General features: G+C 33.5%; 1 long non-coding RNA gene across 1 annotated transcript; it reads right to left on the reverse strand.

The window, feature by feature from the left end:
• Positions 1–10,751: 10,751 nt before the first annotated feature.
• Positions 10,752–38,276, reverse strand: LOC129478350 (uncharacterized). Its single transcript, XR_008656406.1, has 3 exons — positions 38,242–38,276; positions 12,120–12,173; positions 10,752–11,916 (listed from the first exon to the last, which is right to left on the reverse strand). It is a non-coding gene; the product is annotated as an uncharacterized lncRNA (long non-coding RNA).
• Positions 38,277–72,089: the final 33,813 nt, after the last annotated feature.

Below are 72,089 nucleotides of genomic sequence, written 5' to 3' on the forward strand. Positions count from 1 at the left end.
CAGCCTGGCCAACACGGTGAAACCCCACCTCTATTAACAATACAAAAAAAAAAAAAAAAATAGCCGGGCATGGTGGCACATGCCTATAATCCCAGCTACCCAGGAGGCTGAGGCAGGAAAATCACTTGAACACGGGAAGCAAAGGTTGCACTGAGCTGAGGTCATGCCACTGCACTCCAGCCTGGGTGACAGAGCGAGACTCCATCTCAAAAACAAAAACAAAAACTAAACATTAATTTTCTCTCTCTCAAATACACAACACATACACACACACACTCACCCATACATGTATAACTGGGGAAATAATAATATCCATGTATTCTATCAATGTCAATATACAGGTTGTGGTATTGTGTTATAAGTTTTCTAAGTTGTTACTATTGGAGGGAACTCCATAAAGTATACATGGGAGCTCTTTATATTATTTCTTACAGCTGTATGTAAATCTACAATTAGTTAAAATAAAAATTTATATCTAAAATGTACATTTATATATTCAAATATGTGTATGCATGTATATACCACGTATTTATGAATTATATTACACACATCAACATATAAGACATATTCTTATTTTGAGCCACAGCTTCTCCTCCTAACATTTTTGCTGCTTTTTAGATGATCTTATATTTACAGAATAATAATTGAATCTGAAAAATAAAAGAATGAAAATATAGGATGCTTTTTTTAAGGCTCTTAAAGAGGATCTTACATATTATGCTTGATTTAATAATCAAGTATGGTCATTCAACTGAAAAGCCACTCACCATAAAATGCTTTTCATTTATTCTTAACAATTAATGTCCAAGTAGTATTTATGGGAAAGCATTCATTTATTTGTTCTCTCAGTGGACAAATAAACCATTCTGACTTTTTAAACTTTAAAATTCTGTTTTGATGTAGCTGATAGAAAAATATCAGTAGGCTTTAAAAATAATTTATTATGCATATTTATCTTTTTGATATTTTTATCTTCAATCTTAAATGTATATGGCATATAAGAATAAAACTCACATAAATTAGTAATCTGCATACCTTAATACTTCATATCCTTCTTAAGTTCACTCCATCTAAAAGGTTAGTCTCATTAGCATATCCATAAAAATAATTAAAGTTGTCATGGTTTCATTTTGCTGCTAACCTATCTCTTTTCCTCTAACATCTGCTACATATCCCTAGACTATTAAGGCATTCAATTCTTTAAGTTGCAAACATTTATTTACCTGCCATTCTGGACCTCTCCATGCTAAACCTCTCGAGGGTAGAAAGTGAATTTTAGTCATGTTTTCATAACTCATACAATCTTGCATATAATAGGTCTTTTGCTAAGCTTTGATTAATGAATGACTGAATCAATGCAGGCATGAATGGGACTCAATTTCTGTCCTCTGCCTATGGGTTTGTGTAATAATTTTTTTTTGAATTTTAAATTTAACAAGAATTGTCATAAGGGAATTAAGGAATTATCTTTTTGGAGTAGGGTGTACACAGAAGCGTACTACATGAATTTCATATTTAACAAATATATAGCACCCTAAGAATGCTAAATTGATTTTGCATCCTTTAATTCTACCAAGCATATTCTTATTAACTTGTGTTTTTAAATTCTATTTCTTTTTCAAATACACAGTATGAATCCAGGCTATTAGTAGCAAGGTAATGATTATAATGGGAGGTGGAGGCATAGCAGTAATGATCTGGGATATATGGACATGTTCTGGAATGCTGCAAATATTCTAAGTACTGGTTGTATAAAAATGTTCACTTTGCTAAAAATATTCCTTGTGTTGGTTACACTTATGATTTGTAGACTTTTCTGTAAACACATTATAATATAAAGTAAAGCCCAAAACATCCTCTTTAAATCTTCATAATATGCAAAAATAATAATTAGGTGTTGTTTTTTGGACACTGTTATAATGTTGTGTAGATACAGAAGTGGAACTACTCCTAGAGAAAAACCATTAGTAAATAAATTAATTAAAGGCAATTATTACAATTTCAATATCTACTATAGTAACTTGTTTCTTTAAACTACTGACTACTAAGCTTAGGAATGATAGCCTTTCACAGACAATGCAATTTCATTTTCAAATTGCCAATATATATTCTCTTCTTTTCAACTTACATTCAATATCTGCAAATAATTTTAGTTCCTTGAAACCAGTTATTTTCTTAAATATTTTATTTTTATCTTCTTTATAAGCAGGGATAGAATAAATCAATTTGCTCTTAGTAACTGTCTTTTTAGAAACAACCTAATGTCAGTTTTCATTATCTATTTCATCTTGTTAGTAAATGAAAAAATAAATAAAATTTGAATTCCAGTCTAATGTTTGTGTTATTTCTATAAATGGATTAATGTTACTAATTTTAACATGTTCACTATGGTACCAAACAAGAATTATCACTTATGAAGGAAAAGTTACTAACAAAGAATTCTTTGTATAACAAGTATATAATTTTACCTATGTGAATTGTCTCATACAACTTTTCATAGTACCACACATCTAATGATGTAAGATAATTACATCATTTCTTTCATAGAAAAGGAAATTGTAAATACACAGGAATGTATTCACTTTGGAAATTATAAGGACTTCTAACACTTTAGTTTAAATTATATGGATAAAATTATGCATGAAATGTTCTATAAGAGGTCAATAAAATGTATTTTTGTGATGGTCCTAGGTGCAAGGATTGTCCATGAACATAATTTCAAATGCATACAGGCAAACACACACACTCCCCCAAATACATACACCCACAAACACGTAGGTATAAAGTAACTTGTTGACTAGTAGAACATATATTGAATAGTTAACACTGATTTTTTTCACATTAACTTCTTTTAAACAATTCGTTGTTTGATACATTGGCTTTCCCTCTGTCCAAATAACATTTGGTAACTACTACTTTCCTTAGAGCTTTAGCTTCTACCAACCACGTTTCAAAAGAATCTATTTTTTTTTACTTTGCTATTGTACTTCGCACAAACCTCTCTAACTGTGCATAAATACAGTATTGTCACATGAAGTGTAATTCATGTGCTTATATATCAAATTCCCCGTGATGTTATGGGCTCTGCTAAAAGGTTATAAATCTCATTAATTTTTATATACATAGCATTAAGGAAAAAGCTTGGAATATAGTTGTTCAACAAATATTTGTTGACTAGATATGTAGTGTCCACTCACAATTGAAGAGGATTTAACATTGATAAAATAATAATTAAAATAATAAACTTTTCCAAAGTTGATTCAATTAAAGGCCACATTCATATCACTTCAAGTGTTATTTCATCAAAACCATAATCCATATTATATACTAACATGTTAAAGTAATACGAACCCAAAGTAATAAAAATAGACTAAGAATATTAGTACACATGATACACATCTTTAGTTATGGCATAGAAATTTAATCAAACACAGGAAATGTGGGCCACTACCCTGTTATCACTCAACATTTCAGTAATGGGAATGGTTAAAGTAGCACAAAATGAGAATTCATTTATCTGAAATTAGCTGGCAAAATAAGACGCTAAATGCTTCTAAATGCTTACTATAGCCACAAAAGGTTTTTACTTTCCTTATAGAAAAATAAGTCACAGATTAATTGATTAGTATTTCTCTATTTTTATTTTAAAATAAAACAATACATGTTTTTTGTAAGAGATACACACAATACGGAACTGAACAAAGAACCAATTTAAAAATCAGCTGTACTCCCACAACATAGGGATATTCACTTTAATATGAAAAAATTTGGTGCATATCATTTCAAACATTTATTTCTGAATAAAAGATGTGTATGTGCCTTCATTGAGAACGATTGATATAATGTGAATGATATAGATTATAAGGGTTTCAGCCTTCTCACCATTGTCTCATTATTAAGTCCCTATTTAGAAGTTAAAATTGAAATAATAATATAAACATAAAACTAAATTTAAACATTTTGTAAGTATTAATATCTTCATTATAATAAATTATATGCATGTACTATAGTTTAATTAACTGACCCATTTAATCAGACATGAACTTTTTAAAAAACAGTGTTTATAAAGTGTACTTCTACCAATTATCTGTACATTAATCTGTGCAAATATTTCTAAAATTCTTTATACGACTCACAGTTTAAAGCGGATATCTGCCTTTCAGATGATCAGATTCAATATTTTCATTATACAGATTAGATAATTTACTTGACTAAATATGTCTTGTTATGATGCATCCAAACTTGTGTAATAAAATCTGGCCCTAGGCCAGGTGCACTGGCTTATAGCTGTAATCCCAATATCACTTGAAACCAGGAGTTTGAGATCAGCCTGGGCAGCGTAGTGAAAAGCTATCTTTACAAAACATTTAAAAATTAGCTGGACATGTTGGCATGTGGCAGTAGTCCTAGCAACTCAGGAGGCTGAGGTAGGATGGTCACTTGAGCCCAGACATTTGAGGCTTCAGTGAGCTATGATTGTGCCACTGCATTCCAACCTGAGTGACAGAGCAAGACCCTGTCTTTAAAAAAAAATTAGAAGAATAAAAATAAAACAAAATCTAAGTGTATATATTAATGTAAATGCTTTCTTGATATTCCATATATTGTTATTCAAAACATAAATGAAATACACAATAAATGCTTTGTAGAATCACTTTTTGATATTTGTCAGAAGTGCTAAATATGGAAATAATTATCATGTTTTGTTGGCCTGTGAGTAAAACATAACTCAATATAAGAATTTCTATTCATTTTATTTCCTTCAGGCTTAATGTAAATAGTATGAATAATTCAAACAGCCAAAAACATGATAAGTAACAAAAAATCTCATTAAATACATGAGAATGGGATATAGTATAGCACATATATGCAATATTTTAGTGGGACTTTATTTGTTCTAGAGCCTCTTTTTAGATTTTAGAAACTATTTCTAATAGCAGAAAATTGTAATTACAAGATCTGTGGTTGAAATTTCTGCAGTTTATAATGACAAAAAAGTATGAATACGCAAGTAATCTCATTTTGTAATTTCTTATTAGATAGTGAATTTTTGATCAAATTATCTTAAATCTAAACCTGGCATATACAACAGTGAGCAAAATATTTTTGGGTCACTGCTGTTGTAACCTACACTGAATTAAAAATCAGATTGCTACTTACATAATTTTTTATACCTGAAATAATTAAAAAATCTTTTATAATTCAGACCTCTTATTGCTGTATTTCAAGTATTTTTTATAACCGATCATACAGGCAAAATTTATCTCAGAGGTTTGCCTTTCTATTCTACAAATTCAATACATCTATTCCTTTACACATACAGAAAATGTGGAAAAACAGAGTACTGAGTAACTAAATGCATTATGTTAAAATATATACTAAAAATGTATTTTTCTTCCAGCTTTAAAATTATTTATGATGTTAAATTATTGGGAAGCAGGCCAAAGAATACAGAACCATTTTAAAGCTTCTTGATGTCATAGAAATTAAGCATTAAAATTCCATCTGGGCTGAGCAAGGACAGATCACTGAAGTGGAGAGAGCATGTTGATGCAAATGGAAAGAGAAAGACTTCCTATAATAATGAAAGAAGCAATGAACCTGAGCTAAGAATGACTGTCTATGAGAATATTGTACCTGCTTATATAGTACAGGGTTCCTATCTCCTTTTAGACTCTGTCCAAACTTATTAGAAATGTAATTGCAACTGTCTGTTCAAATACTGGGTAACAGCAATTGCATTTTTCCCATTCCTTCCTATTTCATTCACAGGTAATCTCTGCACTATGCCTGCTTATGATAAGGGAAGAACATGCGAACCTTGAATCCCTTGTAACCACTAGGCTATTCACTTCTAGAATAAAACAGAATCTATTGTATCTAAACTAGTTTTAGTTTTTTAAAGTGCTCTAATTCTTGGTGGGCGTTTGGGTATATTAATGTTATAACGTTGTAAGGAGAGGATAACTTTTATACTGGAGAAGAGAAATCAGTGTAAGTTATTTGTTAAATAGTCTTAGCATTCACTTCACACTTGCTCCATGGCAAAAATGTATTTCTGCCTTAGAAGTAAGAATGTATTCCACACAGGTATTATAACTGCATCTTAATTGTCATCATAACAGCAACTATAGTTTTATTATTAACTTCCAAATATAATTATCACCATTACCCTGCTGTTATTTTTAAAGTAGCTAAAATAAGCAATCTAATAATTATATTGTGCAGTATTTTTTTTTAACATAAACGGTGTTCCTTAATACAAACTACAAATAATATAGTGAGATATGCAATGGCTTTGGAGTCTTAGCTCTACCACTTTCAGTGTGACAGTTGATCACTTTTGAATGAAAATAAAATATCAACATCGCTGTACTATTTCTTTTTCTTTTTTTTTTTAACTATAAGTTCTGCGATACCTGTGCAGGAGGTGCAGGCTTGTTACATAGGCATACATGTGCCATGGTGGTGTGCTGCACCTCTCAACCCATCATCTAGGTTTTAAGCCCTGTATGCATTAGGTATTTGTCCTAATTTCTCCCTCGCCTTGCCCCCCACCCCGTGACAAGCCCCGATGTGTGATGTTCCCCTCCCTGTGTCCATGTGTTCTCATTGTTCAACTCCCGCTTATGAGTGAGAACATGTGGTGTTTGGTTTTCTGTGCCTGTGTTAGATTGCGGAGAATGATGGCTTCCAGCTTCATCTATGTCCCTGAAAAGGACATGAACTCATTCTTTTTTATGGTTGCATATTATTTCATGGTGTATATGTGCCACATTTTCTGTTTCCAGTCTATCAATGATGGACATTTTGGTTGGTTCCAAGTTTTGCTATTGTAAATAGTGCTGCAATAAACGTACATGTGCATGTGTCTTTATAGTAGAATGATTTATAATCCTTTGGTTATATACCCAGTAATGGGATTTCTGGGTCAAACAGTATTTCTGGTTCCAGATCCTTGAGGAATCACTACACTTTCTTCAACAACCAACAACAACAATTCCTCAACCAACAACAATGGTTGAACTGATTTACACTCCCACCAACAGTGTAAAAGTGTTCCTATTTCTCCACAGTCTCTCCAGCATCTGTTGTTTCCTGACTTTTTAATAATCGCCATTCTAACCGGTGTGAGATGGTATCTCATTGTGGTTTTGATTTACATTTCTCTAATGACTAGTGATGATGAGCTATTTTTCATATGTTTGTTGGCTGCATAAATGTCTTCTTTTGAGAAGTGTCTGTTCATATCCTTCACCCACTTTTTGATGGGATTGTTTTTTTCTTGTAAATTTGTTTAATTTCCTTGTAGATTCTTGATATTAGCCCTTTGTCAGATGGATAGATTGCAAACATGTTCTCCCATTCCGTAGGTTGCCTGTTCACACTGATGATAGTTTCTTTTGCTGTGCAGAAGCTCCTCAGTTTAATTAGATCTCATTTGTCAATTTTGGCTTCTGTTGCAATTGCTTTTTGTGTTTTAGTCATGAAGTCTTTGCCTATGTCTATTTCAAGTTAAATAAGACATTTCAAACAATGTCAGATATATGGTGATTTACTATTATTATTATTAATATATTATACAATTGTATTAATATATAATATGAATATATTAATATTAATATATTATATATTATATATATAAAATCTTTATATCTCAACCACCTCATAGCCTTCTCTCAAAGTTCTTTTGTATATCATTTTTTGTTGTTTTAGTAGTTTACCCAGATAACCATGTATATTCATATTCTCTATATCAATTTAAAACATTTTTGAAGATTTTCTCAAATATCACCATCCATAGTCAAAATGATTTTGTGTGTCTCTACATGCATTTCCATAGTTTACAGTAAAGCATATAGAGATTTAAAATGGCTGTTTTCTTTTTTAGATTACATATCTGTTAGGTATCATTTTAGTCATTTTACTCCCCCCAAAACTGATTTTGAATATTTCTTTTAATATATTAGCATATTATATAATTCAGTTGAAATCAATTGAAATGTTGGCCTAGTTATACAAATGAAAATGGAGTTGCATTTTATTTTTTATTTACAATTTTATGTAGAACTCAAAATATTTTGCCAATTTTATGAGCATTACTGCTTACTACAATTGATTTATCCAGGTTTGGCTTTTTTTTTTTTTTTAACCGATGTACAAATATGTCAAATAGCAGAGGATAAAACAGTTTGTAAAGCACTTGTTGAGGAATCTTTAAACACAAAATGCTACCATTTGCTTTCTATAAAAGTATAACTATTTTCAGAAGATTCCTGATACTAATTACAAGTCATTGTTTATCAGGCTCTAACAGGAGATAGAAAAGTATACTTGTAGTTCTTGTGATAGAGATATTAATGTTATCTTTAAATAATTGGGTTATTTATTAAGTAAATTTTAGCCCTAATCATTCAATAGAAGATAACTAGGTTATAATTATTGATCAATAACATGAAGCTCATTTTTATAGATTATTACTAAAAATTTTGGCAACTGTATTATGTTGTGAATGCTTAGAGGTATAATTAACAAATTTCAATAAACTGTAAAATCATAGAGTAATAGTTAATAATGTTGTATCTATAACTTTTAGTTTTTATTTGGTTTGTTTTCTTGTTTAAGTAAAACAAAAAACCAAATTTCTCCCTTGGAGAAGTACCAGGTGATAATGACAGTGTATACTGAATACACTCTCATTAAGAGTATGCTATGGTGTTTTAAGGTCCTTTCTCCTGGAGTCTTCTTGTTTAAGTAAATTTTACCCTAATGTTATCTTTTTTTTCTTAATTGGGAAGGTATTAGGATGAGTGGACTCCCGCACCTTCGGTTCCTATGTAAGCAAACCTCCAAATACCAACATAATGGGGATTAGGGTTTAAACTTATGAATTTGGGGAAGGCACAAACATTTAGTTCAAAATAGCTGTTATTTTTTAACTAAAAATGGTAAATTGATATATTAATGATATAAATAACAGTTGATGACTACAGATTATAGTACCATCCTTCCAGGTGTAAAAGATTGAGATCCTCATGTGCTTACAATATAAAGTGTGCATATTAGAATACCAAAGGCACCAGGGTATTTTGAATGTGCATTGTATACCTAATGCTTTTTTGCCTTCGCTGTTTATTGTAATTTTATTCCATTCCAATCTGCCATAGTCCTCTATGGACTTTCAATTCTAAAAAGAAAAAGAAATAACGCAGAAATCTATGCATTTAGAAGCTCAGAGGTTTTTGCACCCAATTGATCATGTATACTTCTAATTGACTCCTGCAGTGCATATTTAGTAAAGTTTGTTTGTTTGTTTTCTACAAAAATGTTGGTTCAAACAATTCTCTAGGCTCTGGTTAAAATACGGGGATAAAAATAGAAATAGGTCTAGTTTCCTGCTGAAATATTTGTTATTTTCTTCGCTGAAACATAAACAATTCACCCATAAATAATTGCACAGGCAAGCTGTAAATCCTTTCTCTTCAGCCTCTTTTAGCAGGGCTTGCAGAATTGATTTATAGTTATATTGTGGCTATCACTATGTCAAAATAGTTTATTGCAAAAATTCCATTGTTTACTGATTATTTTAATGCAAAACTTAATAAGCTGAGAGAAACATTTTATGTATGGATTATAAACCATCCCTACTCAATAACTAAAGCTGCTAATCTTGCTCACTACTTTATTGTTGCAAATTGATTTCAGAAAATAATATAAAATACAAACACACTCATAATGAGTATATTAGAAGATGGATCTGGTTTCATATAGTGTTAATTTTTACTGTTATTCAATTAAAATGCACACTGTATCTGTTACAGTATATTTTATAATGCCAAAGGTAAATTTAATAGTCTATTGTGCACATCTGCTGTCCCTGATCTTTTGGCATTCCTGTGTAGTATACTTATTCATTTACTTTTGCTTTGTTGCTCAAAAAATTACTTTTATGCTTTAGAGTTCTGCATCATGACTCTCGAGTGGCCTTGGACAAGCTTGGGTGAATCACTGTATTGGCTCCATCATAAAGATAAGTGTTTTCTACACTCAGGTTGAAAGATGCTATCAAAACAATCACCTACCTGTGTTCGGAAATACAGCAAGAAATATGATGAAATTTGAGCAGTAGCTGTCATGTTAAGCCATGTCACTTTTCCTATGGGAGCAACAGTGGCAAAATGTTTATGGAATTTTTCTTTTTGTCAGATGGTCTCTAGATTTACATCTTAGCTCTGTTACTTATTAGCTATTTGTCCTTACACAAGTTAATCAGTATCCTGAAGCCTAACTTTCTTAATAACAACACTCCATCACTCCTTTTTTTTTTGATGGAGTCTTGCTCTGTCACCAGGCTGGAGTGCAGTGACAGTGATCTCGGCTCACTTCAACCTCCACCTTCCGGATTCAAGTGATTCTCCTGCCTCAGCTACCTGAGTAGCTGGGACTACAGGTGTGCACCACCACGCCCAGCTAATTTTTGTATTTTTAGTAGAGATGGGGCTTCACCATGTTGGACAGGATGGTCTCAGTCTCTTGACCTCATGATCCGCCCACCTCAGCCTCCCACAGTGTTGGGATTACAGGCGTGAGCCACCACGCTCAGCCTACTCCATCACTTGTTTTATCTCACCTTGTCTCATCAAAGAAAAAGAGAGAGAGAACTTTGGGAAAAACTCAAATACCTGAAATCTCCATGTACATACTGAGGAAGTTTTATACTGATAAAAAAAAATCCATGTATCATTCTCATCTCCACCTAGCATTTTATTTTACACAGATATCCAGAGTGATCAGATATATACTGCCTCAACTTACCATTAAAGATACAGCGATACGTATATCTGCAATCAAGATATTCTATTTGTTCAAATATGTGTATTTTTCTCTTTATCAGTCAATTAAAGGTTTATATTTTCTAAGAAGTAACTTTCGGTTTTATTGATAACTTTATTGAATTTTCCATTCTTTATTTCATTTTTGTTCTAATGTACACTATTTCCTTTCATTTATGTTGGATGTGGTTAGCTCTACTTTTTCTAATTTTATAAGGTGAAAACTTATAGTATTGATTTGAAATATTTATTTCCTTTAAGATAGCCAGATACAAATACATTTCCCTCTAAGCACTGCTTTAGCTGCATCCCCTAAATTTTAGTGTGTTGTGATTCTGTATTCATTTTTCCCAAGGTGTTTTCTGACTTCCATTATGACTTCCTCTTTGACCAATTATCTTAAAAATTTCCACATAATTGTGAATTTCCAAATTTTCCTCCTATTATCACTTTCTAACTTTCTTTCATTGTAGACTGAGAAAGTATTTTGTATTACATCATTAAAAAAAACCCTTGAGGTATGTTTTATAACCTATCGTACAGTATATCCTGGAGAAAGTTCCACATACACTTGAGAATAATGTGTATTCTTGTTTGTTGTGTGGAATGTTCTTTATGTGTATAGTAGATTCCATTATGTTATACTGTTGTTGTGTTATTCATGTATTCTATTTTGTTATTGATCTGCCTAGTTATTCTATTCACTACTGAATGTGGAGTATTGAATTATATCTAATTGTCTATTTCTCTCTTCAATTATGTGTCTTTTCTTCATATATTTTGGGTCTCTAGTGTTAAGTACATTTATAGCTTACAAATTATATATCTGGCATGTGCATGTGTGGATTCCACCACCACCTTGCTGCTGCTAAGGCACACATGCTGATCCCACTGCCATCACCCACATCAAGTGCTTTTGCTGTCACCCCGTATTGTAGTGCTTTTGCCAGAAGACAGGAACACCTTGGCCCTTCCACTATAGCAGACGCTTAACCTCAAGAAGCCAGAGAATAAAGCTGTGGGCCTGATCCAATCCTCCAGGGTTACAGTATTTAGCCCAAGAGAGCTGAGCTGTGCCTTGGCCCTGCAAAATTATCCAGAAATAAAGCCAGTCGACTAAACCCAACTTTCACCATAGTAAGCCTCTTAAGAGCGTCAAATAATATAAAACCTAAAAGTCCTGTCTAAAGGATAAATTCAAAGATTAAAGAAACATTAGCTCACACAGATGAGAAAGAACCAGTCCAAAATGTCTTGCAACTCTAAAAAGCCAGATTATCTTCTTACCATCAAATAACTGCATTAGTTCCCCAGCAATGGTTCTTGATCAGACTAAAATTGCTGAAATAACAGACATAGAAATTAGAATCTTTTAAAGTTCAGGGTCTCTTCTAAGGCAAGTCTGGTGGAAAGAAAAATAAGATAAAGAAAAACAATTAATGGGTACTAGGCTTAATACCTGAATGATAAAATAACCTGTACTAAAAACCTCCATGACACAAGTTTACCTGTGTAACAAACCTGCACATGTACCCCTGACCTTAAAATAAAAGTAAAAAGCAAAATCAGAATCTGAATGGCAAGGAAGTCATTGAAAGTCAAGAGAAAGTTGAAACTCAATCCAAGGAATCAAAGGATTCCAGTAAAACATTTCAAGAGCTGGAAGATGGAATAGTCATTTTCAGAAAGAAACAAACTGATCTGATAAAACTGAAAACCTCACATGAATGTAATTGTACAATTGGAGGTTTTAACAGCAGAACAGACCAAGTGGAGGAAAGAATCTCAGAGCTCAAAGACCAGTTCTTTGAATCAACTCAGACAAAAATAAAGATAAAACATTTTTTAAATGAACAAAACCTCTAAGAAATATAGGATTATGTAGAGACCAAAACGATGACCCATTGGCATCCCTTAAAGAGAGTGAGAGGGAGCAAGGAACTTGGAAAATGTATTTGAGGATATTGTCCATGAAAAATGTCCCAACCTCACTAGAGAGGTTAACAATTCAAATTCTGAGAATTTAGAGAACCCCTGCAAGATACTATACAAGGTGACAATCCCCAAGACACATAATCATCCAATTTGCCAAAGTCAAGATGAATGAAAAAATATTAACGCAGCTAGAGAGAAGGGGAAGTAAGCTACAAAGGAAACCATATCAGGTTAACAGCAGACTTTTCAGCAGAAACTGTATAAACCAGAAGAGATTGGAGAGCTATATTCAACATCCCTAAAAAAAAAGTATTCAAGAATTTTGTATCCAGCCAGACTAAGCTTCACATGTGAAGGAGAAATCAAATCCTTTTCAGAGAAGCAAAGGCTAGGAGTATATGTAGCCACCATGCCTGCCTTACAAGAGGTCCTTATGGGAGTGCTAAACATGGAAACAAAAGACAATTACCAGTAACCACAAAAACCCACTTAAGTACATGGATAATTTACACTATAAAACGACTACACAAAAAAGTCTACATAAAAACCAGCTAACAATTTGACAGTAGGATCAAATCCACACCTATCGATATTAACATCAAACATAAAAAGGTGAAATGCCCCACTTAAAAGGCACAGAGGAGAAAGTTAGATAAAGAAGCAAGACACAACTATATGATATCTTTAAGAGACACATCTCACATGCAATGACACCCATAGCTTCAAAGTAAGGGGATGGAGAAAGATCTACCAAGAAAACAGAAAACATAAAAGATCTGGGGTTACTAGTATTACTCAAAACAAAACAGACTTTAATTTTAAAAAGGGACAAATATTGGCATTACATAATAATTAGAGTGTTCACTTCAAAAATGAGTCTTAACTATCCTATGTATATATACTGTCAACATTGGAGCACCCCGATTAATAAAATGAGTTCTTAGAGATCTATGAAAGGAATTAGATAAACACACAATAAAAGTGGGAGATTTCAACACCCCAAGAGAGTATTTGACAAATTATCAAGGTGGAAAACTAGCAAATACATTTGAGGCCTTAACCCAACACTTCACCAAATGGACCTAGCAGACTTCTACAGAACACTCCACCCAAAAACAACAGATTATACATTCTTCCTGTCTGCACATCGGACATTCTCTAAAATCAATCACATGCTTGGCCTTAAAGAAATTCTCAACAAATAAAAATACCAAAATCATACCAACTATAGTCTCATACCACAGTGCAATACAAATCAAAATCAATACCAAGAAGATCTCTCAAGACCATACAATCGCATGGAAATTAAACAATCTGTTCCTGAATGACTTCTGAGGAACTTAAGGTAGAACTTAAGGTAGAAATCAAAACAATTATTTTAAACTAAAGAAAACCAAGATACAACACATCAGAATCTCTGGGACATAGCTAAAGCAGTATGAAGAGGAAAGTTAGTAGCACTAAACACCCACACCAGAAAGGTAGAAAGGTCTTAAATTAAAAACTCAGCTTCACACCTAGAGGAAGTAGAAAAAAAGAAAAACCTAGAAAACCTCATACTCTCTGCTCAAAGGAGCCTAGTTCTGATAAACAAGTTCAGGAAAGTTTCTGTATACAAAATCAATGTACAAAAATCAGCAACATTTTTACACACCAATAATGTCCAAGCTGAGGGCAAAATCAAGAATGAAATACCATTTACAATAGCCACAAAAATAATAAAATATCTAGGAATTAAGCTAAACAGGGAAGTAAGATTACTACAATGAGAACTACAAAACACTGCTGAAAGAAATCAGAGACAACACAAACAAATGGAAGAACATTTCATGCTCATAAAGAGGACGAATCAATATCTTTCAAATGGTCATATTGCCCAAAGCAATGTACAGATTCAATACTATTTCTATAAAATTACTGATTACATTTTTCACAGAATTAGAAAAAACTGCTCTACAATTCACACATAACCAAAGAAAAAAAGAGCCTGAATAGCCAAAGAAATTCTAAGAAATAGGAACAAAGACAGACCAACCTGATTTTAATTGCCACCCAACATCAAACAACACTACAGGGCTACAATAATAAAAAACAGTATGGTACTGGTACAAAATCAGACCCATAGACCAATAGAACAAATTAGAGAAGCAAGAAATAAAGCCACACATATACAACAATCTGATCTTTGACAAAGCAGACAAAAACAAGCAGTAAGGAAACGACTCCCTATTCAATAAGTGATACTGGGATAACTAGATAATCATCTTCAGAAGATTGAAGCAGGAACTCTCCATTTCACGATATACAAAAATCAATTCAAGACGGATGAAATACAATGTAAAACAGAAAATTTAAAAACCCTAGAGGATAACCTAGGAAATACAATTCTGGACTTAGGACATGACCAAGATGCCAAAAGCAATTGCAACAAAAACAAAAAGGTTGACAAGTGGAGCCTAATTAAACTAATGAGCTTCTGCACAGCAAAAGAAACTATCGGCACAATATATAGACAACCTACAGAATGTGAGAAAATAAGTGCAAACTATGCATCTGACAAAGGATTAATATCCAGAATCTATAACGAACTTAAACCAATAAGCCAAAACCAAACAACTCCATTAAAAATTGGGCAAAGGACATGAACAAAAACAAACACTTCTCAAAAGAAGACCATATATGCAACCAACAAGCATATAGACAAATGCTCAACATCACTAATCATCTAATAATTATTAGAAAGATGCAAGTCAAAACCACAATGAGCTACCATCTCAAAAGAGTCAGAATCATTATTATTAAAAAGTACAAAAATGACAGATGCTGTTGCAGCTGCTGAAAAAGGGAACACTTACACACTGTTGGTGGGAATGTAAATTAGTTCAGCCACTGAGGAAAGCAGTTTAGAGATTTCTCAAATAACGTAAAAGAGAACTACCATTCGACCCAGGAATCCCATTGCTAGGTATGTACCCAAAAGAAAATAAATCATTCTACCATAAAGACACATGCATATCTATGTTTGTCTCAGCAATATCCACAATAGCAAAGACATTGTGATGGTTAATACTGAGTTTCAACTTGATTGGATTGGAGGATGCAAACTGTTGATCCTGGGTATGGCTGTGAGGGTGTTGCCAAAGGAGACTAACATTTGTGTCAGTGGGCTGGGAAAGGCAGACCCATCCTTAATTTGGTTGGGCACCATCTAATCAGCTGCCAGTGTGGCCAGGATATAAAACAGGCACAAAAACATAAAAAGGCTACACTGGCTTAGCTTCCCAGCCCACATATTTATCCTGTGCTCTATGCTTCCTGTCCTCAAACATTGGATTCCAGGTTCTTCAGCTTTGGAACTTGGACTGGCTTCCTTGCTCCTCAGCTTGCAGATGGCCTATTGTAAGACCTTGTATTAATGTGAGTTAATAAACTCCATATATATATTTATATATATACACACACACGAATACATATATATGTGTGTGTATATATATATATATATACATATATATATATGTATCCTATTAGTTCTGTCCCTCTAGATAACCCTGACTAATATAGACATGGAATAAATCTAAATGTCCATTAACAGTGGACTAGATAGAGAAAATATGGTATATGTACACCATAAAATACAACATACCATCAAAAAGAGCGAAATCACGTCTTTTGCAGTACCATGGACACAGCTGGAGATTATCCTAAGCGAATTAATAAAGAACAGAAAACCAAATACTGCATATTCTCACTTGTAAGTGGGATCTAAAAATTGAGTATTCATATGCACAAAGAATGAAACAATAGACATTGGGCCTAGTTGAGGATGGAGCATGGGATGAAGGTGAGACTAAAAAATATCTATCAGGTATAATGCTCACTACCTAGGTGATGAAGTAATTTGTATACCAAACCCCAGTGACATCCAATTTAACCATGTAACAAATCTGCACATGAACCCTCTGAACCTATAATAAAATTTGAAAGGAAAAATTAAAAATTAATTAAAAAAATGGTAAATGCTAAATATTCTTGATTTGTACTTTTAACGTTTAAAAAATATCCTTTTATCTTACAGTAATGATTTTTGTTTCAGTGTCTATTTTGTCTGATATTAAATTAACATAGCTACTCAGGCTTTTTTGAGGGTTTATGGTTTGCACTTTATATCTTTTTCTATACTTTATTTTCAATCTGTTTGTGTCTTTGAACCTAAAGTGTGTTTTTTTACTGGCAGAATATAGTCATATAGTTGAATCATTATTTAAACTCAGTCAGTCAATCTCTGCCTTTTTCAGAGTGTTTACTCCATTTGCATTTGATATAAGGTGAAGTTCACTTATGTCATTATACTATTTCTTTTCTTCCTGTCTTCTGTATTTTTTGTTCTTACAGTAATACCACCTTCTTTTTTTTTCTTTTTCTTTCTTTTTTTTTTTTTTTTTTTTTTTTTTTTTTTTTTTTTTTTTTTTTTTTTTTTTAGACGGTCTCACTCTGTCTCCCAGATTGAAACATGATATTGGCTCACTGCAACTTCCACTGCTCAGGTTCAAGTGATTCTCCTGCCTCAGCCTCCTCAGTAGCTGGGATTACAGGCGTGTACAACTACCACCTAGCTAACTTTTGCATTTTTAGCAGAGATGGGGTTCCACCATGCTGGCCAGACTGGTCTTAAACTCCTGACCTCAAATGATCCACCACACTCAGCCTCCCAAAGTGCTGGGATTACAGGCATGGGCCACCATGCCCGGCCACCACCTTCTTTTTTTGGTGTAGATATTTTACAGTGTGTCGTTTCAATTTCTTGGCAATTTTTAAAAATATTTTTGTGTTTCCATAGTGTATCATAGTATTTCTATTAGAATTAATATTTTATCTTGTAGAAATTTAGTTTAGATATATTGCAATTAAATTTCAATAATATAAATATGCTTTGCTCCTATATAGCTATTTTCCCCTCTTCTTTGTGCTGTTATTGTCATAAAATACATCTTAATACTTTACATGTTCAGCAACACATTTTTACAATCAAGACATTGCTTTATGCACAGGTCTTTTAACATAGGTGGGATAGAAAAGAGTTACAAACAAACAAAAAACAGTATTATATTATACTTTATGTATGCAGTTACCTTTAACTTGTGCTCTACATTTCTTCATGTAATTTTGAGTTTGTTTGGTGTCCTTTCATTTCAGCCTGGAGGACTTCCATTACTATGTCTTGTAAGGCTTTTCTGGTAGCAGCAGATCATCTCTGTTTTTGTTTTTCTGGGATTGACTTAATGTATCCTTTAATTTTGAAACTTTGTTTTGGTGCATATCAAATTCTTGGTCTACAGCTGTTTCCTCAGCACTTTGAGTATGTCATGTGACTGCCTTCTCTTCTTCATGGTTTTCAATTAGAAATTGGCTGTTCATCTTATTTTTAACCCATTATATATTTAAAAAGATTATTTTATCTTGCTGCTTTTCAGATTCTCTCTCTGCTCCATCTCAAAAAAAAAAAAAAAAAAAGATTCTCTCTCTGGAAGATTTAAATTATATCAATTTTTTTTAAAAATCACAATAACAAGAAACTAGAAATCAACAATAGAAGTTATCCTGAAAATTTTAAAAATATGTTGAAATTAAACAACATGCTCCTAAACAACCAGTAGGCTATGAAATAAATTAAAAGGAAAATCAAAGAATACCTTGAGACAGATGAAAATGGTAATACAGCATATCAAAACATATGAGATGCAGCAAAAGCAGCTCTAAGAGTGAAACTTATAGCAAAAAAAGCCTATATCAGTGAAAAAGAAGGATCTTAAGTAAACAATTTAACATTATATATCTGAGAAATGAAGGAAAAACAAACTAAGACCAACGTTAGAAGGAAGTAAATAACAAAGACCAAAAATGAATAATTTAGAAACTAGGAAAATAATTTTAAAAATCAACAAAACTAAGAGTTTTTTTGAAAAGATAAAATTGAAACACTCTTCAAAAGAACAATTGAGAAAAAATAGATAAAATCAGAAATAAAGAAAAATTACAACTGATATGATAGAAACACAAAAAATTCTAATAAACTACCAGGAATAATTACATACCAACAACCTGGATAACCTAGAAGATAGATATAAATTTCTGATTACATACAGCTTACCAAGACTAAATCATGAAAAAAATTAAAAATCTGGATAGACCAATAATGGGTAAGGAGATTGAGCCAGTAATAAAAGGTCCCCCATCAATGAACAGCCTGAGACATAATGGCTTCTCTGCTAAATTTTAGCAAACATTTAAGAAAAGCTAATATAATCTTTCTCAAACTCTTTCTAAAATTTCAAGTAGATGGAATACTTCCAAACTCATTTTTTAAGGCATGTATTACTCACATACCAAAGACAGACAAGGACACTACAAGACATGAAAATTACAGGCCATTATCACTAATGAACATAGATGCAAATATACTCAACAAAATATGAGCAAATCTAATTCAACAACCCATTGAAAGAATTATGCACTATGAGCAAGTGGGATTTATCTCTGAGGTGCAAGAATGGTTCAACGTATGCAAATCAGTAAATGTGGCACACCACATTAACAGAATAAATGACCAAAAATACATAATCATCTTAATAAGTGCAAAAAAAAAGCATTTGACAAAATTCCGCAACTGTTCTTGGTAAAGTCTCTCAACAGATTAGTTACAGAGGGAATGCACCTCAACACAATAAACGCCACATATGATAAGCTGACAGCTAACATTATAAATCAATGGTTAAAAGTTGAAATCTTTTCCTTTATTATCAAAAACAAAATGAGGATGCCCATTCTCACTGTTTCTTCTCAACATAGTACTGGAAGTACTAGACAGAGCAATTAGGCAAGAGAAAGAAATAAAATGCATCCTAATAGGAAAGGACAAGGTGAAATTGGCTCAAAAACCTTAAGGATCCCACCAAAAAATTAAAACTAATAAATGAATACAGTAAATTTGCAGGATACAAAATCAACATGCAGCAATCAGTAGCATTTATATGCACTAACAATGAACTCTGAAAGAGAAATTGAGGACACAATCCCATTTACAGTAGCAGCAGGAACAAAAATACTTAGCGCATAAATTTAATCAAAGAGGTGAAAGATCTGTATACTGAAAAGTATAAAACACTGATAAAATAAGTTGATGACAACACAAATAAATAGAAAGATAACTTATGTCTATGGATTGGAATAATTAATTTTGACAGTGTCCATACTATTTGAAGAAATCTATAGATGCAATGAATCCCTACACAATCCCAATGGTAATTCTTACAGAAATAGAAAAAAAATTCTAAATTACATATGGAACCACAAAAGATCCCGAATAGTCAAAGCAATGTTAAGCAAAAGGAAAAAAACTGAACGTATCAAACTCCATGATTACAAACATACTTTAAAGCAATTGTAATCAAAAGATGATAGTACTGGCATAGAAATAGACCCATGGACTGATGGAATAGAGTGGAAAGCCCATAAATAAACTCACACCTTTATGGTTATTTGATTGGCAGCAAAAATCCCAGAAATACACAATGGGAAAAGGATAGTCTCTTCAATAGACACTATTGGGAAAAGTGGCTATTCATAAGCAGAAGAATGAAACTGTATTCTCATCCCACATCATATACAAAAATAAACACAAAATGGTTTAGGGATTTAAAGTAAAACCCAGAAATAAATAAAACTACTAAAAGAAAACATAGAAAAATGTTTCATGTCATTGTTTTGGTCAGTAACTTTTTGGATATGACCTTGAAAGCCCAGGTAACAACAGTAAAAATACATAAAATGATTGCATCAAACTAAAAACAACTTTTTCATAGCAAAGGAAACAACAGAGTGAATACATAACCCACAGAGTGGAAGAAAATATTTTAAAACTATACATTTGATAAGGGATTAATATCCTAAATACATAAGGAACTCAAACAATTCAATAACAAGAAAACAAATAACCAACTAAAAAATGAGCAAAAGAGCCTGAACAGATGTTTCTTAAGAAAAGATATACAAATGGCCAACAGTCATAAAAATTTGTTGAATATCTCTAATTTTTAGGTAAATTAAAATTAAATCTACAATGAGATATTACTTTACACCTATTAGAATGACTATGATAAAAAAGATGAACTAAAAAATGTTGGTAATGATGTGGAGAAAACAGAATCTTTGAACACTGTTAGTGGAAATGTAAGATAGTACAGCCATGAAAAATGGTATAAAGTTGTCTCAATGTCTTGTAGAAATTATAGACAGCTAGAGGAACAAGAGAACTACCATGTGATCTAGCAATCCTACTTCTGGGTATATATCTAATGGAACTGAAATCAATATACTGAAGACATGTCTGCATTCATATTCACTGAAGTGTTATTCACAATAGCCAAGATGTAGAATAAACCTAAGGGTCTACGCAGATGAAGAGATAAAGAAAATATTAGATACAAGCACAATGGAAATCCATTCAGCCTTAAAAAATAAAAAAGACAATGCTGTCCTTGGCAGTAAGATAAATAAACCTGGAAGACATTTTGCTGAGTGATGTAAGCCAGGCACAAAATGTCAAATATTGCATGATTTCCTTTTTATGGTGAATCTAAAAAGTCACACTCATCAAAGTAGGAAGGAGAATGTTGGTTACCAGAGGCCAAGGGTTGGCAGAAGAAATGTTTGTCAAAGGACATAATGTTTTAATTCAACAGATGAAAGGAGTTTTTGAAATCTACCACACAGCAAGGTGACCACAGTTAATAATAATGTATCTAATATTTCAAAATTGCTGACAGCAAATTTCAAATGTCTCAAAAAAAAAAAAAGGATGGGTGAGCTGATAGATATGGTAATTTTTTGATTTAATCATTTCAAATTGAGTACATATATCAAAACATCACATTGTACCTATGGGTACATATTGTTATACTGTACCTATAGGTACAATGTGATGTTTTGATATATATATACAATTTGAATGTATACACAAAATTTTGGAATGCATATATGAAATCCTGTCTAAAAAATTATGAGAATTATATCTATATAAATATACATAATATAATACATTATATATTACTTATATATTAATATACAGGTACAATTTTCATTATATATCATATAAAATATATTTATATATATATGTATATTTATATATTATAGAATATAAATTCTTATATTCTTTAGACAAGATTTTCTTCAATTCTTTGAACATACTTTAAACTGCCAACTTCGTGTTATTTGCTGTAAGTCCAAAATTTGTGCTTCCTGTAGAGCAGTTTCTATAGACCTTACTTTTTCCTGTATATAAGACATTTTTAAAAATTTTTTTGCCATGTATCATGTTTTTGTTGAAAATTTTAAACATGGAATAATTATATGTATTTATATATAATGAAAATGTTTGAATAAAAATGATATAAATAAAAAAGGGTTCTTTCCAACTTTGGCTTTTGATAGTTTATAATATGTCTATGTCTGGGTTTTTGAGTTTATTCCTTTTGGGTTTTACTGAGTTTCTGGACATGTAGATCAACAATTTTTATCAAAATTTGGGAAGTTTTCAGACATTAATTTTTCAAATATTCTTTCTACCCCTTTTCCTCCTCTCTTCTCTCTGCTCCTTCTGCTCCTTCTCTTTCTCCTTCTGTGACTCTCATTATGTATATATACGTATGATGGTATCTCACAGGTCTCTGAGACTTTTTTTCATTCTTTTCTCTCTCAGTACCTCAGACTGGTTAGTATAAATTGACCTATCTTCAAGGTCAAGCATTCTTTCTTCTGAAAGCTCAAATATTCTACTGAGTCCACCCTGTGAATTTGTTTTATTTTAATTATTATTGCGTGTTTTGACTCTATAGACTATATTATAAACTTTTAAATATATATCTTTCTTGATATTTTCCTTTATTTGATGAGGTATTATTCTCATATTTCCAATAGTTCCTTAGACAAGATTTTTTTTAGTTCTTTGAACATTCTTTAGATAGCCAACTTTATGTTTTCTCTATAATTCCAATATTTTTGCTTTCTGTAGTGCGGTTTCTATTTATCTTATTTTTTCCTGCATATGAGCCATATTTCTTATTTATTTGCATGTCTCATATGTCTTTCGTTAAACATTTAAAATATTGAGTAATATATAATGGCAAATTTTGTAATCAGATTCTCTTCTATCCCCAGTAATTTTTTTTTGTTCTTGCTGTTTTTTTTTCATTTATTTCTTGAATTAATTTTGTCAAGTCTGTATTCTTTGTTGCATGTAGCTACTGAAGTTTCATCTCAGCTTTGTCATCAGCTAATGATTTAATAGATATTACCTTAAATGCCTGGTATAAATATGTCTTTTAGCATTTGCCAAGGGATTCTATGCATTTGGGGACACATTGTCAATGTTTAGGCAAGCAATTTACAGCTCTTGTTACATTTTACTTCTTACTTGCATTAAGCCACATGACTGCACATGCACATAGACTTGCACATGTGGCCCTTTAGATTTCCAGGAATATGTTGAAGCTTTTCAACCCCCCTATGGACAGCTCCTTCCCCAGTTTTTTATTTTAAATATCTGTCAGCCTGAAATTTACCCTAACTTTTATCTCCATCTCAGGCAGCCACAGTTTATCCAATTGCCACTGCTTGTTTTCAGCAAACACACCTTAGGTAAAGATTACTTGTTCACACTCAATTATGACAGAGTCAGGTCAAATAATCACAAGCCTGGTTTGTGGAGTTATCCAAGGAAGTGACAGACAGCTCAAATAATGACCACTCTCTGAGAATGCGGCTTTAAAGGAGCTCCAACCATTTTCTATTTCCTACATAAGCTTCCTGGATGCTATAATTATTGTGGGCTGTTGGTTTTCAAAGTTATCCCAGAATGGAGGACAGAGGAGATGGCATAAAAAGTTGCAATGCCACAGACCTCACTATTTTTACAAGTTAGCCATTTTCTTGAATAAAAACACTCAAGGTTATTGCAAATTTTAATTAACTTCATGAATTTTTAAAACTTCATTATGAGAGTTTTGCCAGTTTTCCTTGCTTTTATTGAGAAGAGGATTTTTGGAGGATCTTAATCATTCTCTCTAACATTATTGTATTATATCTTTAAACATATGTATCATTTTCTGTTATCGTTCCTTTCCTCTTCCAGAGCTGCAGGTTCACATTTATTTTATATCCAATAGTCCTCAATATCTATGATCTACCCCATAATTATTATTTGGGTCTTTCCTCTCCCACTTAAAATCTTATGATTTCCTCTGTCTTTTCCATAATGCACTAGGCTGTACTTATTATAGTCATATGTGTTTTATTGCCTCTAATCTACCATTCAACACTTAACTGCATTTTTATTTTCATATCAAGTTTATATTTTAACCATTGCATTTTTTAATCTGTTTTTTTCCCCTCAGGATCTCATTTTGAGTTTATGTACTCTTCTTTGAAATATTTTTAAAGCCTAAAATTTATTTGAAATTATGGAGATATTTTCTTTGAACACTGCTCCTATTTCACTGAAATTCATCTTGAGAAATTTATTTTTCACCTGTCATTTGCAGTGCTTGTTCTTACCTTTTTCCCTCCAACATTAATGCATACACTTTCTGAAGTTCTTTTGTCATTATTACCGACTTTTTAAATGGGAGCAATTATCCTGAAATCTACTATGAGGAAGAGTGGGAGGATAAATCACAGTTTCAATTCATATTTGTTGTATCCAACAACCTCTCACTAAATATGATTTCCTTTGTCCTACAAAGACATCTTCATTTAATTTTTAGCGCCCCAGTATTCAGCACAGCTGGAAAAGCTCTTGTACCCAGAGGCATTTGATGTCATTATCTGACCCTTGGTGCCTCCTCGCTTCTTTTTTCAGTTTAAGAAAGTCTGGAAGTCTGAATCGGCTATCAACATGGTTTACCATCTCTCCTTCCTAGCCATGTACTCATGTAAAACTAGACCTTTGCATTAGACTTTATCTAGGACCCTCATTTTACTGTTCTAACCAATAATCTTTGGGAAGATATTTAATTATACAGTGATTGGATTTACAGCTTAAGATCTGCAAAAGTATGTGTCCCATCTCAGTATCTCTTTCACTTTTATCTACTTTTTCATTATATGACATATACAAATAACACATTATAATTTTGGATGACAGCCCTTTTTCCTGTATATTAAAAAAAAATTTCCCCTATTTCTTCCTCCCTCCTATCCTCCCTCCCTTCCTTTTTTCTTTCCTTCCTTCTTCCCTCCCTCTCTGCCTCCCTTCCTTCCTTTCTTATTTATTTCCATATTTGTTGATTGTGAAGAAAAGGTTTTTGAAAATAAATTTGGAGGAAAATTTTATTCCTGTGAGTAGTTTGCAAACCAGGGATAGACAGCCTTCTGTTCTAAACAAAGCTGTGTTCCAGGGAACAAAAAAATGATGCAGGTTTTATGGCAAAGGTTCCTGCCCAAGTTCCTAATCAGGCCCATTAATGCAAATGAAGGATTGAAACTTACTTAGTTCTGATTGGTTGGTACACCTGAGCTCTAATGAGTTGATACTATTGAGTTCTAATTGGCCAGGGCAGATGAGCTCTGAGTCTCTGTCAGATGTTTCTTTCAAATGGCCAATAGTGGGGAAGGGGGAGGGTGTCTGGTCAAAGCTTATCTTGCCATTAACAACAGAAACTGGTTTGTTTGCTCAATTGTAGACAGGGAAGTCCTATAACACTTACACAACATCCTTCTGAGAACACAAGAGTACGTGACCACTCCTTCACCAAAGGTTATATTTTATTTATACTTCAGAGTTAAATTAAAATATTACTTCACAATGAAAAAGTCTGGGATTCTTTAGCCTAAATTATATCAATCTATTAAATTGACTTAGGAGCCTAGAATTTCCCTTGTAGGTTTTTCATTAGTATATATAAGTAATTGATGTCTTATTATTTTGTTGTGTCTGTTTTTATTAAATATGCTTTCTTTGAGGGCAGGGGTCATACTGTCTTAAATTGCTGCAATCAACACATAATAGAAGGAACATAGCATTCAAATTTTTGTATTGAACCAATTAATACATAAGCTTTGTGAAAATATGTAAATGGAAAATATAAGTAAATTTCCGAAAACAGTCCACTAATGAGTAGAACAAATACATTTTACCAATATTTTGCTGTAAACATTAAGCAATTATTATTATTGACAAAGTTGACTGACACTATACTATAGCATCATAACTGTTAAATTAGTACTGATTATGCTATTAACATTAGGGATAAAGTATCATCATAATTTAAACATAGTTTGTCTTAACACTCATTTGTATGCACAATGCCTTTTTCTAAATGCATGAGTGCATCATAAATATATAAATCTCCATAATTATACATATCCAGTCTCCTTTCTGAATCCACTAAATGTAGAGATGAGAGGGGGAATTTGTAATTTCATAGCTGATATTAATGTGCAGCTCTGTTTAAAAGTTACTCCTCTATTTAAAAAAAAGTTTCAGGTGCTTTTTGAGAACTATAGTTAAAATTTGTGGGCGTAGGATTTTTGGTCATATTTCTATTCTCATTCTACTATTTTAAATATTTAATTTATATCTGTTGGCCTCACTGTGAAAACTTAAGACTTCCAAATTAATTAAAAATTTATAGAAAAATTGGAGTTTCTCACTTTGGCCTACTGAAACAAACTACATTAATATTATAAAGTTCTAGTGAGCTCAACAGTAATGAGGTATGTAAATACATGTTATAAACAAGAACTAAAATGTTAACTAAGGTACAAACACTTGGTGAACTTCTATAAAGGCTGGCTGATTTTCATGCCCTTCAAATAGCCCTCAAATAGCCTTCAAATAGAAAAATATATTTTAACATCCACATACTTTCCCTAACTTAAAATTCAGTGAATTTCAAGTGTTATTTTAAATTTGCAATAATAAGTATTTAAAGAGAAAATTTCATGCATGAAATAAAAGTACAATCATATCCATCCTACCTAGCTATCTATCACTTGTTGATCACATATTCATCTCTCTACCTATTATGCATTAACTTAGGTGATTTTCATGAGAACAATATTTAATAATGTTTCTATGGGAAAATGCATTCCATTATCATTTGAATTCAGGATGACATAACACTTCAAATAATGCTTCTCTTGCTTTTCTGGTGACCGTGCCTGATATTCTGAGCCTTCAAATACTCCTATATCTCAAGAAGAGCTGATTGACAGAAATATAGATTCTTCTGCATACCGACATCTTTATTTCTTCTCTAAATACACATAAATCAATATATTCAATTGATATATGCCTTGAATTATAAAACTGTTCTTTGCAATTCAGTTTTTCTTCTCCCAAATCATTTTCTGAGTACTTACATTGAAATATATATATGCAAATGGAACAGTTTTACATTAATAATATAAAAGAACATTTATAATACTCATATAAAATGTTTAGAAAATGTGGCTTGTGAATATTTTCATATTAATGTCAACACAGGTAGCTCTACATCATTTTATTTAACTACTCTTTAGTATCCCATATGATACAACTGCCTAAAAATTATATATTGATAAATGATTAATTTATTTTCTTAGTTTTTGCTCTTAAAAACATAATTATACTTTTTCTTCATTTACATGAGAGATTATTTAGCTGCTATTGAAGAGGTAAATTTGTCTTGAAAGTTTATGCCTATAAAAATTCAATCTAAACTGCCAAATTGCCTTCCAAAGGCCTATTCCCATTTTTGCTTTCTAAAACAACGTAGGATCACATCATTTTTTCCAGAAATAATATTGATAAATTTCAATTATTTGTGAATCTGTATATATTATATAATTATTTTAATATAGATTTATTTGCTCATCATAGAAATTCAACATTTTAATTTTTTAAGTATCTGAATTTACTTGGCTGTCAATCTGAACATTGTCCATTAGCTTATATGTTTATATGTTATTATCAATATGTTAATATGAATAATTTTACAAGCAAATTCTGTTATTAAACTTTATCCTTTAAACCCATAAAATTTTCTACTGTCAGTATACGAATAATGTATATCTTCTCAGTTTTTTAAGAAATAATAGCCTGCTGTAAGACTTTAAACATAGTTTTCCATAATGTGATACTTTCATCCATTTGTTGCTTAAATTTTTTTTGTTATTTGATTTGAAATTTATGTCTGTAATGGAATGAGGCAGAAATCTGAATTGTTCCCCCAGAAACCTCAATAAAATAGTCAACTGCTACAATATAATGACTCCTTCTCATTATACATATTTTCCTCATTGATTTTATTGGCTACCTTGATCATATGCTAAATTTGAACACATACATGTATCCAATTCAGTATGTATGAGCTAGTTCATTAATCTAATGAACCATTTTTATTCCATTACTATATAATTTTCTCATTTTATCGAAATGATATATTTTTATTGTGGATCATTATTATCTCCTTCTTCCAAACTGTCCTTGTATTTCTTAACTGTTTCTTTTGATTCCTAAATTGATTTTAAATTAGATTACCAATTTCTATCAGAGAATAAACTCTTTTATGATTCTAACTAGGTCTGAAATAAAATAAAAATTAACAATTATTGATATCACTTTATTGATTTCTCATTTAAAGCACTTGTTTATTGAGCAATAGTTTTTTTTCTATATTAGTGGCATTTATTCTTTCCCATATAATATTTACAACACATCTTTTTTGTATTGACTTCTTCTAATGAGTCAGCGCATTAATAGTAGCAGAAGCATTGGTTATAATTTTTTATAAATTTGCCTAAAAGTTGAAGATTGTATTTGGTCCTGGGGAGTCTGATTTTATATTTTATATTCTTAATAGTACTTGCAGTTGTTGTAAAAAAAAGTTGCAAGATCAAATTAATCAGTTGTTAAATTACTCAGCATTGTGATAACAGGTGAATTGTATTCCCTAGGTCAGTGCTTTTTAATACACTAGCAAGTAACTATATATGTCTATTAAATACTTGCAAAGCAGTTATTGTGATGAAGGCACATAATTAATAATTTAATTTATTTAAATTTAAAAACTGAAAAATTGTATTTTTAAAAATTAAACCTAACTCATTTTGTTTAAAAATACATTCACCTTAACTGTTGAATCATGTGAGATATTATTGTGGTATTATAGTGAACATGCATTGTTTTTATTATTATATATAAACGTATCACAAAACTAGTAACTGTAAATGATTTGGTTCACTTCAAGTGATGTTTTTGCATGCAGTAATATGCCATTGTAATTTGTTTATTCGAACATTTTATGCACATAATATGAATTGCAATGATACTTATGTAAATCATAATTACCAGTAAAATTAAAAGTACATTTAAGCCATTTTTTTAATTTAACAAAATAGACCAGTTGCAGGATGCAGAACCATGTGATGCTGCCATAGCTACTGTTAAGATTGAAAGACAAAGAGAAAATGCAATAGAAGGTAAGTACAAATTTGCTATGAATGGCAATTGAAATTAGTGAGAGTGGAGAAAAACAAAAGTGCTTTATGATTATTACAGACAAATTTGAAATGTATAACAGAGTGAAAATAATAACAGAAAATTTTAGAAAATACACAGTGATTTTGATAAAACATTCCTCTTAATAGACAAAAAGCGCTGACAACCTGTAATCCCAGCACTTTGGGAGTCTCAGGCGGGAGGATCACGAGGTCAGGAGATCAAGACCATCCTGGCCACCATGGTGAAACCTCGTCTCTACTAAAAATACAAAAATTAGCCGGGTGTAGTGGTGCACGCCTGTACTCCCAGCTACCTGGGAGTCTGAGGCAGGAGAATCGCTTGAACCCAGGAGGCAGAGGTTGCAGTGAGCCGAGATTGCGCCACTGCACTCCAGCCTGGCAACAGAGCAAGACTCTGTCTAAAAAAAAAAAAAAAAAAAAAGAAAAATAAATCAGAATTGAATATCCATCAAACAATGTAAAACGCTTGTTGACAAGAGCTAAGCTTCTAGCATTGGTCAGCTACAAATTATTTTGGATTCTTGAAAAAAAATGAAAGAATTTTTAGATGGTATATTGGTCAGAGTTCAACCAGAGAAAGAGAACCAGTAGGGTCTGTGTGTATGTTGAGAGAAAGAGAGAGAATAAACAATTGTGTTATTTCCTTATGTGATTGTGGGGCAGGCCATCAGTAAAGGAAGGTGACCAGCAAGCTGGGACCTACAGATAGTAATTAGCACAAGCCAAAACTGCTGTCTGTAGGCAGTTTTTTTGTCTTGTCTTTCTTTCTCTATCTCTCTCAGGGAAACTGTTGTCATGTTTTTAAGAACTTCTGACCGATTTATTCAGGTCCACCAAGATTAACCAGGATAATTTTCCCTAGTTAAAAGCAGCTGATTTATGACCTTAATTACATCTGCAAGATATCCCTGCTGCAACTAGATTATTGTTTGATCAAATAACTAGAGATTTACCTAAGCTGGAAAGCCAAAAAGACCATCACAGATGTAGAGATGTTTAAAAATATTATTTCAGGTATAAGTTTTGTTAGAAAATTATGAGAAAAAGAATAAAAAGAACACGTTTAAAAAGGGGCATGAATATCATTGTTTAAATTCTTCAATATGGACATGTAATTGCAAGGTATCATATCCAGTTTATGAAATTAGAAACAAATAGAAAAAACTTTGAAAATATTTTGTTGAGGTATAAAAGTTTTATAAAGATTTACTGTACTAACTGTAATTTAAAATTTTGTTGAAATTCAAAGAATGTTGGTGAACTATAATAAAAGAAGTTAATTTAACTGGAGTTCATTTTTTCTCACTACTGTCACATTGCATATGAGCAAGCTAAATTTGAATCTCTAAGGAAAGGTAATCTTGTGTCTGACCTAGCTAGACAAGTATAGAAAGTTATTGACATGAAAACTGTTCATAATACAAATCAATAATAAAACTTTTGCATATTATCCAGAAGATAAAGCAGTAAAATGTTTAATGTAATCAGTAGAATTATATGAATCAGCTGCAAGTCTAAAATAAAAAAAACACCAAAAATGCTTTTTTATGTTGATTAACCTAGCTTTATTTTTCAGTTCCTGGAATACTCTTTGGAATTCAATATTAGTAGTACTGAGTTAAAGCAAAAGTTAGTTTAACTTAGTGTTCAAATTGAGATGAGATGTAGGTGTAAAACACACATTGATTTCAAATATTTGATACAAAATATAAAATCACTAAAATTTTTATATTGATTTGTTAAAATGATATTTGAATATATCAGGTCAAATGATGTTATTAAAATTAATTGAACCAGTTTCCTTTTAATATTTTAAATGTAGCTATAAGAACTTTTAAAATTATACATGTAGCATATATTTGTACTTAGAACTGCTCTAGGCAATTGTGGCCCATGAATAAATTTTTTATCTCTATGTTAGCAAGATAAATAATTATTTGAGAGGAAGACTAAGAGAATTTTGTGAATGGCTCTCTGCATTTTTATTTAATTTTGTCTCTAGAGATTCAAGCAACATGTCTTAGGTCCCTGTAATTATCAAGGCATTGTACTATAAATTTTAAAATACACACATACATGCACACACACAAAAAAGACATATCCCTAGGTTGAGGGACATTACAATGCCATAAAAGCAGTGAAAAATGAAATACACGCACACATAGAAAGAGAAATAAAACTCATGCCTCTTGAGTTAATTGAATATTCTGAAAATGATTTTTAAGAGGTCGGTGTATTCTCTCAAGAACAACCTGGGAGCATGGTTATAAAACAAACAGCCTACCTAGTTAAGCTCTCATGTATGCATGCTTTACTACTGTGGCGTAATTTCATAAAACAGATGGATTTCTGAGGAAATAAAACAATTAAAGACAGATCTAACTTCAGTGCATAAAACCATGGAGACCATATTGTACTTACAAAAACAAAACTGTATTTGTAAATACACATGGGGCATGAAATGAAGACCTAACACAGTGGGGAATCAAGCAGACGCACAGTGTGAATTGGCACCCCCCTTGTTTGCATCCAGAAATGTCTGGTAGTGTGTCAAAATGTTATTAGTCCTGAAGTTTCACAGGGTTGCATTCTTGCAAATGGCTCCAAGGTTAGACTTAACTTCCTCTTTTAAACATCTTCAAAACATTTTTAAAAGAATAAATATATCATCAAAATAAAATACTAAGATTGTGTAAAGGAAATATAGATACGAGAACACAACAAAATTTTGTAATGAAACGCTTTGATTCTCTTGAATATTGTATAACTTCTCTGCTACCTAGATGTGACCACCATTCCAGGTCATCTGAAATCATTCCTTTAGTTTTATTTTTACTTATATAATGTATCAATGTCTTTCCAGATCACACAGTTTAGTTTTGCCTTGTTTTGAAAATGTTATTAATTGAAACATGCTGTATGCATTTATTTTACTTTTGACTCTCTTGCTCAAATTTATGTATATGAGACGCATCCAATGTTATTGCACACAGCTGTATTTTGTTCATACCTATTATTGATAGTATCCCAGTGTACAATTATACCACAATTTATTTATTTCACCACTGCCAAACATTGAGGCACATTGATGAATTTCATTCACATTTCTTGGCACTTCCATCCCATTATTGTGTTTTTCATGATTTTATTCTAACTTTTTTTTGTATTCCCAGCTATCATAAATAATGTCCACCTCCCAGGGATATAACTTTTGTGTAAATTCATACATAATTTTACCATGTCATGGTTATAAAAACTTGAGTTTTTGGTTCAAAATAGAATATACCCATTAGCTTTCAGCCAGAAACTCGAAACTTCTCACCATATTACCCATGAAGAGACAGAAAAAAAGAAAAAAAAAAAAGCTTACAATAATGCTGAAAATCTAGATTCACAAATCATATAATAGCAAAACCTAGGAAAAACTGAAATTCTTTTCAAAAGATAGAGAAAATCCTAACAGTTTTTCATTTTGGGATATTCTAGTTTTGATTCATAAAACTAAGTTAATTTAAAACATGAAGAAAATTTTCAGTTTCTCAAATACTTTTCCTCTCATACGGAGATCAAATAATTGTAAACATCTTATAATGAAGTGTTCTATACTTATGTAAATCTTATGTGTAAATGGCTGAAGTAACACATATTTCTTACTTTTTACACACAAATACTCACACAAAGCTTCTTACTCTAATAAGCCAAAACTGATATACAGTACTAACTAAAAAGAAATTAGCACGTTGCTTAGAATTAATTAATTCTTTTCATAGATGTTAATATAGAGCTTTCATACGATAAATTTTGTAATTCAAAGGGGAGCTACTGGTTGTCCCCCCAAAAACCTTATAATCCATCCTAAAAAAAAAATCACATGAGAAAATAAGCAATTAAAATACTAGGTGGTAGAGCATCTGCTTCCAGAATTAAGAATTCCATGAACTCAAATTCCACTGAAACAACTAAAACTAGTAAAAATTATTTTTTGAAGTCCCTGGAAATTGTCCTGAAAATATACCACAAATAGAGAAACATTTATCAAGAAAATCTATTAAATCTTTGAAAACAATGAGCCTGTGATACTTGAGCTACAAACTGCTCTTATTCCCCTTCCCTGACTAACCAATGTGCTGAGGCTCCATTTCAGGTAAAAGTTGCCAAGAACCTGAGGCATAACAGTCTTCTCACCTCCAGACGAGGGCCCTTGTATCTGCCATGCAAGATGACTCCAGACTAATCAATTTTTGTAAGTCCTCACTCTGTGGTGAAAAACCTATGTTTCAGATGAATACAGCTAAGAAGTTGGGACTACTTCCTCCCACCTATTATTTACTTTCAGGGAGAAGCTTTACCTGAAGCACAGCAAGCCAAGAATGCTAGGTCCTGAACTGCCCTCATCCCAGTTCCCTCATAGCAGAGGTTCCACAATGAAAGAGGAAACCCAAGTTGACAAGAATCTACTACCCTCACCAGTGTCTTGCTTGTAAAACAGATGTGTCACTCTGAGAGAAGCAGACTACTGCTTCGATATCCAACTTCAGGGCAGTGGCTTAGGGATTTTACTCATACTGGCAGACTATAAAAAAGAGAGAAATCAAGTGCTGTTTACAAAAGAAATAAATTTATGTAGAAACAAGTGAAAAGAATTTGAAGCCTAGGGGTGCTCTTTAAAAAATGTAAAAAAAAAAAAAAATAAACGAAGATGGTGGTGGTAATTAAGAGGACACTGTTAATTCAGTGAGAACAAGAAGCTAAATTAGACTTCCTAGTTTACCAGAGAGATTCGGGAAAGAAACCATTCATTAACAGCCATCCTGAACTCACAACGAAGTACAAAGATTCAGCTCAAACATTACCGCTGCATAGATGCCTAAATTTAAATAAGAAGTCTATGAAAAAATTAAGCCAAAAGGAAAGCAACAATAAGTATTAAAGTGGAAATTAGGAATTGAAGACTAGCAAAACGATAGACAAAATCAAGAAAACTGAAACTCAGTTATTTGTAATATCAAGAAAATTGACAGTCTTAGCAAGATTGAATACAGAAAAAAACATATAATATTCAAATTGCTGAAATCAAAAAGGAAATAAGATACACTATTATCGATCTTACAGAAGTAAAAAGTTTACCAGAGATTAATTTGAACAACTGTATTGCAACAAACCAGATAAATTGAATGAAATGGACAAACTCCTAGAAAGCAACAAACTACCAAAATTGACTCAAGAAAAAATAGAAAATCTGAGTAGACGTATGCTAAGTGTAAAGATTGAATTAAAAATATTTTCAACAAATTAAACCCCAGGCCCACAGAACTTCACTGGTAAATAATATCAAAACTTAAAAAAAAAATCTTTAGAAACAGCAGTTCTTAAAACACACTTAGAAAAAAATTAAAAATACGGGAGATGATAACAGTTCTTTACTCATTCTGTGAGGTCAGCGTTACTCTGGTACCCAAACCAGAAAAGACATAAATTATTCAAGATCCCATCACAATAAGATAGATTAAAAAATGCACAACAAAATAGAAAAAAAGGACCAAAATAAATTTATAAAAACACATGAAACTGAAAAAAAAACCACACAAAAGTTGCTTTGGAAAAAAGTAATAAAAATTGTTGTCTTTGGACACATAGGAGCAACACACACTGGGGCCTATCAGAGAGTGAAGGGTGGGAGGAGGTAGGATCAGGAAAAATAACTAATGGATACTAAGCTTAATAACTGGGTGATAAATTAATCTGTACAACAAACCCCCATGACACATGTTTACCTATATAACAAACCTGCACATCCTGCACATGGACACCGAATTTAAAACAAAACTAAAAAAAATTAAAAAAATTGTCGTTAGCCAGATGGATTTTTAAAACGTGAAAAGAAACAACAGACCAAGTTCTCTTATTAATATAGACACAAAAATGTCCAACAAAATTTCAGCAAACTAAATGCAGTGACATAAAAATGTACCACGAACAAGTAACATTTATCACAGAAATGAAAGGTTGATTTAACATCTAAATCACAACAAAGCCATGGTAACTCAGAGGCAACAGCTTCTTCTGAACGACCGTTTCAGCTGCCCTTTTCTGGCTCCACTCTGGTGATTGAATTTGCAGGTCTTCCCAGATTGATAGGTTGTTGGTATCTTTAATATTCCAACTATACCTTTAAAAGACCTTCATTTCTACAGTTCCCCCCATGGTTGTGTAGGTCTAATTCCTATATTAAATAAGGTATTTCATAGCTCATAATCACCTACAATACAGTGGCAGAATGCTTAATTATATATCAGACATCCTTGTCTGGCACCAGACCTCACAAAGCAACCAATTAATATTTCACTGTTGAGTATAATATAGGTTTTTGTAGATGCAATTTTTTAGATTAAGATTGTTTCTTTCTATCGCTAGCTTACTGAATGCCTTTTAATAATTGTTTAATTTAATCAAATCTTTTATTCCTTCTGAGGTGATTATATATTTTAGAACTTATTTTCTTTATATGTATAATCACAGAGATTAATTAAATAATAAGCTAGCCTAGAATTCCTGGAATAATTCCCACTTATTCTATTTATTGTGACTAAATGCAACTCACTAATGTTTTATTCATGAGTTTTTGCATCCATGCTTACGGGTATATTTTTCTTTAATTTTCTTTTCTGTGTAATGGCCTCAGGCTTACTATCAGAGTTATACTAGCCTCAAAACTGTGAAAGAGTTTAAGTTTGGTATTACTTTTTCTTTAAATGTTTGTAGTTTTCTTTTGGGAAATTTTTTAATCAATATTTTTTAGAGACAGGGTTTCTCTTTGTTGTCCAGGCTGTAGTGTGGTGGCCTCCTAAGTATCTATAGGTGTGTGCCATCATGCCTTGATAATTTCTTTTTTCTAGAGATGGGGTCTCCCTATGTTGCCAAGGCTGGTTTCAACTGTCTGGCATAAAGCAGTCCTCCCATTTTGACTTCCAAAAATGCTGGGATTGCACATGTGAGCCACCTAATTTGACCAGGAGAGTATTTAGTTAAAAAGTCAACAACTATAAGATTACTCATATTTTAAAATTTCTTCTAACGCTAGTTTTGGTAAGATGTTTATTTAAAAAAAATATCTATTTTTTCGAGTTATAATATGTATTCACAATTTTTTTATAATATCCTATTATCTTTTATAATGTGAGAAAGGATTAAAATTATATTATCTTTTTCATTATTGGGATTAGGATTTGTATTTTCACATTTTCAAATCCATCAGGCTGAAGCTTTGTCAATTTTATTACTTTTTTTCAAAAACAACTTGGGCTTTGAGTTTTCTGTTTTCCAATTAATTTTATTTTGGCATATGTATTTATATTTTCTTTTATTTTCTTTGTTTTTTTTTCACTGTTTTTAATCTTATTGAAATGGGACTTTAAATAATTGGTTTGTTTTCTTTTCTAGTATATGTAATTAAAATTATAAATTTCTTGCAAGGCAATAATTTAGCTGCTTCCCACAAATTTTCTATTCATTTATTTTCTAAGACTTTAAAATTTATTTTGTGTATTTTTAAAAAATGTTATGTGTGGACTGTCTACAGTTTATTTTTAATGTTAAAATATGATATTTCCAATTAAATTTCTACTATTGGCTTACTTTTTTTCTTTCATTTGGTATCACCTCAATCAAATATTAAGTACTGAGATAATCTGAGGTTTGACTGAAACCTCTGAAAGTGCTTGCCTACTACTGTAGCTGTCTCCTACTACACATACTCCCTCAGTGTAGCCATACCAAGTTCAGTAATATTTTATAAAATATATTTATTAAAAAATGTTAATTGACATATAACTGAGTGTCCTCCCACCGCCAATGCACCAACAAATGCAAAAAATGGTAGGAATATGTGACCTAGCAAATTAGAGTATTCAAAGAAGAATTTCCATTCCACCAAGAATCCTACACGCAATTCATCATTAAAGACCACGAATGTCTAGAAGAGATGTCAGTTAATAGCTTGATATTCTTCAGTATGAAAGTATGTGCCAAATGGACACATTAAGATGTTCCTGGAGAAAATTTTAAAGACCATAAATAAAGATGTCATTGCAAAGGAGTCACCATGGTCCAAAATGGAATCATTTTTATACATTATATGTATTTTTCTGTTGGAATAATGGCTGCCAAAATATTGCTATAAGAACTAGCCCTTGAAACAAAATTCTTCATTGAAATATGATTTTAGTTTTGGACTGAAAGTTGGAGAGGATGTATACAAGAGTCCTAGAAATGGTAAGACATCTGTATTTCCATATCTTTTACTTTTAAGAAAGCTAATTAAGAAAAGGTAAAAGGAGAATAAAAGAGACTAACTGCAGGCTCAGTGGCAACCCACTTAAGCAACACAGAAACTTAAAATATAAGGAGCTTATTATTACTGAGGAGAGATGATTCCAGAATGTCTTGACCAAAATAGCTTTTATCCTCAATTTATCCCTTGAGACTAAGAAGAGAAAAATTAAGCAAATAATTAAAAATGAGTCCTTCAAATTAAAACTGAAATATAGATAAAGCAACTTTTTACTAAATTTAACTGAATATAGAATGTATAACACAGACAACACTATCTCTGACCTCAATGAACTTACAGTCTCACTATTAGAGAACAGCTACAAATTAATAATATATATATAACTCTCAAAAGATTAAAAGTAGAAATACTATATAATCCAGCAATCCCACTACTGGGTATACAGACAAAATAAATAAAATCAGTATCTGGCCTGGCACCCCTGGGGGCTCATGCCTGTAATCTCAGCACTTTGGGAGGCCAAAGTGGGTGGATAACTTGAGGTCAGGAGTTCGAGACCAGCCTGGCCAATGTGGGGAAACCTCTCCACTAAAAATACAAAAGTTAGCTGGGTGTTGTGGCACACACTTGTAGTCCCAGCTATTTGGGAGGCTGAGGCAGGAGAATTGCTTGAACTGGGAGGCGGAAGTTGCAGTTGCAGTGAGCCGAGATCACTCCACTGCTGCACTCCAGTCTGGGCAACAGAGCGAGACTCTGTTTCAAAAAAGAGGTATCTGAATGCCCATGTTCATTGCAAGACTATTCACAGTAGCCAAAATATGAAATTAATCTAAGTGTCCATCAACAAAAGAATGAATTAAAACTGCAATATATATACACAATAAAATCTTACTACACCATGGGGGAAAAAAAAAGAAGAATAAATTGTGTCGTTTGAGACAATGTGGATGAACTTGCTGGGCATTAGGTTAAGTGAAATTAGCCAGGCACAGAAACACAAACATTGGATGATCTCATTTACATGTGGCACAGAAACACAAATATTGGATGATCTCATTTACATGTGGCATCCAGAGAAGTTGATCTCATAGAAGTACAAAGTAAAATAGTGGTTACCAGAGGCTAGAGTGATTGGAGGAAAAGGTTTGGAAAAAATGTTGATCAAAGGATACATCATTATTAGTTAAATGGGAGGAATAAGTTCAAGAGCTTTATTGTATAACATGGTCCCTATAGTTAATGGCACTGTATTATATTTTTGAAAAACATTGAGTCAATTTTGGCTATGTATGGCTTCCCTGTGCCCTCCACCCAAGACTATCGGTTCGCACGTATTATTAGGATCTGTGTGTGTGTGTGTGTGTGTATACGTGTGTGTGTCTGTGTGTGTGTATGTGTTTGTGTATTAGGACCTCTGTCTGTGTCCTTTCTTATTGTACTTCCTATGACGTTTTTTTTTTTTGTATTTCACATTTTCTATTACTATAGCATAGTCATAAATATTTGGGCGGTACATGTGATACATATATGCAATGTATATTGATCATATCAGGGTCATTGGGATATTACCTCAAACATTTATCATTTTAGTTGGAAAATTTACAATTCTTCCATTATCGTTATTTTGAAATATATAATAAATTATTGGTAACTACGATTTCCTTACCATACTGTAGAATATTAGAACCTGTTCTTTCTAACTGTATTTGTTTACCAATTAACCAAATTCTCTTCATATCCCTCCCCAACCTCTTTTCCTTAACAGCTTCTGATACCACCAATGTACTCTCAACTTCCATAAGATTTACTTTTTTACCTCCCAGATATGAGTGAGAATATGCAATATTTCAGTTTCTGTGCCTGGCTTATTTTGCTTAACGTAATGACCTCCAGTTCCACTCATGTTTCTGTAAATGACAGGATTTCAATATTTCTTATGGCTGAATAATATTCCATTGTGCATATATGCCACATTTTCTTTATCCATTTGTCTATTGATGGGCACTTAGATTGATTTCCTATTTTGGCTACTGTGAATGGTGCTGCAATAAACCTAACAGTGCACATATCTCTTCAATATGATTTTTTTAATTATTGAAAATGGAATTGCTTTCTTGTTTTCAGATAGATCACTGTTAGCATATAGAAATGCTACTTTTTATATTGGTTGGGTCTTTTGTAGTTTCATATAAATTTTAAGATTGCTCTTTATTTCCCTGAAGAATGTTATTGGTATTTTAATATAGATTGTATTGAATTTGTAGATAATTTTGGGTAGTACATTTTAACAATATTAATTCTTCCAATTCAGGAGAATGGGATAGATTTTCATTTTTTGTGCCCTCTTAAATCTCCTTCATCAAAGTTTTATAATTTTTTAAAATTGTATAAATTGCAAAAATCTTTCACTTCTTTGGTTGAACTGATTCTTAGGGTTTTTTGTAGCTATTGTAAACATGATTCCTTTCTTGATTTTTTTTTTCAGATAGATAACTGTTAGCATATAGAAATGCTACATTTTATATTAATTTTGTATCCTTCAACATTGCTAAATTTATCAGTTCTAAGAGTATTTTGGTTTTGCCAAATATAAGATCATATCCTATTCAAAGAAGGATAATTGAACCTCCTGCTTTCTAATTTGGATGCCTTTTATTTCTTTTTCTTCTCTAATTGCTCTGGCCAGGACTTCATTGTTGAATAACAATGGTGAAAGTGAGAACATCCTTGTCTTGCAGATTTTGGTGGAAAGGCCTTCAATTTTTCCACATTCAGTATATTAGCTTTGGGTTTGTCATAATAGCCTTCATTGTGTTGAGGTCTGTTCCTTCTATACTCAGTTTGTTGAGAGTTTTTATTATTAAGGGATATCAAATTTTATATAATGCTTTTCAGCATCAATCGAAATAATCATTTGGTTTTTGTCCTTGATTTTGTTGATGTGATATGTCACGTTTATTGATTTGCATATGTTGAGCCACCTTTGGATCCCTGCAACGAATCCCACTTGATCAAAATGAATGATCTTTTAATGTGTCATTGAATTAAATTTGCTAGTATTTTTTTTTGGAGGACTTTTGCATCCATGTTTATCAGATATATTGGTTTATTGTTTTATGTTTGTTGTTTGTCAGGTTTTGATATCAGGCCAATGGAGGCCTTGTGGAATGAGTTTGGAAGTATTCCTTCCTCTTCAAATTTTTGACACAGTTTAAGTAGAACTGGTATTAATTATTCTTTACATGTTCAGTAGAATTCGGTAGTAAATTCAGCATGTGCTTGGCTTTTATTTGATGGGAGACTTCTTGTCACTGCTTCAACCTTGTTACTCATTATTGGTCAGTTCAGGTTTAATATTTCTTCCTGAATCAATCTGGGTACATTACACGTGTGTAGGAATTTATTCATTTCTTCTAAATTTTCTAAATTGCTCATGTAAAATTATCCATAAGTTTCTAATTGTCTTTGTGAAAGGAGTTATTTAGCTTGCCTTAGGTAGATAGCAAAAGAGTCCCCTGAAAGCTGCTGGCCCACAGGTCAGTGCCTCATCTCCACATAACATAAAAAGCAGCCTGGGAAAAAAAATTCAGGCTGCGGGCACAAATGAGGCAACTCTACAGGGTGTTGTGCTTGGAGACACGCCCACGCCTGCACAGACAGAAAAACCTCCCACCATTTTGGATAAAAACTAGCACGGACCTCTGGCTCACTCAGATAAGGGAACAAGGACCGGCATAGAAATGCCTTTGTCCTTTATATAGTCAGCGGGCTGTCAGGAAAAAGTTTCTTCTCCTTTTGTGGTGATGGGCACAGTGGGCTCCAGTGGGTTCCTGTGGCCATTCTACTTCCCTTTTTTTGGACTGTATGTCAGGCCTCTATGAATCATCACTTCAGCCCCTGATAGGTCCCTGGCCAAGCTGAGCAGCCTCTATCTGAGTCAAGCTTTCTGATTGGTCCTGGGCCAAGGCCCCAGGCCAAGATTTCACTTTAGCTCCTGATAGGTCCCTGGCCAAGCTGAGCAGCCGCTATCTGAAGCAAGCTTTCTGATTGGTCCTGGGCCAACGCCCCCGGCCAAGCTGAGTCCCACATTCTCCAAGACAGCCTGCTGATTAAGCACATTTCTTCCCCTTCCCAGTCCACAAAAATCCTACACCCCAGCCTTATAGGGGGCACCCCATTTGGGCCCCCTGCTCTGCTGGCAGAGAGCTTTCTTCTTTCACTTATTAAACTTTCACTGTAACCTCACCTTTGTGTCTGCACTCCTTCATCTTCTCGGAAGTAAAACAAATAAATTTGGCTGTTATCTCAGACAAGGCCAAGACCCTTACATCTTGGTGCACTGCTGAGACTACAATATTTGTATATCTGTAGTATCACTTGTAATGTTTCCTTTTTCTCTAATTTCATCTGTTTGGGTCTTTCTCATTTTTTCTTCATTTGTGTAGCTAAAAGTCAATTTTGTTAATCTTTTCAAGAAATCAACATTTTGCTGAAATTTTATATGTTTTAATCTCATTTATTTAAAGTCTAATTTTTTTTAATGTAGGCATTTATAGCTACAAAATTCCTTTTTAGTACCACTGTAGCTGCTCTATCTCATAGATGCTGGCATGTGTTTTCATATTTTCATATTCATTTGTTTCTATTTTTTTATTTTTTTCCTAATTTATTCATTGACCTATTGGTCATTCAGGAGCATGTTGTTTAATTTCCATGTGATAGGCATTTTCTAAGGCTCGTCTTTTATTAATTTTTAGTTTTATTCCATTGTAGTCAAAAAGATACTTGATATGGTTTCTGCTCCTTTTGAATTTGTTGAGAGTTGTTTTGTGAACTAACATATGGTCTATCCCAAAGAAGTTTTCATGTGCTGATGAAGAAGTGTGTATTCTGTAGCAGTTGCATGGAACGTTCTGTAAACATCTGTTAGACCCATTAGTCTAGAGTACAGATAACCTGGATTTTTTTGTTTTTGTTGATTGTCTGCCTGGACCACCTAAAATGAGATGGTAAATTTTCCTACTGTTATTGTATTGCAGTCTATTTCTCCCTTTAGATCCATTAATATTTGATTTATATATTTGGTTGCTCCATTGTTGGGTGTATATATAATTACCACTGTTATATCCTATTGGTGAATCTACCCCTTGTTAACTATGTAATTACTGTTTTTTGTCTTTGTATACAGTTTTTTTTAATGCAAAGACTATTTTATTTAAGTATAGCTACCTCTACTGTTTTTCATTTACCATGATGTTTAAACAAAACATTATAGAGTTATAACAAGTATTTAAAACTGATGCCATCTCAAATTACATCACAAAAAAAGAAACACAGTAAAAAAATAAACTGTATATTAACTCCCTTCTATCCCAGTAGTTCAAAATTTGTAGAAAGCCTATCTCTTAAAAAATATTTTACCTGTGATAATGTTTAAATGTCTTGTCTCTCAGTCTTCTTGCTAAAGATGTAATTTATTTAAACACTGTGATGACAATATTAGTATAACAATCACATTCACATTCTTTCTTTAGGTCTGAGGAAATTCCTTTAGTAGTTCTTGTATTACATGTCTGAAAGCAATAAATTATGTTAGCTTTTGTTTGTCTGGGAAGGTCTTTTTATATCCTTTATTTCTGAAGGATAGTTATGCTGGGTACAATATTCTCGATGTCCAACACTTTTTCTTTACTGCTCTGATTATATTATCTCACTCCATCCTAGCCTGCAAGATTTCTATGAGAAGTTGACTTGTATGTTATCTGATCCTTTTCTCTTGCAGCTTTCAGGGTTCTTTCTTTCTTTGACATTTGTGAGTTTGATTATAGTATATCTTTGGGTATTTCTATTTGGTTGAATCTGATTGGTGATCTTTGACCTTCCCATACCTAGACATTTACATATTTCACCAGGTTTGAAAAGTTTTCTGTTATTATTTCTTTGAATAAGCTATCTGTTTGTCTTTTTCTGTTACCTCTTTAACTCCAGTAATCTGAATATTTACTCTTTTGACATTGTCCCATAGATAGTATAAGTTTGCTCACTACTTTTTTTCTTTTTCGCCTCTGACTGTGTTTTGAAATAGTTTGTCTTTTAGTTTACTGATTCTTTCTTCTATTTGATTAATTCAGCTATTGATGTTTTTCTATTGCATTTTTTATTTCCATCATTGTATTTTTAGCTCCAAGATTTTTGCTTGACTTTAAAAATGTCAATCTTTTTGTTAAATATCTCTGATAAATTTCCAAATTGATACTCCGTATATTCTTGAAGTTTGTTGAGTTTCCTTAAAACATCTATTTTGATTTTTTTGAGACATCACATATTCCTTACTTTGGAATCAGTCTCAGGCACCTTACTTTATCTCTTTGGTGAGATCACATTTTTCTAAATATCCTTGATGCTTGTGAAAGTGTGATGGTATCTGCACATTGATGAACTAAGTGCTTATTTTAGTTTTCACAATCTGGCTTTATTTGTGCCTACTATTCTTCAGAGAGCCTTCCAGGGATTTAAGCCAACTGACAGTTTTGTTCCCCGCATGTAGGACCACTGCAGCCATTTAAGCCCTAGAGGACACTCTAAGCCCAAACTCACTGTGAGTCTTTCAATGGCTATAATGCTGATGTGACTTTCTGGCTCAAATGCACTTCAGAAGACCAAGAAGAGTTCTGGGGCTGTGTGGAAATATGGATCAGGTGCCTGAGTCCAGAAGACTCTTTCAGTTTCCTGGATAGGCATGCCTCCCAGAAGTACTTTTCACAGATAGAATGAATTTCTGAATGCAGTTAGACAGGCTGGACTTGAGACCAGCCCCCTTCAGGATGTGTTGTGGGAAGGAGGCTGATGTGTCTATCTTATTGTCTCAGACAGGCATGTATCAACCAGCAAGTTCCTGCTCAAGCAGGGTAGTTCTTTGCAACATAACGTAGTTCTATGACTGCATATGAGTAAATGTGACCAGGTGTGCATCTCCCAGTAAGTCCCTGCACAGACAGAATAGTTCACTGATTGCAGCAGGGGTGCTGAACCTGAGATTGGGATCCTCAGGATCTTCTGTGGGACAGAGGCTAGAAAGGTTGCTTTGTTGCCCCATACAGTTATACGTTTTCCAGCAGGTCTCAGCACAGCTGGGATAGTTCACGAACTACAGATAGAGGGGCCAGAGCAGACACTGGGCCCCCTTGGAATTTGCTGTGTGATGGAGGCTGGTGAGCTTGTCAAGAAGCTCATACTCCTGAGCTGTGTTATATACTCAAGTCTCCTTCTAGATCCTTGTGTGAGCAGAAATCTTGTTATTGAGGGATAAGAACAGGTTACTTCTATTCTGCCATCTTGATGACATCACTTCCCTATTTCCCATGACTGTCTATGCCTTTGTTCACAACAACAAATCAAATTCAGATATATATAACTAAACCAATGACCGATGTCTAAGCCATGTAGTATGTACTCAAAATATATTTTTTGAAAGACTGAATGAATAAATTGATTTAAAAATTAATAAAAGGGCTATAATATCACTAAATATTCCAGCAACTCTCCTCATTTAAATTTTTTTATCGACTCCAATAAGGTTTGAGATAAAGTAAAAACTATAGGTTCATGTGAGAGTGCAATCAACACCTTTTACAACTTTCCCGGTAGGCTACTCTTTAGAACGATATGATGTTACTTTGACTCATTTTCTTTCTGCATTTTTTTTCCAAATGCCATGCTGTTTCTTTATGTATGCTCTCTGGTCTTTTATATATGCTTTCCCTTTGGGGAGAGAAAAAATAAGATCTGTATCCATTAGCCACTGGTGAACTTTTACTTACCTTTCATTACAAAATGAGCTCTGGATTTCATTTTGTCCTCACAAGAAAGATTCCTTGACCCTTCTAGTGCACTCTTTCGGTAATTTTCTAACAATAATCACTCTGCATTGCATTTATTTGCTTACAAGTCTATCTTCCTCATAATTCTTGCATTCTAAAAGTACATTAATGTAAATATATGTAATATATATGTTATTTTATTACTATATGTATTTGCATAATATTTGATATATAATTTATCTTATAGTCCATATATAAATATATTATGGTATATATATTTATATATTAGTGTGTGTAAATAAGTTCTTTGAATAGCATATATGAATATATATACAATGGCAGAATATGTATATATTACTTTAAATATATTTTAGAGGAATACAAGGTGAAAACACATATGGACGAGAAAGAAATGGAAATTGAAACTGCTACCACAGTTGCTAACACAATGATCCACCGTGTACAAGATAAATTTAATAAATATTATTTAAAAATTTTTAAAATAAAGAATAAAAGATTAAATAATAAAAACTGTATGTTGTCCTAAAAGCACTTTTCAAAGCATCTGCATCTATTGGATGTTACTCATTATCTGTTAAACATTTCTTTAATCAAGCCCAGCCCTCCCATCAAGGTCAATGTATTTATAGTTTATATATTATGGTAAAGAACATTAATTTGAAGTGCAAAGTTTTAATAAAATGTCCTTCTTCCTCTTTGCATATAATGCTAACCTACTAGGTCCTATGCAGCCCATAGGACCACTAATTAAAGAAAGCAGGGCTTCAGTAACCACCTTATTAGTATCAAAGTTTAATTTTCTCACTTGAAAGTCATTCAAACTGCCTCAGTAGCTATGTTTTTTTCCTGCACATCTCTCTTCTGCTTTGAAATGCTGTTCCCAGGGACTCAAAAAATCAGCCCCTTTGAAATCATTTGGCTGGAGCTAAATAGTCCTAGTTCCAGTTATATTAATGAAGCAGTAAAGAGAAGTGGTCATTTGTGAACTGTGCTAAAGTGTTTGACTGTTTTTTTGTATAGCAGCCTCTAAAATATACATATGGGTATCTGAGAATTCGACATACACCACTCAACTTGGTTAGTCCTAATAATATGCCTAGGGTTAGTTAATCTGCATGATTTCATTTGCCAGTGAAATTCACATTTATATATTTAATGACTCTCTAAAAGCCATCAAAACAAAAGTTTGTTCATTACAATGTTTGATGCACTATAGCTTTGTTGTCTTTTAGAGATTCATTTGATTCTAATGACACTCAGAGTATTTGTTCTGAATTAGCTCTCTGTGGATTGAATTGCTGTCTTGTCTTCTGTGTATCATCTTACATAAACATTTTGGCCACTTTGTTTTATTGGAAAATGACTGCAAGTCATTAGGTGTTTTTGGTGAGTATTTTATTATATTATTATTTTTAAATAATAGGATACATGCAAAAACTTGGCTGTTTTTAAAGAACTACCCAACAGCTGACCTCTCTGTTTTAGCTTTTCTAGGACTAGTGGTCAGAATTAATCTCACACTTGCCCAAATTTGTATTTCATATTTTCTCTAGTATGTCATTCTAGCAGAAGATTTTTGTAAGTTATTAGAAAAATGTATGCTATTAGAAAAATATATGTTCTTTAAACTGAACTGTAGGGGCGTTAGAGACAATGTCTCACTTGAATTAACTGTTCAACTCATTATTCTATATAGGACACCATCATGATTGCTATGGATTACTCAATGCATCACAGTGAGTTGAACACTGAAAGCTCTATGAAGGAGATAGAATAAAGTAAACTTATACTGCCCTGCTATCTCTAACAGGTACAAGCCTTATATAGTCTACATTGGATCATACCAACTATTGACTAAAGGTTGAAATTTTCTGGTTAAATATAAAAAAATTATTTCAGTTACACACACAGAGACACACACACATGCAGATGGCCTTCTGTATCTTCAAGTTCTGCATCTGTGAATTCAACCAACCAGAAAGACAAAAAAAAGTATTTGAAAAAAAAAATTACAACAACAAAAATAATGCAAATTAAAAAAATGCTGTATAACCACCAATTAAATAGCATTTACATTTTATTAGATATTATAAGTAGCCTAGATATTATTTAAAGTATACGAAAGATGTGCATAGGCCATATGCAAATACTCTTATCATTTTATATTAAGGACTTGAACATCCACAGATTTTAGTATCTGAAGGGGATTCTGGAACCCATCCATTTTGGATACTTAGGAGCAATTTTACACATATTATTCCAATGCATAGTCTTATCAACTAATTTACAGGAATCTGTCAATTCACCCTGCCCCTTTACTCATTTGTTTCCATTGTAAGAGTGTTGGACTGAAGGAAGGAAACTAAGAAAAATCTGAGTGACTTCAGATTAATAAGGTCAATGCATTATAGGTCTTCATATATATTACAGAAGGAATGGGAAGTGGATCTAAAAATAAATGATTGTTAGATTCTCAAAAATTATGAAAAAAATATTTAAATATTTAAATCAAGCAATAATTTGTTTAGTAATGTATTTAAAAGGTATTACTTTAAATTTTGATGTGGCTGAAGTTATTTTTCTGCTATCATTATACTTTAATTAAAAGATATAGGTATTACAGGGAAAACATATTACTTATAAGCATGACCTGAATCTATTCAGCATTTATATTTATTGGCTGTGTTTTATTGAGCAAGTCATTTAACCATTGGACATTTAAAACTGAGCTTCTATTTGTAAAATATAGAATATAAATGTGGAAATCTGTGCATAAAAATGAGAATATGCTTAAAATTTAGCTACTGTAAATATGGCAGTGAATATGATGTTGGTAATGAAGATGATGATGAGGGTGCATGTTACCCTGAACTAGTGAAATTTGAGAAAAATATGTTAGAAATAAAGCACATACAATTGTTCCTGCTAGCACAAATGAAATGCATGGAATATCTATATAACTAGTGTATTCAGTCATAGATTTGGAAATGAGAATACATTAAAATATCTTGGAAAGCAAAAACATTTTGCTTTAGTCCATTGAGAAATTTTTCTAAAATGTTTAATTAAGTTTTTCTGGAAGTAAAGGATACATAATATAGATTTATTTTTATTTTTTTAACAACGTTGCATAAATTCCTAGAATCACTCTTCTAACAACCTGAAACATCTGAATATGAAATTCAACTTATACTCTGCTGCTTTTTTTGTTGTTGTTCTTAACAGCACAGTGTTTACTAGAAAAAAAAAATACTGTTAAATATTTTAATTATAGATATTCCTTAGCTATAGGTTAAGCTCTACATCTAGTTTACAAGGTAAGATACATTTCAATCAGTGGTATGCTGGTGAGAGAAGAAGAAGGCATGAAAGAATAAAAGGAAGAACAAGAAGGAAGACATGGTGAAGAAAATGGGTTAAAAGGAAGGAGGGAAAGAGAGAGAGAAAGTAAGGAAGGGAAGGCGGAAGAAATAGAATAATAATAAATAGGTAGACTGCATAAATGTCTTCTTTTAAGAAGTGACTGCTCATGAATTTCATATGGACCAAACAAAAAAAAAAAAAGAGCCCGTATAGCCCACTTTTTGATGGGGTTGTTTTTTTCTTGCAAATTTGTTTAAGTTCCTTGTAGATTCTGGATATTAGCCCTTTGTCAGATGAACAGATTGCAAAAAATTTTTTCCCATTCTGTAGGTTGCCTGTTCACTCTGATGATAGTTTCCTTTGCTGTGCAGAAGCTCTTTAGATTAGTTAGATCCCATTTGTCAATTTTGGCTTTTGCTGCCATTGCTTTTGGTGTTTTAGTCAGGAAGTCTTTTTCCATGCCTATATCCTGAATGATATTGCCTAGGCTTTCTTCCAGAGTTTTTATGGTCTTAGATCTTACGTTTAAGTCTTTACTCCATCTTGAGTTAATTTTTGTGTAAGGTGTAAGGAAGGGGTCCAGTTTCAGTTTTCTGCATATGGCTAGCCAGTTTTCCCAGCACCATTTATTAAATAGGGAATCCTTTCCCCATTGCTTGTTTTTGTCAGGTTTGTCAAAGATCAGATAGTTGCAGATGTGTGGTGTTATTTCTGAGGACTCTGTTCCATTCCATTGGTATATATATATATCTGTTTTGGCACCAGCACCATGCTGTTTGGTTACTGACCTTGTAGTATAGTTTGAAGTCAGGTAGGGTGATGCCTCCAGCTTTGTTCTTTTTGCTTAGGATTGTCTTGGCTATATGGGCTCATTTTTTGTTCCATATTAAATTTAAAGTAGTTTTTTCAAATTCTGCGAAGAAAATCAACGGTAGCTTGATGAGGATAGCTTTGAATGTATAAATTACTTTGGGCAGTATGGCCATTTTCACAATATTGATTCTTACTATTTATGAGCATGGAATGTTTTTCCATTTGTTTGTGTACTCTCTTATTTCCTTGAGCAGTGGTTTGTAGTTCTCTTTGAAGAGGTCCTTCACATCGCTTGTAAGTTGTATTCCTAGGTATTTTATGCTCTTTGCAGCAATAGTGAATGGGAGTTCACTTATGATTTGGCTCTTTGTTTCTCTATTATTGATGTATAGGAATGCTTGTGATTTTTGCACATTGATTTTGTATCCTGAAACTTTGCTGAAGTTGTTTATCAGCTTAAGGAGATTTTGGTCAGAGATGATGGGGTTTTCTAAGTATACAATCATGTCATCTGCAAACAGAGATAATTTGACTTCCTCTCTTCCTATTTGAATACACCTTATTTCTTTCTCTTGACTGATGGCCCTAGCCAGAACTTCCAATACCATGTTGAATAGAGGTGATGAGAGAGAGCATCCTTGTCTTGTGCCAGTTTTCAAAGGGAATGCTTCCAGTTTTTGCCTATTCAGTATGATACTGGCTGTGGGTTTGTCATGAATAGCTCTTATTATTTTGAGATACATTCCATCAATACCTACTTTATTGAGAGTTTTTAGCATGAAGGTGTGTTGAATTTTATCAAAGGCCTTTTCTGCATCTATTGAGATAATCATGTGGTTTTTTGGTCTTTGGTTCTGTTTATGTGATGGATTCCATTTATTGATTTGCATATGTTGAACCAGCCTTGCATCTCAGGAATGAAGCCGACTTGATCATGGTGGATAAGCTTTTTGATGTGCTGCTGGATTCAGGTTGCCAGTATTTTATTGAGGATTTTCGCATTAATGTTCATCAGGGATATTGGCCTAAAATTTTCTTTTTTTGTTGTGTCTCTGCCAGGTTTTAGCATCAGGATGATGATGGCTTCATAAAATGAATTAGGGAGGAGTCTGTCTTTTTCTATTGTTTGGAATAGTTTCAGATGGAATGGTACCAGCTCCTCTTTCAACCTCTGGTAGAATTCGGCTGTGAATCCATCTGGTCCTGGGCTTTTTTTGGTTGGTAGGCTATGAATTACTGCCTCAATTCCAGAACTTGTTATTAGTCTATCCAGGGATTCTACTTCTTTCTGGTTTAGTCTTGGGAGGGTGTATGTATCCAGGAATTTATCCATTTCTTCTAGATTTTCTAGTTTATTTGCATAGAGCTGTTTACACTATTCTCTGATGGTAGTTTGTATTTCTGTGAGATCAGTGGTGATATCCCCTTTATCTTTTTTTCATTGTGTCTATTTGATTCTCTCTCTTTTCTTCTTTATTAGTCTGCCTAGCAGTCTATCCATTTTGTTGATCTTTTCAAAAAAAACAGTTCCTGGATTCATTGACTTTTTGAAGGTTTTTTCTGTGTCTCTATCTCCTTCAGTTCTGCTCTGATCTCAGTTATTTCTTATCTTCTGCTAGTTTCTGAATTTGTTTGCTCCTTCTTCTCTAGTTCTTTTAATTGCAATGTTAAGAGGTTGATTTTTGATCTTTCCTGCTTTCTCTTGTGGCCATTTAGTGCTATAAATTTCCCTCTAAACACTGCTTTAGCTGTGTCCCAGAGATTCTGGGACGTTGTGTCTTTGTTTTCATCGGTTTCAAATAACTTATTTATAGCTTTCTTAATTATTTACCCAGTAGTCATTCAGGAGCAGATTGTTCAGTTTCCATGTAGTTGTGTGGTTTTGAGTGAGTTTCTTAATCCTGAGTTCTAATTTGATTGCACTGTGGTCTGAGACACTGTTTGTTATTATTTTCATTCTTTTGCATTTGCTGAGGAGTGTTTTACTTCTTTATGTGGTCAACTTTAGAATAAGTGTGATGTGATGCTGATAATAATGTATATTCTGTTAATTTGGGGCGGAGAGTTCTGTAGATGTTTATTTGGCCCACTTGGTCCAGAGCTGAGTTCAAGTCCTGAATACCCTTGTTAATTTTCTGTCTCATTGATCTGTCTAATATTGACAGTGGGGTGTTAAAGTCTCCCACTATTATTGTGTGGGAGCCTAAGTCTCTATGTAGGTCCTTAAGAACTTGGTTTATGAATCTGGATGCTCCTGTGTTGGGTGCACATATATTTAGGATAGTTAGCTCTTCTTGTTGCATTGATCCCTTTACTATTATGTAATGCCCTTCTTTGTCTTTTTTGATCTCTGTTGGTTTAAAGTCTGTTTTATCACAGACTAGGATTGCAACCCCTGCTATTATTGCTTTCCATTTGTTTGGTAAATATTCCTCCATCCCTTTATTTTGAGCCTATGTGTGTCTTTGCACATGAGATGCATCTCCTGAATGCAGCATACCAATGGGTCTTGACCCTTTATCCAATTTGCCAGTCTGTGTCTTTGTTATGCAGCCAACAAACATAGGAAAAAAAGTTCATCATCACTGGTCATTAGAGAAATGCAAATCAACAACACAAGGAGACACCATCTCACACCAGTTAGAATGGTGATCATTAAAAAGTCAGGAAACAAGTTCTAAACTGTTCTCATGTCATAGCTTTTATGACAAAAAGGAGTTTGCACAGAACGATGGTTAGTTTTGCTTGCCTATTTCACTAGGCTATAGTACTCAGTTATTTAATCAAACGCTAGTTTACCTGTTGATGCGAAAAGTACTTTATGGATGTGGTTAACACCTACAATCAGTTGATTTTAAGTACGTTATTCTTGATAAAGTTGGTGGACTTCATTGAATCAGTCAAGACACCTTAAAAGCAAAAACTGAGGTTTCCCAAGAAGGAGAACTTCTGTCTCAGGACTGCAGGTTTAAATCCTGCCTGAGTTTCCAGCTTGCAGGCCTGCTGTGAAGATTTTGAACTTTGAGCTTGCCTGTCCCCTCAATTGCATGAAAATATTCCTTAAGTTTATATATATATATGCACATGATTTAAGAGCATATAAAGTATATATATGTGTGTTTGTGTGCATATATATATCTTTATATATATATATATATATATATATATATATATATATATATATATACTTTTCTCAGGAGAGTCTTAACTGATACATACACCATAAAAAATAACAAAGAATGAAACAGAAAAAAAAAGTCAACAGGAATCATTGTAAATATTAATGAAATGCTCATGTTGTAAGTTTCAGTACAAAGTACTGTAAATGTTAATGTTCTAATAATAACATTAATAGAAGTGCTCCCTGAATTATGATGGGACTACAAACACAAGATTCAGGCCCATGATAAGTCCAGGAGCATACTGAATGCATTACCAACTTTGAACCATGGTAAAGTTAAGCCAAACTGTTATAAGTCACAAGCAGTCTGTATACTATGAAAATACAGACTGCTTTTTAATACAGAGTACTTAGATTGATGACAAGTGATGTTTCTGCATAAAGAATATGAATGTGAAAACAGATAACAAAGGACATCCTTATTCACATTAAGTATGAAAAAATCAGGGAACATAAAGCAAACTTAATATTTCTTAATTTTAAACCTTGCAATATTTAGGCTACTAGATGTAATATATGGTAATAATAATTTAAAGCATTACACTGTGCTTACATTTAGATGTCATGAACTTCCAAATGAAATCTAGAGAAAAAACATTATTATGTTCTTAAATCATGTGCATTAACAAGAGAGCATTTGATCTATTTAGAGTGTTTCTTAGGCCATAATATTATTCAGAAACCTCTGGTTTCTTTCTTCAAAATCAAAATAAAAAGTGGAGGAGGAGGAGGGTAAAGGGGAGGGGGAAATTAGAAAAGGAAGAGGAAAGAAATGAGTTTTTGCTTTGATGAATAGACTATTCCCAACATCTGTCCTTGAGAATTTAACCACGCATTTATCAAAAATTTCACCTTTTCTCTACCCACTTTTAATAGCAAGGTGAATTTCTGTTTTTAAATTCATAATGCTCTTCCAAAACCCCAATGTTATTTATATGACTACTCCTGACACACTCTGACCTGGTACACAATTCTTTATACATCACTGATGGCTTTTACACAAATACTAAGCCCTATAGATTCTAGAACAAATCCTGGTCAGGGTATAAAATATATTAGAATTTCTAGCCTCACGGTAGGTGAAGCTTTGAAAGACATTTCACATTAGGTTTGGAATTGATAATATTTGTATAGGACTCTGCATGGCCCCATGCTGCTAAGTCATTAGCCTGCTCCTATTCCTCACCTTATTGACCCAAACAATAAAACTAGGCTTCTGTGAAGTTTTCTCATACAGAGTTTTAGGTTTTTGCTAGGTGAAAATTACTGCCTGAATCTAAGACCCCTGGAGGAGTGTCCTAGTATGTTATATACACCAATCTAATCTCTTTCTCTAGGAAACTATATTTTATTCCCATATTCCCAATTAACTAATCTTGTCTACATTTTGAATGGATTAATTTTCTAGAACCATTGAGTTGTTAAGTACATACTTCCAGGGTCTAAGAAGCTGAAAACAGCCCAGCCAATTCCATCCAGTTCCATCTATCTCTCATTCCTCATCAATCTTTGTGGCTAAGATTCTAGGCCGGGTGCAGTGGCTCAGGCTGTAATCCCAGCACTTTGGGAGGCCAAGGCGGGCAGATCACGAGGTCAGGAGATCGGGACCATCCTGGCTAACACGGTGAAACCCCATCTCTACTAAAAATACAAAAAATTAGCCGGGCGCGGTGGCAGGCACTTGTAGTCCCAGCTACTCGAGAGGCTGAGGCGGGAGAATGGTGTGAACCCGGGAGGTGGAGCTTGCCACTGCACTCCAGCCTGGGCGAGAGAGCAAGACTCCGTCTCAAAAAAAAAAAAAAGATTCTAGCATGCCTGGAGCCTGAACCAAACTGGATAATAAAAGTATACTTTCAATTAATAATTAATGTATAGAAACTTTGGATATTGTAAGTATAATGGAAAATATATTATGAAGTTAACACTATGCAGACAACTATAATTTCAAAAGACCTTTATTTTTCTCTAAAAGCAGTAACTGGTTGAGTATTATTTATATATATTGGCCAGGCTGGTCTCAAATTCCTGACCTCAAGTCATCCATCTGCCTTGGCCTCCCAAAGTGCTGGGATTACAGGCATAAGCCACCATGCCTGGCCTCAGATGATATTTTCAAACAATTTTATTCCTATAATAACTTTTAAGTTTAATGTGAATAATTTAATTTTTTTTATTTAAAATATTGCACACAGTCAAAACCTGGCAAGGTTATTTTTATTTATTTATATTTCATTGTATATTTAATTATGCATTCATGCATTCATTTATATCATACAGAGACAATGTAGACTCAGAGGCAGTAGTATTTTCTAGATTTTTACCTATATATCTTTTGATCCTAAGATTTTGAAATCTCCTGGAGCAAAGCACTTAACAATAAATACTAAATGTATTCAATAGCAGGGGGACAGAGCAAAATGACTGAAAAGAGTCCTCCAATTGTCCCCAACAAAGGAACACCAAATTTAACAACTATCTACAAAAAAAAAAAAACACCTTCATAAGAACCAAAAATCAGATGAACACTCACAGTACTTAGTTTTAACTTCATATGACTAAAAAAGGCCCTGAAAAGGGTAGGAAAGACAGTCTTGAATTCATGATGTTACACTTTCTCGATCCCCAAGCAGAAGCCATGTGGGGCAGAGAGAGAATGTCTGCTCTTGGGAGAGGGAGATTGCAGCAACTATGAGACTATGCATTGAACTCAGTAAGACCCTGTCACAGTAGAAAGGAAAACCAGCCTGAACTCAGGTGTAGCCCACACATGGAGGGGGCATTTAGAGCAGCCCTAGCCAGACAGGAATCACTCATCCCAGTTGTTGGAACCTGAGTTTTGACAAGCCTTGCCACCATGGATTAAAGTGCTCTCAGGGCCTAAATAAAATAAACTTGAAAGGCAGTCTAGGCCACAAGGACTGAAACTCCTAGGCAATTCCTAGTGCTGAGCTGGGCTCCCTGGGCTCCGAGCAGGTGGACCTCAGGGATATGTGACCCACTGAGACACTAACTGAGATGTCCAGAAATGCTGTCTAAGAGGCAAAACCTAGAATTGGGGATCCCAAGAGCCTGCTTGTTGCTCCATCCCACTGTGGGTGAGCTAGTAAAGGTGAAAGACAAAGGCCCCTTTACTTTTCCCTCTGCTTTTCTGAAGTAGATGGAGTCTCTCACCATAGCCATCACAACTGGGAATATACTCATCTCACAGTCTCACCCATGGCCCATGGTATACTATGTGGGTATTACTGTTGGTTATTCAGGGCCTAAGAGCTCCTTAGTCAGCAGGTGATGAATCTGGGTCCTTCCCTTCAAGACACTGGGTTCTTTTCTCGCCCAGTGTATGTCCAGGTATGTCACCCAGAAGAAGACCTGGAATGGGGACCTCACAGCCGTGACTAGTTTTCTATCCTACTGTGGCTAAGCTGGTATCCAAATGCAAGAAAAAGTCTTTTTTACTCTACCTTCCCCTCTCCTCAAGCAGAAGAGGTCTCTTTTGGAGTCAGGAGCTATGCTGCTGCTGGTTGGTGGAGAGGTGGCACAAGCCCCATTCCAGCATTTGTGGATATGTCCTGGGCCACAGGGGAGCCCATTGCCCTGAAGTCTGAGTCCCTGGCCTGGCAGCATTAAGCACAAACTGACATAAGAGCCCTTGGTTCTTAAGTGAACATCAGCAGTAGCCTGGTAGTACCTCTGTGGGCTTGCAGTGGTGGTGGGCATGGGGTAAGGCTTCGCTGTCTGTGGAAGGAGAATAGAATAGTGGAAAGGAAATAGGCAGCAGCCAGGGACTGATTACATCAGGTCTTGCATGAGACCCAGTGCTGTACTGGTTTCAGAACTGACGCAGCACAGTCACAGTAGTGGTGGCCACAAGGGTGCTTGTGTCACTCCACCCCCAGCTCTTAGGAGACTATGCACTGAACTCAGTAAGGACCTGTCACAGTAGAAAGGAAAACCAGGCTGAATTCAGGTGTAGTCCACGCATGGAGGGGGCATTTAGAGCAGCCCTAGCCAGACGGGAATCACTCATCCCAGTTGTTGGAACCTGAGTTTTGACAAGCCTTGCCACCATGGATTAAAGTGCTCTCAAGGCCTAAATAAAATAAACTTGAAAGGCAGTCTAGGCCACACGGACCAAAACTCCTAGGCAATTCCTAGTGCTGAGCTGGGCTCTGAGCAGGTGGACCTCAGGGATTTGTGAGTTTGTTTGGACTCTATACGTTTGGGAGAAAGTAATGAAAGAGAATGAGAGTCTCTGCTTAGTAATCCAGAGAATTCCCCCAGATCTGGCCCAAGACCATCAAGGCAGTAGGTAATTCCATCAGTCTGAAAAAACAGTGTTACTGAGCTTCGGGTGCCCTCTAAAGAAGATTAGGTTTAGATCACAACACCCAAGTTCCTTTAAATATTTGTAAAGCCTTCCAAAGAAGGATGCCTACAAATAAGGCCAGACAGTAAAGTCTAAAATACCTACCAATTCAAAGCTGAGACACCAAAGAAAGTCTACTAGAATCGACATCATCCAGGAAAACATGCCCTCACCAAATAAAGGAAATAAGGTACCAGGGACCGATCTTGGAGAAGTCCAGATATGTAACCTTTTAAAAAGAGAATTCAAATAGCTGCGATGAGAAAACTCAATGAAATTCAAGATAACACACCAAACAAATTCAGAATTCTATCATGTAAATTTAACAAAGATGTTCAAATAATTTAAAAGGATCAAGCAGAAATCATAGAGCTAAAAAGTGCAATTGTCATACTGAAGAATTAATCAGAGTCCTTTAATAGCAAGGTAGATCAAGCAGAAGAAAAAAATAGCTTGAAAACAGGCCATTTGAAAATACACAGTCAGAGGAAACAAATGATAAAAAGAGTAAAAAAGAATGAAGAACACTGACAAGATTCAGAAAACAGGCTCCAAAGGTCAAATCTAAGAGCTATTGGCCTTAAAGAGGAGTTAGAAAAAGAGATAGGGATAGAATGTTTACTCAAAGTGATGATAACAGAAAACTTCCCAAACATAAGAGAAAAATATCAACATTCATTTATAAAAAGGTAACAGAACACAAAACAGACTTAAACCAAAGAAGACAACTTGAAGGCATTTAATAATCAAACTTCCAAAATTCAAGGATTTAAAAAAAGGATCCCAAAAGCAGTAAGAGAAATGAAACAAATAACATAAAATAAAACTGCAATGCATCTGGCAGCAGATCTTTAGTGGAAACATTACAGGCTGACAGAGTAGCATAACATAGTTAAAAGGTTAAAGGAAAAAAAAATCCTAAAATAGTATATCCACCAAAAATATCTTTTGAAGATGAAGAAGACATAAAGACTTTTCCAGATAAGCAAAGGCTGAGGGATTTTGTCAACAGCAGACCTGTCCTCCAAGAAATGCTATAGGCAGTACTTCAAACACAAAGAAAAAGACATTAATGAGAAATAATAAATCATCTTAAGGTAAAAAACTTACTAGTAATTGTAAGTAGATAGAAAAATACAGAATACTATCACTGTAACTGTTGTGCGAGCTACTGTAAACTGTATGTAAACTACTCTTATCTTAAGTAGAAAAACTAAACCATAAAAAATTAAAAATAAAAACTGTGATAACTTTTAAAGACATAATACAAATATACATATATACACATATATACATATATATATGCACATATACATACATACTCTATATGGAGGACAAGTTAGGGTGTAAAGTTTTTATTACTTTTCTATTTTTCAGTTTGTTTTTGCAGTTATCAGTTTAAAATAATGGTTATATAATAGTGCTTGTAAGTCTCAAGGTAACATCAAATTAAATAAATATGTGTGTGTGTGTGTGTGTATGTGTGTGTGTGTATATATATATATATATAAAATACACAAAACTAAAAAGCAAGAAATTAAATCATACCACCAGGGAAAATTACCTTAACTATGGGAAGACAGAAAGAAAGGAAAGAAGGAAGACTGCAAAGCAACCAAAAAGCAAGTAACAAAACGGCAGGAGTAAGTACATACTTATTAATAATAACATTGAATGCGAATGGACTAAACCCTCCAATTAAAAGACATAGAGTGGCTGAATGGATTAAAACAAACAAACAAACCGAGACCCAGTGATTTGTTGCCTACAAGAAAGATACTTCACCTGTAAAGATAAAGGGATAGAGAAACAGCTTCTATTCCAGTGGAAACAAACAAACAAACAAAAAAAAGGAGTAGCAACACTTATATCAGACAAAACAGTTTTCAAGATTAAAAACTATAAGAAGAGACATAGAAGGTAGTTATATAATGATAAAGAGGTCAATTCAGCAAGACTATATAACAATTTCAAATATATATGCACCCAACACTGGAACACCTACATATACAAAGCAAATATTATTAAAGCTAAATACAATACTAGCTGGAAACTTCAACACCTCAGTTTCAACACTGGACAGATCAACCATACAGAAAATCAGCAAAGAAACATCAGACTTATTCTGCACTATAGGCAAAACATAGCTAATAGATACTTATAGTACATTTCATCAAATGGCTGAAGTATAAACATTATTTTCCTTAGCACATGGATGATTCTCAAGGATAAAGGATATGTTAATTCACAAATCAAGTCTTAAAACACTCAATAAAATTCAAATAATATAAAATGTCTTCTCTGAACATAATAGAATAAAACTAGAAATCAATAATGAGGAATTTTGGAAATTATACAAGTATATGAAAATTAAACAATATGCTCCTTTATGACCAATGAAGAAATTAAAAAGAAGGAAGTTGAATAATTTCTTGAAATAAATGATAATGGAAATACAACATACCAAAACCTATGGAATACAGAAAGCAGTACTAAGAACTATATAAACACTGACATGAAAAAAGAAGAGAAATTTAAAATTAACAATGAGCAAGCATCTTAAATAATTAGAAAATCAAGAGAAAACAAACCCAAATTTAGTAGAAGAAAATAAATAATAAAGATCAGATAAGAAATAAAGGAAATTTAAATGAATAAAACAATATAAAATATAAATGAAACGAAGACTTTTTTTTTTGAAAATATAAACAGAATTGACAAACCATTAGCCAGGCTAAGTAAGAAAAAAAGAGAGAAGAGCAAATAAATAAAATCAGAGCTGAAACAGGAGATATTACAACCAGAAATTCAAAGGATTATTGTGGCTACTTATAAGCACTAATTAATTATAAATTTAAATAATCTAGAAGAAATTGATACATTCCTAAACAGATAAAACCTGCCAAAATTAAAACATGAAAACATCAAAAACACAAACAGACCAGTAACAAATAATGAGATTGAAGTCATAACAAAAATTCTTCCAGGAAAGAAAAGCCTGGGGCCTGATGACTTCGTTGCTGAATTCTGTCACACGTTTAAAGAAGAATACCAATCCTACTCAAACTATTCCAAAATAGAGGAGAAGGGAGTATTTCAAACTTATTCAATGAGACCAGTATTGCCCCAGTCTCTGAATCAGATAAAAACACATCAAGCAAAGAAAACTATAGACCAGTATCACTAATGAATATTGATGCAAAAGTCCTCTATAAAATACAAGGAAACTGAATTCAACAACACATTAAAAAGATCAATCATCATGATCAAGTGGGATTTATACCAAAGTTGCAAGGATAGTTCCAAATATGCAAATCAACTAATATGATATATCATATCAATAGAAAGAAGGAAAACATATGTGATCATTTCAATTGATGCTGAAATCACATTCAATAACATTCTACATCCCTTCACAATAATAATAAAAAAAACTTTAAAAAACTGGGGATAGAAGGAACATACTTCAAAATAATAAAAGCCATATATGACAGACCCACAGTTAGTGTCATACTGAAAGGAAAAATCTGAAAGCCTTTCGTCTAAGATCCATATCACGACAAGGTTGCCCATTTTCACCACTGTTATTCAACATAGTACTGGAAGTTCTAATTAGAACAATCAGACAAGATAAAGAAATAAAAGGCATCCAAATCAGAAAGAAATAAATCGAATTATCCTTGTTAGCAGATAATCTGATGTTATACTTGTAAAAACCTAAAGACTCCACCAAAAATCGATTAGAACCTGATAAACAAATTCAGTAAAGTTACAAGATACATAATCAACATACAAAAATCAGTAGCATTTTTATATGCTAACAGTGAACAATCTGAAAAAGAAATTTAAAAAGTAATCCCATTTACATTAAATGCCTAGTAATTAACCAAAAAAGTGCACTATCTGTACAATAAAAACTAAAAAACACTGATACAATAAATTGAAGAGGGCAAAAAATGGAAATATATCCCTTGTTCATGGATTAGAATAATCGATATTGTTAAAATGTCCATACTGCCGAAAGAAATCTACAAATTCAACACAATATCTATCAGAGCACCAATAACATTCTTCAGAAAAATATTTTTAAAAAACTGTCCCAAGATTTATATGGAACCATAAATGACCCAGAATAGCCAAAGCTGTTCTAAGCAAGAAAAACAAAATGAAGGAATCACCTTACCTGCCTTCAAATAATGCTACAGAACTACAGTAACCAAAATGGCATAAAAACAGACACATAGACCAATGGAACAGAATACAGAGCCCTGATATAAATCTGTAAATCTACAGTCAACTCATTTTTGACAAAGTTGCCAAGAACATACATTGGTGAAAGGATAGTTTCTTCAATAAGTGGTGCTGGGAAAAAAATATTCATATGTGGAAGAATGAAACTAGACCCCTATCTCTTGTAATATATAAAAATCTAATGAAAACGGATTACAGACTTAAATCAAGACCTAAACTATGAAAATACTAAAAGAAAACATTGGGGAAACTCTCCATGACATTAGATAGAACAAAGAGTTATTGAATAGTAGTCCACAAGCACAGGCAACCAAAGCGAAAATGAACACATGGGATCACTTCAAGTTAAAAAACTTCTGCAGAGCAAAGGAAACAATCAACAAAGCAAATGGACAACCCACAAAATGGGAGAAAATTTTTGCAAACTACCCATCTGCAAGGAACTCATAACCAGAATATGTAAGGAGCTCAAAGAACTGTATAGGAAAAAATGTAGTGATGTCACTGAAAAATTGGCAAAATATCTGTGTAAACATTTCTCAAACGAAGGCCTACAAATAGACAAATATACAAAAAGGTGCTGAAAATCACTGATTATCAGATAACTGTAAATGAAAACTATAATGATATGTTGTCTCAGCCCATATAAATAGGCTTATATCAAAAAGACAGGCAATAAAGAATACTGATGAGGATATGGAGACAAGGTAGCCCTTGTATATTCTTGGTTTCAATGTAAATTACTAAAATCACTATGGAGAACAGTTTGGACTTTCCTCAAACAACTATAAATATAGCTACCATATGATACAGCAATCCCACTCATAGATGTACGCCCAAAAGAAGAGAAATAAATATATTTCTGCACTCCCACGTTTGTTGCAGCACTATTCATAATAGCCTAGATTTGGAAAAAAGTGTCCATCAACAGATGAATGAACAAAGAAAATGTGGTACCTATACACAATGGAGTGCCAGCCATGGAAAATAATGTGATTCTGCCATTTGCAACAACATGGATAGAAATGAACATTATTATGTTAAGTCAAATAAGCCAGGAACAGAAAGGCCAACTTCACATATTCTCACTTATTTGTGAGAGCTAAAAATTAAAACAATCGAATGTATGGAGATAGTCTAAGGTTGGTTACTAGAGGCTTGGAAGGGCAGTAGGGGCATGGAGAGGGAAGTGGGGATGGTTAAGGGGCACAACAAAACAGAAATAATGATTAAGACCTTGTATTTGATAGCACAAAAAGGTGACTAGAGTCAAAAATAATTTAATTGTAAATTTTAAAATAACTTAAAGAGTATAATTTGATTTATTCCAACACAAACAATAAATACTTGAAGAGAAGGATACCCCATTTACTCTGATGTGATTATTATGTATTGCATGTCTGTATCAAAGTATCTCATATACACCTACTATACACCCACAAAAATTTTAAGTTAAAAAACGTATTCACGTATATAATTTTAGATGTATTAAATAACCTAAATCTTAAGGTTTGTTATATATTAAATGTACTTAAGTGTTTTTCTTGTAAACAAAATGAAAACCTGGTAGTTATTTTCCAAATGAGTAAATGTTCAAACAAAAATACTTTAAAATTGGATTGATTATCAAAAAAGTCTAGAAAATCAATTCTTCATTGAAGGAAAGGGGAAAAATCAATTTTACAAAGAGATGACTTTACTAGTTAATCTATATATTCAGCTTAGAAAAAGTTGTTATGAAACCTCAAAGTTCTATTAATCATCTTTATTATTCTTACAGGAAATTCATGTAGATTCTCCTTTCGTTTTATTATTGTAACTAAAAAGATTAACTGTGCAAACATTGAATAAAGTGTTAAAACTTTTTTGTTAATTCCATGTACAGATGCAGTCCTACTCTTTGAGATGTTATTTTATCATTAGAGAAAAAAATATTGTTACAGGTGGAAATGCACATACTCTTAAAATGTCTCAAGATATAATAATACATTTTAAGGATAATATAATTGATATTAACTGAGCGTTTAATGTATTCCACAATCTGTACTGGGCAGAAATTTTATATATTATCTCATTCAAGCCTTAAAAGATTCTGACTTGCATATGGTTATATTTGTAAGTAAGTGATTTCAGTCCAAGGAGTTTAAGATACATGGCCTAGGCCAGGCGCGGTGGCTCATGCCTGTAATCCCAGCACTTTGGGAGGCCGAGGCGGGCGGATCACGAAGTCAGGAGATCGAGACCATCCTGGCTAACACGGTGAAACCCCATCTCTACTAAAAATACAAAAAATTAGCCGGGCGAGGTGGCCAGCACCTGTAGTCCCAGCTACGCGGGAGGCTGAGGCAGGAGAATGGCGTGAACCCCGGGGGGCGGAGCCTGCAGTGAGTCAAGATTGCGCCACTGCACTCCAGCCTGGGTGACAGAGCGAGACTCAGTCTCAAAAAAAAAAAAAAAAAAAAAAAATGATACATGGCCTATACTACAAGGATAATAACTATCAAAACAGTATTCAGATATAGGACTCTCCAACTGTAATATGTGTAGAAGTTGGCATTTAAATGTTACATACTTTGTATTTTATTATCCAGAAAATAAATATAGTTATCTACTGTTACTATAGTATTTGGGAAATTTTTTATGAACACTTCAATTTTCTGAAAATAAATTTTCATAATAAAAACAGAAACTGAAACTTTCTTTCTGGCTCACAAAGATCAGATATTTGGAACACTCCAGAATGACTGTGTCAACTTGACAAGTGCTCTTTCCCCAAAAGCAACTATGTAACTTGACAAATTGTCATTAATAGCTGTTTAAATCATCTGTGAATTGAGCAAAAGAAAAAATGCAAATTGAGAAGCACTTATTCAACAAAATGTACTGAATCTTGGAGTCTGTTATTTTAGTTAGGGGCAGCTCCCATCCCAACACATTCCACCCCCAGGTCTGCGGTCCCACCTAAAGAAATTGACATTATTTGGAGCAGACTATGGAAAAATTCATGCCCAAGAATGTTGTGGAGAAAAACATATAGATCTCAACAGCAAATGATTAGTGTAGGCCAACATCTCAGGGTAATTAGTTCATTCAAGCTTTAAATTTACAGACAACTCAGAAACTTAACATGGAGATAAAGGGAAAGGGAAGGTAAAAGACCACCATGTTGATACCACACAGTACTGGTGGTTCAGAACCTATGCATATGTGTAAGGCCACAATTTTATCATGAGTGACTACAGAGAAAATGTGTGAGCTACTACTCCTGACTGAAAGTGGAACACAGCTGTCAGCTCCCTAAACTTGTAAAGTATTCTCTTCAGCTACAAACAAATCCAATGGCAAAAGGTGGGAGACGTACCAGATTAAGTTTAAACAAAACCTATGACTAATCATTAGGTAGTTACTTGTCTAAGTTGAAACAGGGGAGATCCAAACTTAAAAATAAAAACAAGAAAACAAAAACTTAGCAGTGAAATCAGAAGCTATACAGTTTGGAAGAAATATATTTTAAATGAATAATTCAGGGTAATCATTGAATAAACAACCAAAACAACAACAAAGGAAGTCACTTGGAGATAAGAAAAATAATCTATACTTGTTATGATATATTATGCTAAAATGTCCAGTATTTTTAAAAAAAGATAAACAAAGTAACAGGATAGCATAATACACATTGGAGAAAAAGAGAGTCAATACAAATTGTTTTTAAATAATTTGAGATATTTTTTCAAACACAAATATTCCAAACAAAAATAAAGAAAAGCAGGTTTAAATATAATAATTAAATGAAAATATAGGCTGGGCTTGGTGGCTCACACCTGTAATCCCAGCACTTTGGGAGGCCGAGGCAGTGGATCACAAGGTCAGGAGTTCGAGATCAGCCTGGCCAGCATGGTGAAACCCTGTCTCTACTAAAAATACAGAAAACAGCCGGGCATGGTGGCACACGCCTGTAGTCTCAGCTATTCAGGAGGCTGAGGCAGGAGAATTGCTTGAACCCAGCAGGTGAAGGTTGCAGTGAGCCAAGATTGTGCCACTGTACTCCAGCCTGGGTGACACAGTGAGACTCTGTCTCAAAAAAAAAAAAAAAAAAAAAAAACAAAAAATATAACAACAGTGACCCTTTTATCAAGAATATCAGTAAATAGGCATTTTTAAAATATATAAAAGGGAAACTCTGGAGTTAAAAGTATAATAACTGAAAATTTTAAATTTTTAAATGAAAAATTTAGTACATGGCCTCAACAGCAGAATTTAACTGGTAGAGGAATTTGTGAATATGAAGATGAAGCAACAGAGATTATGCAATCTCAAAAACAAATTTATATGGCCATACTACCCAAAGTAATTCACAGAATTCAGTGTATTCCTATGAAATAATCATCAACATTTTTCACAGATTTAGGAAAAGCTTTTTTAAAATGTATATGCAACTAAAATAGAACTTTCATAGCCAAAGCAATCCTAAGCAAAAAGAAAAAGGTTGGAGGCATCACACTACCTGACTTCAAACTATACAACAAGGCTACAGTAACTAAAACATCCTGGTACTGGATCAAAAACAAACTTATAGACCAATGGAACAGGATAAGGAACCCAGAAATAAAGCTTCATACCTGCAACCATCTGATCTTCAACAAAGTTGACAAAATGAAACAGTAGGGAAAGGACTTCCTATTCAATAAATGGTGCTGGGGTAACTGGCTAGAAATATGCTGAAGATTAAAACTGGACCCCTTCCATTCACCATATACAAAAATCAACACAAGATAGATTAAAGGTGCAAATGTAAAACCTAAAACTAAACAAAACTTGGAAGAAAACCTAGCAAACGCCATTGTGGATATGGACCATGGCAAAGATTTCGTGATAAACACTTCCAAAGTAATTGCAACAAAAGCAAAAATCGACAAGTGAGGCCTAATTAAACTAAAGGGCTTCTGTGCAGCAGAATAAGCTATCAACACAATAAATAGACAACTTACAGAATGGGAGAAAATAGCAAGCTGTGCATCTGACAAAGGTCTAGTATCCATAATCTATAAGGAACTTAAATCAACAATCAAAAATCAAACAACTCCATTAAAAAATAGGCAAAACAAATGAACAGACACTTCTAAAAAAAAGACATACGAGTGGCCAAGAAATATATGAATAAATGCTTAATATCACTAATTATTAGAGAAATGCAAATCAAAACCACAGTGAAGTACCATCTCACACCAGTCAGAATGGCTACTGTTAAAAAGTCAAAAAAATAACAGATGTTGGTGAGGTGGTGGAGAAAAGAGAATTCTTATACATTGTTGATGGGAATATAAATTAGTATAACATCTGTGAAAAACAGTCTGGAGATGTCTCAAAGATTTTAAAACCAAACTACCATTTAACACAGCAATCCTATTACTGGGTATATACCCAAAGAAATATAAATCATTCTACCGTAAAAACACATACACATGTATGTTCATTACAGCACTATTCACAGTGGCAAAGACATGGAATCAACCTAGATGATCATTAATGGTGGACTGGATAAAGAAAACATGGCACACGTACACCAGGGAATAGTACACAAACATAAGAAGAACAAAAGCATGTCCTTTGCATCAACATGGTTGGAGCTGGAGGCCATTATCTTAAGCAAATTAATGCAGAAACAGTAGATCAAATACCACATGTTTTTACTTATAAGTAGGAGTTAAACATTGAGTATACATGGGTACTAAGAAGGGTACAATAGACACCAAGGCCTACTTCAGGATAGAGGGTGAGGTTCTAAAACATACCTATTGGGCACTATGCTTATTACCTTATTACCTGAGTGATTAAGTAATTTATACAACAAAACTCACAACATCCAACTTACCCATGTAACAAGCCTATGCATGTTCATCCTGAATCTAAAATAAAAATTGGAAAAAACGAAAAAGTAACAAATATATATATACTTATAATATAAAATATATATAATAAACATATACTATCTGTAAGTAAAAAATATATATGTGTGTGTATATATATACAAATTACATTCCTATAGCTTCGGTAATAAATTACCATGAACTTGACGACTTCAAAATATTTACTCTTTGAGCTCTGGAGGCCACTTGTTCAAATTCTATATTTTGAAACACTAAAAACAATCTATCTACAGAGGTGGTTCCTTCTGAAGATTCCAGGGAGGAATCCATTTCCTGCCTCCTCTATTCTCCACAGGCTGCCTTGGTATTCCTTGGCTCGTAGCCACATCACTCAAGTCTCTGTTTCTTTCTTCACATCACCTTCTGTCCACATTGATATCTTGCATCCCTCATATAAGCATGCCTATGTTTATATAGGGCCTACCTAGAGAAGCCTGGATAATACTCCTATCACAAGATCCTTCACCTAATCACATTATTGAAGTCTATTTTCCATGTAATGAGATGAGAATGTGGGCATTGTGAGTGTGTGTGTAGGGGTGTGATTATTCAGCCCACCAAAAACAAGAAGAAACAAGAATGAAGAAAAAACAAACGGAAATTGAGAGACATATGAAACACCATTAAACATACCAACATACACATAGCATAATTGCAAAAGGAGAGTAATGAGAAAGTGGCAGGAAAAATATTTGAAGAATAATGAAAAACATCTAATTTGATTTAAAAATTTAGTCTAGACACTCAGTAACTGGAACAAACAAACTCCAAGTAAAATAAACACAAGATAACCAGTACCTAGCTATGTCATAGTATGTCATAGGCAACCTGTTTTTTGTTTTTGTTTTTTTTTTGTTTTTTTTTTTTAACGAAGTCTCACTCTGTCGCCAGGCTGGAGTGCAGTGGTGTAATCTCGGCTCACTGCAACCTCCACCTGCCGGGTTCAAGCGATTCTCCTGCCTCAGCCTCCCAAGTAGCTGGGATTACAGGTGGCCACGACCACGCCCAGATAATTTTTGTATTTTTAGTAGAGATGGTGTTTCACCATGTTGGCCAGGATGGTCTCAATCTCTTGACCTCGTGATCTGCCCGCCTCGGCCTCCCAAAGAGCTGGGATTACAGGCGTGAGCCACCGCGCCCAGCCAGGCGAACTGTTAAAGACAAAGATAAAAAGAAAGTTTTGAAAGTATCCAGGGAAAAATGACTCATAACATTATGGAAACCACAAAATGATAATTGACTTCTCATCAGAGGGAACAGAGGCAAGAAAGCTAAAAGTTAGCACATTAAAAATGCTGAAAAGAGCACAATGTCAACCAAGAATCCTGTATCAGGAAAAACAGGTTTTCAAAAATTATAGAGAAATAAAAATAAATATTCTCTCAGCCTGTTAGAGAATTCAATGCTATCAGATTTGTTTAACAAGAAACCCTGAAGGGTATTTCTCAGGTTGAACAGAAGTGATACCAGACAGTAACTTGAATTAAAAAAAAAATGACCCCCAGTAAAGGTTTTCATATAAGTTATTATGAAATAAAGTATCAATGCAACTTTACTTCTCTTTTTTTCATTAAACTAATATAAAAAGTAACTGCAAAAAAACAATTGTTCAAAGCATGGTCTAATGACAAAGCAAGCTCCTTTGGCCCCATGGATTATGCTGCTGCAGAGGAAAGTCCTAGAGGGGCTCTCTCAATACATGGAACTACAATAGGGCCCCTCGTACCTGTTTAGACTAAACGAGAAGGTAACAAATCCATTTTCTGGAAATAGCTAGCTAACATAGGATCCATGTTTCAGTCTCAGTGGCAATTTGTCTTCCAAAGAACCATAGCCTACCTCCTCTACAAGAATATAGATTTAAAATATTTGAATAATTGAGTGTACACAAGTTTGTGAGTTTTTTTTCATTCATTTATGTTTCTTTTTAACTTTATCTTCTATTCAAATTTGTTGAACTTTAAACAATTTAATTTTGTTTCTCTTCTTTACATCTATATCCACTTTCTAACTTTGATACCTACTTGCTTTCACAGAGGGTCAGTTTTCATTTAAAGATCTCCTTTGACTTTTATTAACACATGTTAATGAGAGTTTATTGTCAACGATTTCTTTTTTTGATTTGTTTTTTTTTACTGTTATTTTTTTTGAGATGGAGACTCGCTCTTTCGCCCAGGCCGTACTGCAGTGGTGCTATCTCCATTCACTGCAAGCTCCGCGTCCCAGGTTCATGACATTCTCCTGCCTCAGCCTCCTGAGTAGCTGGGATTACAGGCGCCCGCCACCATGCCCAGCTAATTTTTGTATTTTTAGTAGAGATGGGGTTTCAAGTTTTAGGGTACATGTGCACAATGTGCAGGTTTGTTACATATGTATACATGTGCCATGTTGGTGCGCTGCACCCATTAACTCGTCATTTAACATTAGGTATATCCTCTAATGCTATCCCTTCCCCCTCCCCCTACCCCACAACAGGCCCCAGTGTGTGATGTTCCCCTTCCTGTGTCCATGTGTTCTCACTGTTCAATTCCCACCTATGAGTGAGAACATGCGGCATTTGGTTTTTTGTCCTTGGGATAGTTTACTGAGAATGATGGTTTCCAGTTTCATCCATGTCCCTACAAAGGACATGAACTCATCATTTTTTATGGCTGCATAGTATTCCATGGTGTATATGTGCCACATTTGCTTAATCCAGTCTATCATTGTTGGACATTTGGCTTGGTTCCAAGTCTTTGCTATTGTGAATAGTGCTGCAATAAACATACCTGTGCATGTGTCTTTATAGCAGCATGATTTATAATCCTTTGTGTATAAACCCAGTAATGGGATTGCTGGGTCAAATGGTATTTCTAGTTCTAGATCCCTGAGGAATCGCCACACTGACTTCCACAATGGTTGAACTAGTTTACAGTCCCATCAACAGTGTAAAAGTGTTCCTATTTCTCCACATCCTCTAAAGCACCTGTTGTTTCCTGACTTTTTAATAATTGCCATTCTAACTGGTGTGAGATGGTATCTCATTGTGGTTTTGATTTGCATTTCTCTGATGACCAGTGATGATGAACATTTTTTCATGTGTCTTTTGGCTGCATAAATGTCTTCTTTTGAGAAGTGCCTGTTCATATCCTTTGCCCACTTTTTGATGGAGTTGTTTTTTTTCTTGTAAATTTGTTTGAGTTCATTGTAGATGCTGGATATTAGCCCTTTGTCAGATGAGTAGATTGCAAAAATTTTCTCCCATTGTGTAGGTTGCCTGTTCACTCTGATGGTAGTTTCTTTTGCTGTGCAGAAGCTCTTTAGTTTAATTAGATCCCATTTGTCAATTTTGGCTTTTGTTGCCATTGCTTTTGGTGTTTTAGACATGAAGTCCTTGCCCATGCATGTGTCCTGAATGGTATTGCCTAGGTTTTCTTCTAGGGTTTTTATGATGTTAGGTCTAACATGTAAGTCTTTAATCCATCTTGAATTAATTTTTGTATAGGTGTAAGGAAGGGATCCAGTTTCAGCTTTCTACATATGGCTAGCCAGTTTTCCCAGCACCATTTATTAAATAGGGAATCCTTTCCCCATTTCTTGTTGTCAGGTTTGTCAAAGATCAGATGGTTGTAGACATGTGGCATTATTTCTGAAGGCTCTGTTCTGTTCCATTGGTCTATATCTCTGTTTTGGTACCAGTATCATGCTATTTTGGTTACTGTAGCCTTGTAGTATAGTTTGAAGTCAGGTAGTGTGATGCCTCCAGCTTTGTTCTTTTGGGTTAGGATTGACTTGGCGATGTGGGCTCTTTTTTGGTTCCATATGAACTTTAAAGTAGTTTTGTCCAATTCTGTGGAGAAAGTCATTGGTAGCTTGATGGGGATGGCATTGAATCTAAAAATTACCTTGAGCAGTATGGCCATTTTCACGATATTGATTCTTCCTACCCATGAGCATGGAATGTTCTTCCGTTTGTTTGTATCCTCTTTTATTTCATTGAGCAGTGGTTTGTAGTTCTTGAAGAGGTCCTTCACGTCCCTTGCAAGATGGATTCCTAGGTATTTTATTCTCTTTGAAGCAATTGTGAATGGGAGTTCACTCATGATTTGGCTCTCTGTTTGTCTGTGATTGGTGTATAAGAATGCTTGTGATTTTTGCACAGTGATCTTGTATCCTGAGACTTTGCTGAAGTTGCCTATCAGCTTAAGGAGATTTTGGGCTGAGACAATGGCGTTTTCTAGATATACAATCATGTCATCTGCAAATAGGGACAATTTGACTTCCTCTTTTCCTAATTGAATACCCTTTATTTCCTTCTCCTGCCTGATTGCCCTGGCCAGAACTTCCAACACTATGTTGAATAGGAGTGGTGAGAGAGGGCATCACTGTCTTGTGCCAGTTTTCAAAGGGAATGCTTCCAGTCTTTGCCCATTCAGTATGATACTGGCTGTGGGTTTGTCATAGATAGCTCTTATTATTTTGAGATACGTCCCATCAATACCTAATTTATTGAGAGTTTTTAGCATGCAGTGTTGTTGAATTTTGTCAAAGACCTTTTCTGCATCTATTGAGATAATCATGTGGTTTTTGTCATTGGTTCTGTTTATACGCTGGATTACATTTATTGATTTGCGTATGTTGAACCAGCCTTGCATCCCACAGATGAAGCCCACGTGATCATAGTGGATAAGCTTTTTGATGTGCTGCTGGATTCAGTTTGCCAGTATTTTATTGAGGATTTTTGCATCGATGTT

Source organism: Symphalangus syndactylus, chromosome 3, assembly GCF_028878055.3.
Source record: "Symphalangus syndactylus isolate Jambi chromosome 3, NHGRI_mSymSyn1-v2.1_pri, whole genome shotgun sequence".
Lineage (NCBI taxonomy): Eukaryota > Metazoa > Chordata > Mammalia > Primates > Hylobatidae > Symphalangus > Symphalangus syndactylus.